At 46.5% G+C, this 71572-nt stretch overlaps 1 protein-coding gene across 1 annotated transcript; it reads left to right on the plus strand.

Annotated features, from left to right (window-relative positions):
* Positions 1-29990: 29990 nt before the first annotated feature.
* Positions 29991-60565, plus strand: eml2 (EMAP like 2). The gene is made up of 19 exons (XM_056283002.1): positions 29991-30180; positions 38840-38868; positions 39094-39223; positions 39564-39713; positions 43621-43690; positions 44863-44973; positions 45975-46070; positions 46376-46510; positions 48459-48558; positions 49692-49846; positions 50183-50308; positions 52750-52881; positions 53051-53118; positions 53383-53471; positions 55167-55264; positions 55680-55767; positions 56512-56607; positions 57042-57172; positions 58113-60565. The coding sequence occupies exons 1-19, from the start codon at positions 30164-30166 to the stop codon at positions 58236-58238; spliced, it is 1947 nt and encodes a 648-aa protein (XP_056138977.1). The 5' UTR covers positions 29991-30163; the 3' UTR covers positions 58239-60565.
* Positions 60566-71572: the final 11007 nt, after the last annotated feature.

Below are 71572 nucleotides of genomic sequence, written 5' to 3' on the forward strand. Positions count from 1 at the left end.
TGTGTGTGTGCACGCGTGTGCGTCCACGTGCCTTGGCATTTTGCCCAGAAGATTCTCACATATCCAGGCTTTATCGGACAAATCGTTAAAATCAAAACTCATCTGGCCGACTATGTTTTGGTATGACAGAATCAGCCCTGGTTTGGCGAACACGTCTTTAATGAGATCTGAGCACAGGCAGACAGACCGGCGGAGACGAGCCAGATGGCCATGTTGAGTGACAGGTGGAGAGACAGTGAGGGGTCACGAAGTCTGGTCACGGCCAGCGAGCTGATTATCCCAGATCCAACACTTGCCATTTGGACCGGTTGCTTGACTCGTTTTTTTTCGAAAGCCCCCTACGGCAGCCCCACAGGTTCATAGAGTTTACATATAATCGTTTGGTAAATTTGATATTCGTCAGACAGGAAGGTGAAGCTGAACAGAGAAGGAAGGGGCCCAGACCTGAGCCTTGTTGACATGGGTGGAACAACTGGTATGAATGAGTATGAACAAAATATCTCTCATTGTTTTATTGCCATATCACGCCCACTGAAGTAACAATCACATAAACGGGCTGTCTGAAACGAGGCCTGTGCCAAGGCCGAGCCCTTTGGAGGCCCAATACATGAACTGAAAGTTTTGTTATTTGTTTGTTTGTTTTCCTTTGTTGAGTCACCTTTACATATTGTATCCTGCTGACCAGGGCGGCACGGTGGTGCAGTGGTTAGCGCGGTTGCCTCACAACAAGAAGGTCCTGGGTTCGAGCCCCGGGGTAGTCCAACCTTGGGAGTCGTCCCGGGTCGTCCTCTGTGTGGAGTTTGCATGTTCTCCCCATGCCTGTGTGGGTTTCCTCCGGGTGCTCCGGTTTCCTCCCACAGTCCAAAGACATGTAGGTCAGGTGAATCGGCTGTATTACATTGTCCCTAGGTGTGTGTCGGCCCTGTGATGGCTTGGCGGCCTGTCCAGGGTGTCCCCCCGCCTGTTGCTCAATGACCGCTGGGATCCCGTGACCCTGAGCGTAGGATAAGTGGTTTGGATGGATAGTTTGATGGATGGATCCTGCTGACCATCCAGGGCATTACTACAGGGTTGGGGTTAGGATTATGTCTGAAAAGAAAGATCTTGTATTTCATCAGGACAATAAGCTTCAGAGCAGGCCAGAACTACTAGTTTGGTTGTAAATTAGTCAAAAACGATACCTTAAATGGTGTTTGTTACTATTTCCACATTTCCATGAAATGTGAAAATTAAAACTTTGTCGTAAGACTAAACCAAATACATCGCTAGAAAGGTCTTGACCTGTAGAGTGATATTATGTCAGTTGAAATATTGACCTCTGAACCTTGACCTCAGTGCATGTTGGAGGACTTGTCATTCAGCAACAGCAGGGGCTGCAGACATGGGACCAACTGTTAAAAAGAGCTCCTGACTTCAGGTATGTGACTTTATACATGTGGTATAGTTACAAGTGGAGGCGCTGTCAAATATGGGCAAAATTAGTTTTCATCTATTTAACAATTAGATATATTTAAAATTTGATCACTCAAATGTGTTTCCCGTCCCTGTAAGCCCCTCAGTGTACTCTCAATTCACTATTTACAACTTCCAATTCCATGAAATACATTAATATTTTTAAAAACTACAATTCCCTTGAGCCGCGTTACGCTGCTTGATAAAAATCACCATAGTTGTAGTTCTTCTGGTTTGCAAAATAGCATGAATGGGATCATAAAAATATGTCTACAGAATATATCAAATATTTACTGCAGCCGAAACATAAATTGCACTGCACAGGTGGTTTATTTGAAGGGGAAAAAAAAGAAAAAGAAAAAAACATACAGATGTTGATGCATTTAGGATATTTTAGCAAGTATTGTGGAAACACGTTTTAGGTTGTGCTCGGTGTCAGAAACGTTGCATTCCAACAATTTTCTTGAAAGACTTTAAAGAATCTTCATAATAACAAACAAACTAAAGATCATATACATTCATTGAACAAAGAATATGAAAGTAAAATGCACATTTCTCACTAGAAATGTTATCAAAACACATTTTGATGCCAGAAATATCTTAAAATACTGCATTTTCCACTAAGAATAACATGAATGTCAGCCATTTTTTTTTCGTAGACAAACTTGACAGTCATGTGATGTGGACGCAGGCTCCAACAACATTGGCTATAAGTTCAAATGTTGCTATGAAACATATTGTAACGACCACGGATGTGTACACTCGCTAGCCCTTGGCTAATGGGTCGGACCCTTTAGTTGGCTGGTTAGAGCAGTCGCCCTAAAGGGGAACTTCCAGCATCATAGGTTGAAGTGTAGGGCAACTGAGCAAACTGCCGTATTTGACAAGTTGGGATCTCCAAAGGAGTTGAATCAAGTGCAACTGGACTAGCTTGGTCTAGTCAGAAAGGCACGAACTGAGGAAGCCTCTTGGATGAGAGGCGAAACGTCTTCACGGATATATACCAAGTCCAGTTGCACTTGATTCAACTCCTTTGGATAACCATGACCTGGATGAATGAGAACATTCACAGACGACAAGTTGGGAATGACAACATGTTGACCGTCCTGGATTGGATTTTTAGCCAATAACAATACAGTCCATCACGAGCTTCCAGTCTTGATGGATACCTGTCGGTATATAATGGGAATTGATAAAATGGTACTAAAATAAAGATGTGTACAGCAGCTTTAATATAGATCAGCGGTGGCCAAGCATGTGCCATGGAGAGCCATGTGTATGCAGGTTTTCATTCCAGCCGGACTCCACACCAGGGGATTTCACTGATTAGCAACCCTTCAGCCGAAGAGGAAGAATGTATCAGTGACATCACCTGGTGTGGAGTCTGGTTGGAAGGAAAATCTGCATACACATGGCTCTCCATGGCACATGGTTAGCCACCCCTGATATTGATCATCTGTTTCAAACGAATGACCGTCGCTATAGGAAGATTTCCCGTTGCCGACTTGTCCAGTGTTGTTTTTTGCACAAGTACCACAGATGGGAAGCAGCTTGTTGAGATGTGTGTGTGTGTGTGTGTGTGTTGATGTACAATAGATTGGCAAACAATGGAAGGGAACAGAAGGTTTTTGTTCTCCAGTGGAAACTTCTGGTTAGGCCTGGAGCGGTGCATAAGACAGGATGTTTTGTTAAGGGCGTCCATCTTTAGCTGCTGTATTATTTATCTGGGCTCATCTCTTATCTGTCGGGCCGAGTATTAACCACCAGCCAGGGCAGATAACAGGTGGGTGGTGTGGATTCATCTGTCCCCCTTCCTCCAAACAAAACCAGATTTACACCTCCAACCTTCCTGGTTTCTCTCTTCCTCCCTCTGTCTCGCTCTCTCTCTCTCTCTTTGCCTTCTGTCTTTTGTGTTGTTGTTTTTGTTGTTTCTGTAACTTCAGACCCTCTGGTCTTGTTATCCACAAGGTAATGTGAATAACCTGAGGCCAAACTGGTCTTTGTGCTGGGCGATATGGAAAATATTGTCATGATAATCATAGGTATTTATACACAATATCGATATACATCATAATATCTGCTTACAAATGCACAAATAACCTGTTTAAGAATCCAGCTGAGGGGTGTCGGGGTAGCATGGCAGTCTATTCCGTTGCCTACCAACACAGGGATCGCCGGTTCGAACCCCCGTGTTGCCTCCGGCTTGGTCGGGCATCCCTACGGACACCACTGGCCGTGTCTGCGGTTGGTAAGCCAGATGTGGGTATGTGTCCTGGTCGCTGCACTAGCGCCTCCTCTGGTCAGTTGGGGGGCCTGCTCAGGGGAGAGGGGGAACTAGCGGGATAGCATGATCCTCCCACGCGCTACGTCCCCCTGTTGAAACTCCTCACTGTCAGGTGAAAAGAAGGATCTGGTGACTCTGTATCGGAGGAGACATTTGGTAGTCTGCAGCCCTCCCGGATCAGCAGAGGGGGTGGGGCAGCGAATGGGATAATTGGCCAAGTACAGTTGGAAAGAAAAAAAGGGGGAAATTATTATTAAAAAAAAAAGAATCCAGCTGAGGTTCATCATATTGAACTGTTTGGGAATGTAAAGTACAATATCAAACCAGAAATAATTCTTTTAGGTTTAGGCATGTGGAGTGAGATGTTATGGTAAGAATATCAGGGTCACAGCCAATCAGAGGCAGAGTAGGGGTGGATCGTCACAGAATACGGGTGGGAAAACGTTACGCGAGTAATGCGATGTATCATAACCTCAGTCATGTGAGAGACCCACGTTTTCATGAATCTGAAAGGGTGAACAAGCCGTCAGTCTAGTCCTGGAGGAGGAGCGTGCAGGTGTGGAGGAAAGGACCAGCAGAATGGTGGGCATGCAGCAGCAGGGAGCATGGACAAGATGGGAAGGTGCGCTGGAGGGGAAGATATCCTGGGCAAATATCTCGCAGGCAGAACCGCAGTGGATCAAGTTCATTGTGCAAGACTTGTATGATGTTCTGCCTAGCCCAGCAAGTTTCCATCTCTAGAACAAGATTGATACTCCATCATGTCCTCTGTGTCCTGGAAAAGGTTCACTCGAGCACCTCCACAGCAGCTGCCCATCAGCCCTAGGGGAGGGGTGATACCGCTGGCAACATGACCAGGTGTTGAAGACAGTTGCAGAGGCCATCTCCAAAGCCGTGGCCAATGAAAAGCAAGCCCGCGGACAGAGGAGCATTGCCTTTGACAGGGCTGGTGAGTAGCCTCAGTCACAGCCCAGATCAGCAGCCGGTCTCCTCACCTCTGTGTCAGACTGGGAGCTGCGAGTCGAATTAGGGGAGGCAGCTCAGGTTCCCAGACCGCTTTATGACAACTTTGCTGAGGCCAGATGTAGTGCTATCATCAGCCTCTTCAAAACGGGCTCCTTATAGAGCTGACGGTTCCTTGGGAGGACTGGTTGGAGGAGGCAAATGAGAGGAAGCAGTCCAAGTACCAGGAGCTGGTGGATCAGTGCTGGAGGAGTGTCTGGAAGGTGTGTATGAGCACATTGAAGTGGGGTGTTGAGGCTTTGCTGGCCACTCACTGTGCAAGGTCTACGCTCTACTTGGCATTACTGGGGCTGCTAAAAGGAAAGCCATCAAGTCTACCATGGAGGCTGCCTCCAGATGGCTTTGGCTCAGAAGGAGTGATCGGTGGGCCAATGCTGCTGGGACACAAGCCAGGGCTTGGTCAACCCTGGCTGGGTTGCCCGAGCGAGGGTGTATGATGTTGAACAACCCGAAACACCCGAGGACCTCAGGAAACCTCACTGATGATGTGTCCCAGTTGCATCCTAGGATGTATCCTCGAATCAGTCTGGAGGTGTGCAGGCTGGGCAGGTGAGGTGAATAAGCAGCAGTCAGGAGAGAGCCGGAGTGTGCCAGGGAAGGAAGCCACGCCCACACACACACACTCGTTATTATGGATCCCACTGCTTTTCTGGGCAAGACGCCCGGCATAGCATCCAGGCGCTAGGATTCCAGGAAGATCCACCCCTACTCTGCCTCTGATTAGCTAACCTTACACCGAACTCCACCCTAACCTTAACCAACCCAACCAACGGAGGCAACGAGTACTGGCCAATCAGAGGCAGAGTGCCCAGAAAAGCAGTGGGATCCATAATAACGCCCCACACACACACAGACACAGACGGAAAACAAGAGACACGGGAAAAAGGGAAACACATGTAAACACAAGGGAAACAACTGGAGGCATGGCAGTCTAACAAGGACAGCAAAGACCTACAAAATGACAAAATGTACTACAGTTAGCAGGCCATGGATATTGATATGCATGCATATCTTTGTGATCAGACAGCATAGTATATACAATGTGGACACACAACACAAAAACATGTCCATTCATCCATCCATTGTCCAAACCGCATACCTTACCTAGGGTCAAGTCAAGTCAATGTTATTTGTATAGCCCAATATCACACATTACAAATTTGCCTCAGTGGGCTTTACAGCAGCACAACATCCTGTCCTTAGAACCTCTCATCGGATAAGGAACAACTCCCTAAAAAAAAAACCCTTTAACAGGGAGAAAAACTAGGAAGAAACCTCAGGGAGAGCAACGGAGGAGGGATCTCTCTCCCAAGACGCACAACGCGCAATGGATGCTGTGTTGAGACAATTTACACAACACAGCTTTGAAAGAGGGTAACAGAATTAGGTCAGAACAGAGTCCTGACCCCTAGAGTAGGGTCGCGGGGATGCTCGAGCCTATCCCAGCAGGCGGGGGAGACACCCTGGACAGGCCGCCGGACCATCACAGGTTGCTTGCTAGCTTAATTCTGGCAGCCCGAACAGTGTCCCAACGTCCCGAGGTGAAATCCACTCGCAACCTTAACACACCGGCGGTGTTACTAAAAGTCACACACGGCTCGCGGTTACGCCAGATAAAATAACCTCCAGACTAACTCCAGCAGTAGAGTTGAAGCAATCACTTGATCCACAGCAAGACTTCTGGATCGTCCCACCGCGTGGATTTCTTTGTTTTTCCTACCCTCTCGCTCTCTCCCTCGCTTCGTCTGTCATCATCTGATTTTTTTTTTTCAGGGAGCAAAATGTTTGAAAAAAATGTGTTGTGCAGTGATGTCTTGCTGACTATTCCGTTTCAGTCCTCAGTCGAGTCTTAACGGCAGGGATGTGGTCTGTGCTGATGTGTTTTGAACCTCAGGTCCAGAATGAGGCGACGTCCAGAAGCTCCTGCGTTGCTATGTTTGTCATTGAGGTATGCCAGGGCCTTGGTTTAGACAGGTCAGTGTCCTCATCATCTTCAGGGCTGGTTTGAGGTAGGACATGCTGACGTGCTCCTCTCCAGAAAGAGCGTCAGTGAATTCCTGGAGAGGAGGTAGCACCTTGTGATTGGACTCTTAACACGTCAATGTCCTGTCAGGTGGAGTCGAGGGGGCACGCTCGAGGGGGCAATACCTGGGAAATGGGCTTGGTCTGATCCAGCACTCTTGCAATCATCATTTCTTTATGTTGTGTAATCACTCACTTACTCTACTCACAACCCTCTCCTGCAACCCCTCAACTGACACCCCACCCCCCGACTTCCTAGACCACCCCTCCTTTCTTCCCCATGCTCCACCTTGGCTCCATTTCACCTCCCTTCATTCAACTCCCCTCATCTCTCTCACTCCTATCCCCCGTCCTCTCCTCCTCACCTGGCAGCTCATGTCTCGTTAGCTGCAGGCGGAGGCAACGGTGGCAGAGGGCGTGCTCAGAAGAGCGCCCTCCGGAGGTGCCTCGGACATCGCTGTCTTCTTCCAGCTGTGGGAGAAGTGCCCCACCAGCTTCTTGCACAGCCCTGTTGCTCTTGACACTCATCTGGCGTTGGATTTTCTGGAAGTGATCCGTCCAGCACCTTCCCATATTATCTACCCCCCTACCTAATCTTATGTTCCTGCACATGCACAAAGTCACCCCTCCCCCCCCCAAACACACACATGTGAGCAAATACTGTGACATCCTCTTGCGTGCACTACTGAAACCCTCCCACATAAAATATCGAACACGGTCTTTATAAACCACTGGAATGGCTGTACTGCACATGCAGTATTGAAAAGCTCGCACCGCTGATGATGCAGTACGAGAGTATTTGTGTCCTTGACGTGCCATTTCTACCGACCTTGGTCCACTGACGTGTTGCACAGGGTCTGTACTGCAGGTCCTATTCCGGTTGCGACGGCAGGGGGTTGTTCATCTTCATACTCTGAATCTATGAATTATAATGATGACTGGCTCTTTTTTTTAGTGAAGTAAGCAGCAAAATGTGTTGTGTTGGAAAGGTGTGTTAATTATCTCAGTGTGTGTATTTATGCATGACCTATGGGTCACGTGGAGTGTGTCTAAGGTGTGTATGTTTGTGGGTGTCCATGTGTTGGTGTGTGTTTGCATGCATGCATGTTCATACAAGACTGTCTGGGTATGAATGTGTGTGTGTGTGTCACAGTGTGTCCTTGCATTTGTATATGATAGTTGGGGTGTGTGTTTGTGTGTGTTTTGTGTCATTGATCCTAGAGGCAAGCTCTGCAGTATCCCTTCCTGGTAGTGCCTGGCTGTGCTGACCCAAGTGATGATGCTGCAGTGTGTGTGTGTGTGTGTTTGTGTGTGTGTGTGTGTGCTGTAAATCTGGCCCGGTGCCAGGTTCCGCCCCTCTGCCATTGTTGCCTCCGCCTGCAGCTAATAAGACATGAGCTGGAAGATGAGGAGGAGAGGAAAGGGGATAGGAGTAAGAGAGGAGACGAGGAGTGTTGAATGAAGGGAGGTGAAATGGAGCCATGGTCTATGGAGCATGGGGAGGGAGGGGGAGGGAGGAGGGAGTGGTCTAGGACGTCGGGGGGGTGTCAGTTGAGGGGATGGGAGGGGTTGCAAGAGAGTAGAGTGTGTGAGAGAGAGAGAGTGAGAGAGAATGAGAAAGAGAGAAAGCGAGAGATTACTGACCATGGAGGGGGAAGGGTACAACTGACGGCAGTCCAGAAAGCTCCGGGACAGAGAGACTGACTCACTGTCTGTCTGTCTGTTTGACTGAGCCCACTGACTGTCCGGCTGACAGTTTGATTGACAGGAGGGGAGACGAGGCAAGTCCATGGCACAATGACAGGTAGGAGAGGCAGTGATAATATTTATACAGCCTGACTTTCCGTTGTCCATCTCTCTCTCTCTCCCTCTCTCTCTCTCTCCCCCCCACTTGGTCCATCTTGCTCCATCAGCATCACTCGCCGGGTTAAGTTTTCCCTGCCTCCCTCAGCCCGTCCTCGCAGACCACCTTCATCCTCTTTTCATGTGCATCCCTTTATCTACTCTTCAATCCTCCGCCCATCTTTTCTTTCATTAATTTGTCCTTAATTAATTTGACCTTAATTTGTCCTCCCTGACGCACCCCCAGCCACCCACACTCCCGCCTACCTACCTCTCCTCGTTGTCGTTTTCTCTACGGCATCTGTTGTTTGTCGGTGGAGCCTGCCATGCTATACAACGCTGCACAGAAAGGGAAAGTTGGACGGCCACGTTGTTTCTGGGAAGTGTGTGTGTGTTTGGGATAACTTGATATCGGTTTGATCAGTTTAGGAAGTGGTTTCCAGATCGTTCCTCGTTGAGAGTTTCTGGGGTCTTCAGAACTGATAAGACTAAAGCCTCTGCTGATTGCATTTGTTTTGCTGCTTCGGTCCGGACGGCGTTCCGGCTTTGTTATACTTCCTTACACCCTGAGAAATGCTGTATGCTGCATACGTACGGTGCCGTCACCCTCGGGTCTTATGGAAATATACTTTATCATCCCGATGCGTACTTGTTGACTGGATTTCAGTGCGGTTTTTGAGGAGGTCGCCATCTCACCGGCCTTTTGGCTTTTCCAGTAGCAAACTGTGACTCCTGGGCGGCACGCGCCTCACGGCAAGAGGGTTGTGGGTTCGAACCCAAGGCCGTCCCAGGTCCTTTCTATGCGGAGTCTGTATGTCCTCCCCGTGTCAGTGTTGGTTTCCTGCAGGTGCTCCGGTTTCCTCCCACCATCAAAAAGACGTGCGTGGGGCGTCCGGGTGGCGTGGCGGTCTATTTCATTGGCGCCTCGTCTGGTCAGTTGGGGTGCCTGTTCGGGGGGGAGGGGGAACTGGGGAGAATAGCGTCATCCTCTCACGCGCTACACCCCCCCCCTGGTGAAACTCCTCACTGTCAGGTGAAAAGAAGCGGCTGGTGACTCCACATGTATGGGAGGAGGCATGTGGTAGTCTGCAGCCCTCCCCGGATCGGCAGAGGGGGGTGGAGCAGCGGCCGGGACGGCTCGGAAGAGTGGGGGTAATTGGCCGGATACAATTGGGGAGAAAAAGGGGGAAAAATCCAACAAAAAAAAAAGACATGCATGTTAGGGCTAATACTCCCGCCTGTGCCCCTGAGCAAGGCAGTGGAAAGAAGAACTGGAGTTGGTCCCCGGGTGCTGCAGCTGCCCACTGCTCCTACACAATAGGATGGGTTACATGCAGAGAACACATCCGTTGTAACTGTACAAGGACAAAATAAAGTGGCTTTCTTCTCGAACCTTGGCCCCCCTGACCCCCCCCCCCCCCGTCAGCTTCTTCACAGAGGGAAACGCATCATCACAAAGTCGTCACTTGGTCACCGACACCGCAAAGCGACACCAACTTCTGAAACAAACCCGTGCCGTCACGTCAGCTTGTCGTGAGGCTCGGCTGTATGCAAACGGCTGCGGGCTCGATCTCATTATGCAAATATGACGTTTGGCCTCATGGCCACCTCTTCCCGCTTTCCCACCGCGCTTCATTTGACTGACGGATGTGGGGCGATAACGGCGCAACCTTGTCGCTTGAACTTTAGCGGCTGGCTAAAGCGGGCTCAGGGGAGGTGGTGGTGGGTGGCACGGACGCGAGGCGATGGTTGAAAAACCTGTCGGGCGGTGTGTAAGTGCTTAGAGTTAAAAGCATTTACAGCTTCGCGGTGCTTGGAGGGACTTTATGAAATGCAAATCTGCACGCGCATTGCTCAACGGCACGTGGGTTGGACGCCACAGAAACCCACAACGAGCTTGATTTAGGGGCGAAGCGGGTTGAAAACCATATTCAAATTTCTGTAAATCTTTTTTGTCCCAAGCAGCGTGGGTCTGCATTTTTGGCCGTGCCTTACGTGATGCGAGTTTGTGCGTTTGTATTTTGCAGGTCGTGAAACTGGTGGCTTATTGGCGGGGAGGGGGCCGGCGTGGAGAATGTAGGACAGCAGACGGGAGAGCCGGTTCTGGCCGGCCAAAGCCTCGTTCCTCAGTTCAGCGGGTTGTAATCTGTTGATCTGGGCCGCAGATTGATAATCTGTCCTGGGAAGCGGGCCATAATCTGCCCGGACCCTGGTGATGTCATCGTGATGTCATCGTGCTGTCGTCGTGCTCAGAGAGAGCGAGACAGAAACATGCGCAGAGCTGTACGAGAGAGATATACAGATGTATTTCTGAAAGTGTTGTCAACTTTTGTCATGCCCATCAAGTGCACTGACACTGCGGCGTCCGGGTGGTGTGGCGGTCCATTCTGTTGCCTAGCAACACAGGGATCGCCGGTTCGAATCCCCGTGTTACCTCCGGCTAGGTCGGACGTCCCTACAGACACAATTGGTCATGCCTGCGGGTGGGAAGTCGGATGTGGGTATGTGTCCTGGTCACTGGACTCGCACCTCCTCTGGTCAGTCGGGGCGCCTGTTCGGGGGGGGGGGATAGCGTGATCCTCCCACGTGCTACGCCCCCCTGGGGAAACTCCTCACTGTCAGGTGAAAAGAAGTGGCTGGCGACTCTGCATGTATCGGAGGAGGCATGTGGTAGTCCTAAGCCCTCCCCCTATCGGCAGAGGGGGTGGAGCAGCGACCGGGACGGCTCGGAAGAGTGGGGTAGTTGGCCAAAGTAAAATTGGGGAGAAAAAGTGTCGGGGGGGGGGGGGGTGAGAGATACGGTAAACATACTGAAAGAGAGAAAGACGGATAGAGACACACACACACACATACACAATGCAATAGTGTGCGTAGTACATAAATAAGGCTATTTTTGGTTATTATGTCCTTCTCTGTCGTCTGTTTTATCACTCCCTTAATCCGTCTTTGTTGACTTAGATATCCTCGTCTCCAGCTCGTGTGTCTTCTCACACATCCTCCTCATCCTCACCATCTCTTTGAATGAGTGAATGAATGATGATTTTTTTCGAACATGTAGATAAGCGGAATATAACATACAGATAAGCCATTGCCGGTAATCTGAAGTGATCAACAAGTCCCCACATCAGACTCCGTGAACAAATCTCCGTATGCATCAGGTTTTTTTGTTTTGTTACATGTTCGAAAAGGAGCAGGAGGAAGTGTACACTTATTTCCTCTTCTTCTGTCAGAGGATGGACAGAAAAACGAGTGTGGTCAGATGTTATTAAAGATCAGGTGAAAAGTCTGCTCTGCGATGTTGCTGTCATCCAGTGAGGAAAGGTTACCATTAATTTTACTTAACCTTTATGTTAAAGATACAGTCTATAATCCCCCCCCCCTCTATTGCCCAACATCAGTGACCAGTAGGAATTGCAGCAACATCGGCAAATTAATGCCCCATCCCCTGGAGCAACAGTTGCCTGTATATGACAGAAGCAATGATGATAACTTCTCCAAATTTTCAAGCTGGCTAATTAAAAGCTCCAAATTTAAATATGCCGCTATTTACCCCCTTGTCAAGAAGCCTTCTCTAGATCCCCCTGTTTTAAGCGATTTTAGACCCATCAGCAAGCTGCAATTTTTACTGAAGATTTTAGAAAAACTGTCTCCGCTCAACCAAGTTCTTTTTTCAATGGCAATCAAATCTTTGAAAATTTTCAATCTGGTTTCTGTGTCATGGTTTGGTTTTCTGTGGACCCAAAAGCAGATACAGGCAGCTAGGTTGGAGGTAAAGATAAAGATTTTGTTGTAGACTGCAGAAGGTGAAGGTGTGGGTGAGTTGTCGGTTGGAGAAGGCTTTTTCAGGAGATGGTATGGAAAGGTGAGGCCGGGCAGAGCGAGCGAGCTGGTAATCCATAGGGCTGGTTTCAGAATCAGAATACTTTATTCATCCCCGAGGGGAAATTGGGTTTAGCAGGCAGGCAGATGTGGCGTGGGTGGACAGAGGACACGAGGAAATATTGAACACAGAAAGACACACGGTGAGATTGGCAGACACGAGGAAACATAGACAAGGTAAGTTGGAAAAAATATACTGAAGCAACTGGTACTAGAGCGGCCGAGACTGTTGTTACCACTGAAAAAGGCTGAACAATCTGGCAGTGAGGGAAGGAAGCCTAGACTCTTACGCTGGAGCACTGTTGAGTAGTTACAGACAGGTGAGGAGGTGAAGCGGGAGACGGGAGAGAGAGTGAGCCGCATCCATGCCACACTGACAGACACAGGGAGACAGACAAGGTAGGAGGATACTAAAGGAAGATAGGGAACATAGAGGAACAAGGAAAATCCAGAGTCAGTGCTGGAGCTGTGACATCCTGCTCCCTACACAACACTGACACTGCTCTGGTCAAGGTCACCAATGACTTAGTGCTTGCAGTAGACCCTAGCCTGTACTCCATTTTAATTTTCCTTGACCTCAGCTCAGCCTTTGACACAGTAGACCATTTCTGAAGAATTATGTTGGCATCAGTGATGTGCCTCTGGTTAATCTCCTTTTTGTCGAACAGGTCCTTCTCTGTAATGCTTGGAGATGCTTCCTCCTCTTGTGCTCCTCTATTTTGTGGGGTTCTCCAGGGATCTATTTTGGATCTGCTTTTATTTACCATATACACGCTACCCCTGGGGCAAATCATGCGTAGACATAACATAGAGTTCCATTGCTACGCGGTTGACACCCCAATAAAGCCTGGTACCATGGATGCATTTATGTACTACCTCATTGAAATTAAAGATTGGATGTCCACAAATTTCCTGCAGTTTAATGACTCCAAATCAGAAGTAATTATAACTACCCCCTGTGGCCCCAGCATTAGCAACATCAAAAATCGCTCCTCTAGTGTGGGCACCTTATCTAATAATGTTTGTAAAGAGGCCCACAACCTAGGTGTTATTTTTGACTCAGAATTGTCATTTGATGCTCAGGTGATGAAAGTGGTGCAGTCCTGCTTTGCATCCTGTGGGATGCTGGAGCCTTTCCCAGCATTCATTGAGCGGCAGGCAGGGAGACACCCTGTACAGACCGCCAGTCCATCACAGGGCTGACACACAACAAGTCCTCCAACCACAGGAGCATTTCCTAAATTAGCGCCCCTGCCGTCGGCAGGAGATATGCCACAGATACTTTTCATCTCTGTGCATTGTGGATTTTTAAAACAATTTGAGAACAGTAGAATATTTGGTCAGTGCATTTTTGTGTTGTTTCACTAGTATAGTAACGATAGATTAATGGTCATGAGGTTGAAATTGTTGGGTCATACAAGCACTTGGGCACTATAATTGATTTTGAGCTGAACTTTGATTGTAATACCAATTTGCAATGCAAAAAAGCCAGCAGCACCTTTTTTTGTCAAAGGAAGCTGGCTCAGTTCGGCGTTGACTTTGTTCTACAGATCTTTTATTGAGTCGGTTATTACTTTTTCTTTTATCGGTGGGTATGCCTCTCTCGAGCTTGAACAGAAAAATGCTCTCACAAAGGTGATCAAGGGCTCTGATTGCCGAGCGGCATAAACCGCCGTTCTTGCAGTCCGCTCGTCATGTGGCTGGGAGGTTCGTATCCCAGACTCGCCGTAACCGGTCACGGCCAGAGCGTCCACGGGGTGAGGCCTTCATTAGGCCACCCTTACCCGCGGGATAGTGGGTGTAGATCGGTGTAGTGTTCGGGGACTTGTTCTCCAGCGACCCCTCTGGCCCGTCCGGGCACCTGCAGCCAAGCAACCGAAAGCATTCTCCCTACGTCTCCTTCGCGGCTTGAAGGTGATGCAATCCATGCGAGGCCTCAGCGTGTAAAATGGCGAGAGCAGCCGACACGAGTTTGAAGGAAGCTGGTGTTATGACTATCTCCTTCCTGTGGAAACGTGAGCCAGAGGAATTACTCGACAAGAGTTCCGGCCATATGCCATTGGGTCAATCGGGTGGGATAAGAGGAAAAATTAGAAATAATTTTATTAAAAAAAAAACAAAACAAAGGTGATCAAGGTCTGCAGTAGTATCACAGGTACCCACCCGAAAAGTCTGATTTATTTAACAAACAGATGTTAAGGAAAGCAGAACCCATCCTGTCTGACAGCACCCACCCTCTGCACCTAGAGTTCCACACCTTGCCTTCTGGTTCCCGCTTCAAATACCCAGCAGTCAAAACCAATACAAACACGCCTTCATTCCCTCAGCCATTTCACTGCTAAACTCCACCAGTAAGAGGTAACACCAGCTCCACCTCGATAACCACTGTTAGCACTGTCTACTGTTGCATTGCTTCTCGTGGGCTTTGTTCTCCTCAGTACATGTTGTATTTATTTGCTTTATGTGTTCTGTGGAGTGTTTGTGTTTACATGTTGCTGCTGCTACACAACAGTTGCCCCTCTGGGGACAAATGAAACCTACTTGACTTGACTTGACTTGAACTAAGATTGCTTATGGAAGGAGATGCTTACTGTTACAGGGAAAGTAACGTATTATAATCACGGAGGACCACGAGGAAGTAGCTTAAAACGTAACTATAGGTCGTAATAAGCTGCTCGTACAAACGACCTATGGGGCCGTTTTTTTGGGGGGGGAGGGGGGACAGTCTGCCCCCCCCACACACACATTCACTAGGAACAATTTAGGATCAATTTAGTGTCTATTTTACGATTTCTAAATAACATAAACTTTGTTTTTTTTTCAAGTTTAATGATAATTTGTTTCTGTCAAACCACATATTAAACTTTTTCATTTCAGCTCTAAAAGCTCCTGTAAATTCTCCCCGGAACAAAAAATGGTTGTGTCATCTGCAAATAAAATGATATATTATAAATGGTATATGTTTTTAGTCACAAAGTTTTCACCCCTTCTTCAAAGGGAAAATTAGAATTATTTTACTTCTAAATTTATTTCTGATTTTTCCCTTTTTCTCCCAATTTGGTGGCCAATCGATCCCTATTTTAGTTGAAACTCCCACCCTCTTACTGCATGCGTTCGCCAACTGCATCTCTCCGGCCGGCAGTCTGGAAGGAGACCCCTCCCCACTTCCGGGACAAGGCGACTCCAGGCCGAACCACTGCTTTTCTGACACCCACAGAGACGCATTCATGTGACGACCACAAGCCGACTCCGCCCCCCTCCCCAAGACAGCGCTGCCAATTATTGCTGCTCCATCGAGTCCGGCCATAGTCGGATCTGACGAGACCGGGGCGCGAACCCCAGTCCCCAGTGGGCAACTGCATGCACACAAAGCCGATGCTTAGACCGCTACGCCACCGCAGACCCCTGAATTATTTTACTTTTGGAACGAAATGTGCCACGAACTTCTTTTGCCAAATGAAAAGACTCTTAGGATTCTTTAGAGTTGTGTTACTTTCCATATTGGAAAGTTGTGACCTGCAATGAGGTGAATGTGAGAGGACACGGTTTTGTTGAGGAACATTGGGTTCTAAGCGGCGGGGCGCCCCCTACTGGTTTGATTATCAAAATAAAGATTGCAAACTGCAACGCAGGTTTTAAAATCCAGAAATCTCAGCTTCTCACAAAGCTATCATGTTGCGGGCGATATACGTCAACAACTCTTTCCGACATGAGTCTCATTTCTTGGTGTGATAAAGTCAAAATTTCACCAATGTTACCTTTAAGGCAAAAAGATCGTTAGGTAGCCACATTAATGGAATAGAAAAGTCACATCCTGTCCTCTGTTGTCCCTTCTGTCCATCCAGACGACGCGGTGTCAGCAGGAAGCAACATGGATATGGAGGACCGAGTGTCGCAGCTGGAACAGAGGCTGCAGCTGCAGGAGGACGAGATCCAGCTGCTGAAGGCGGCTCTGGCTGATGCCCTGCGCCGCCTGGGCTTCTGTGAGGAGCAGGGCCTGGGAATCACCACCGGGGGAAGCCATGCGGCCGGCAGGAGGCCTGTGACTGCTACCGCCCCAGCACCACCTACCAAGGGTAAGCTAACATGCTAACAGGATAGTGGCGTCAGTGATACTCAAATTACGTTTCATTGTGTGCCAACTAAGTTGTGACGCAGCGGGAATTTGACTTGGTCTTGTGCTCCTCACATAACAAACAGTAAGGGCCCAATCTGCAGAAGAAAGGAGTGTATAAGATTATGAGAGCCTGATGTTAAGTGGGCCAGAATGTATAGAGACTTAGGTAGCTAACTTTGCACAGGTCACAAAATTAAAAAAGAATAAAACAAACCCCGCATGATAGAACGTCTGCCACCCAGAATATCTGTAGACTATGGGTCTTTGCCTTCACATTTCACATTAGCAGATACATTCACATGTCATTAACATTCAACATAGCAATCACAGTGTAGCGAATTGGGGGGGGGGGGGCAGCCGGGAACCGCCGCAGTCAGGACGCGAACCCGGATCTCCCGCACCACGGGCGACTACGCTAACCAGTCGACTAAAGGGTCCGACCCGTTAGCCAAGAGCTAGCGAGTCTCCTCATCCGTGGTCGTTACACTATCATGATAAGTCTTCTACAAAACCCAGAAAGTTGAGTCAGCTCATCTGGACACAACATTTAGTCCAGATGAGCTGGTTCAACTTTCTGGGGTTTCCTGGATTATTGAGCACGCGTCAAGACATTCCACAAAGTAGTAGTAGTGGTAGCAGTACTGTAGTTGTAACTGTAGTAGTAATAGTAGTCATAGTAGTAGTAGTAGTAACACATTTTCTACATAGTAAATCATATCACTGCTGCACTTTTTCCAATTAGTAGTAGTGGTAAATTTGCTACACATAATAATATCACAGTATATGAAGAAGAAATAGCGGTACATTTGCTACACAGTAATCATATAGTAGTGCTATATGAAGTTGAAGTAGTGATACATTTGCTGTATAGTAATCATTTCATAGTGATACTACTACTAGTAGTAGTAGTAATACTATATGATGTAGTAGTAGTGATACATTTAATTCTTAGTAATCACAGCATAGTAGAGCTGTATGAAGTAATTGTAGTAGTGCATGTACTACATAGTAATCATATCAAAACCAAGAGTGAATGTCATATTGAGTGCATTAGTGTCAGATCACCAGATCACCACTTAGTGGCGCCAGTATAAAACATTTACACATTCAGTACAGAACTAATTGAAGAACATAATAGGTAGAAAACTCAGCACTGACCCTGGTATATGATTTTACATAAAAGCAATATGTAATACAATATACAGGCATGGTAAATATTACACTAGACTCTTCCTCTATAGGCTGAGTTCATTTTGTTTGGATTTTTTCTCTTCCCTTTTTTTTTTTATAGCTTTGGTGCCATGTTCCCGGTTTGGTCCCCGCTGTAGTTACACATCTGTTCCCCTTCTGTCCTCCCATTTCTCAAATCTTCCCGTTTATTAAATAAGATAATAGTAAATCCACATCAGAACGTGGCTCCCTCCAGTCTTCTCACTGGAAAACACTGGTAATTTAGTAATTTAGTCAGTGTGCTGCATGTGTGTTAGTCTGAATATGTGCGTTCTTGTAGTTTTTGGATGTGTTTTTGTCTGTATGTGGTGCTGCTGTGGGCTGGGGGAAACGGCATTTCCTTTCATTTCATGTGTGCAAGTACATGAGGTGAAATGACAAAGTGTTCCTGATTCCCGATACTTTAACTCGTCTTTATATTCACTAACAGCTCAGTAGAAATTCAGTAGAGATAGCAAGTCAGTACAAAGTACTTTCACTGAAATATGTGGATGTGCTGTTCAGTACTGTGTCAGGCACAGGGAATAATGACTTGAGACGTCTCACTCCTTGGAGTTTTGTTGAAACGTGATCATCGTTAGAGACGTTGGTGGAACAAGCAAGTCATACATTGCCCTCTATCGGCCGATGCGTGTAACTACTTCATATTTGCTTTCCACTGTGCTGTAAATATTTAATGCTATTCCTGTGTATGTTAAGTCTTTTTATTATTTTCACAAACTTGTGACAACGGCTCCTTCATGCTATACGTGTACAATCTTCTTGCAGACCTGTCAGCCTCTAACATGCATAGTGTGGAGTTAGAAAACAACGAGACAGGAGACGTGAGAGTAGACGTAGTCGAGGTAGTTTACTAGCTCCAACTTAACATGTCATACACCCGACAACGACACTGAACTGACTGTTAACCGGACGCGGAAGTGCATTATCTGACCCCTCGCCTCTTCCCTTAAAGGTACACCGTCCTCTTAGGTGAATGTCTCTCGATATATAGATGTGGGTCACCACAATAGACTGTTTATTTACATTGTTTTGTACTTATATTACGTTTTCAGCCAGATCATCCAGCTTTCCAATAATACATAGTACCCCTTAACATACTTATTATGTAACTTTTACAGTTACGTTTAACACTTCTACTTTATTACTGTTATAAAAGTATATTACTCACCTTCCCCTTTTTTTATAACCTCACTCATATTTTGCATTAAGTAAACGTGCTACAGCGAGAAACACGTTAAGTCAAAACATAATGAAAAAAGTGCTAAAACCAAAACATAAAAACAATTCAGATTTACAGATTTATAACTGAAAAAGTACTGTAGTAATTTTGTGTTTTTTTTTTTTTTGGTGACTACTACACTACTACTACTACTACTTTCGGCTGCTCCTGTTAGGGGTCGCCACAGCGGATCATCCGTTTCCATCTCTTCCTGTCTTCTGCATCTTCCTCTGTCGCACCAGCCACCCGCATGTCCTCCCTCGCCACATCCATAAACCTCCTCTTTGGCCTGCTACTCTACTACACTATCGTCACTAATGTTTTCCATGTTTTTTTCTCATATTACTGTACAAACACTACACCCAGTGCTGTACAAATTACTAGTGTTTCCTGATACCAATACTGTAGTATTCTATCGTCAAGTCAGGACAATTTTATTTGTATAGCCCAATATCACAAATTGCAAATGTGCCTCAGTGGGCTAAACAGCAACACAACATCCTGTCCTTAGACCCTCTCATCGGATAAGGAACAACTCCCTAAAAAAAACCTTTAACAGGGAGAAAAAATAGGAAGAAACCTCAGGGAGAGCAACAGAGGAGGTGTAAAGTATTCCTATAGTATTACCATAGAAACGCTGTATTACTTGGCCATAGCTTCTGCAAAGTAATAGGAAGAGGGGAAAAAAAGAACATGTGAAAGCACCAGTGATTTTTCTGTTTTTCGTGGTTTTACTGTAGTCCATGTTCGGGTGGGTTTGATGCCCCATATGGTGTAGGCAGTGTGGAGGAGATTGATTGTAATGTGTGTGAAAATTAAAACGCTTAGGTTTGTTCTTTCCAAGCTTTTGTCAACCTAGACCCGTAGAAAAATGTTTTGAGGTCAAAACATGTCTAAAAAAGGTTTACAACCTGTTTAAACGTGATAGACTGCAGTGATCAGACGTCTTCATGACCTTCCTCTGCATGTGAATGTATGACTCCAGCTCTCGTTTCGTTTCTCTCAGTCCGTCAGCTCCTCCAGGCGCTCCCCTCCAGACCGCTGAGTAACGGCTATGTCCAGCAGAAACGCCTGCTCTCCTCTCCTTCTTCACCCAAGAAAGAGACGCTGCAGTCCATCAAGAGGTACGCCGACCCCCCGTCATCCCTCCATCCCTCGTCAGCCTGACCCTCAACCTAAAAAACATAATTAAAATGTCTTATCTACGATTGTTTTAATATCCTATCGGAAAAATCCGAGATACAAGTTGCTGACTTAAAAACTTAAAATTGACGTCCCTTCAAGTCATAATTACAAGTGGGAGCTTGTGAATATACAGTGCATCCGGAAGGTATTCACACCCCTTCACTTTCCCCACATTTTGTCATGTTACAGCCTTATCCCAAAATGGATTAAATTCCTTTTTCTTCCTCATCAATCTACATAGAATACCCCATAATGACAAAGGGAAAAAGGTTTTGTAGAAATTTTTGCAAATTTATTAAAAATAAAAAACTGAAATATTGCATGTACATAAGTATTCACACCCTTTACTCAGTACTTGGTTGAGGCACCCTTGGCAGCGATTACAGCCTCAAGTCTTCTTGGGTATGAAGCTACAAGCTTGGCACACCTATATTTGGGGTATTTCTCCCATTCTTCTCTGCAGATCCTCTCGAGCTCTGTAAGGTTAGATGGGGAGCGTCGCTGCACAGCTATTTTCAGGTCTTTCCAGAAATGTTCAATGGGGTTCAAGTCTGGGCTCTGGCTGGGCCACTCAAGGACATTCACAGACTTGTCCCCAAGCCACTCCTTCGTTGTCTTGGCTGTGTGCTTAGGGTCGTTGTCGTGTTGAAAGGTAAACCTTCGCCCCAGTCTGAGGTCCTGAGCAAGTTTTCATCAAGGATCTCTCTGTACTTTGCTCCATTCATCTTTCCCTCGATCCTGATTAGTCTCCCAGTTCCTGCCGCTGAAAAACATCCCCACAGCATGATGCTGCCACCACCATGCTTCACTGTAGGGATGGTATTAGCAAGGTGATGAGAGGTGCCTGGTTTCCTCCAGACGTGACGTTTGGCATTCAGGCCAAAGAGTTCAATCTTGGTTTCATCAGACCAGAGAATCTTGTTTCTCATGGTCTGAGAGTCCTTTAGGTGCTTTCTGGCAAACTCCAAGCAGGCTGTCATGTGCCTTTTACTGAGCAGAGGCTTCCGTCTGGCCACTCTACCATAAAGGCCTGATTGGTGGAGTGCTGCAGAGATGGTTGTCCTTCTGGAAGGTTCTCCCATCTCCACAGAGGAACGCTGGAGCTCTGTCAGAGTGACCATCGGATTCTTGGTCACCTCCCTGGCCAAGGCCCTTCTGCCCCGATTGCTCAGTTTGGCTGGGTGTCCAGGTCTAGGAAGAGTCCTGGTGGATCCAAACTTCTTCCATTTACGAATGATGGAGACCACTGTGCTCTTCGGGACCTTCAAAGCTGTAGAATGTTTTTTTTACCCTTCCCCAGATCTGTGCCTCGATACAATCCTGTCTCGGAGGTCCACAGACAATTCCTTTGAGTTCGTGGTTTGGTTTCTGCTCTGACATGCACTGTCAACAGTAGGACCTTATATAGACAGGTGTATGCCTTTCCAAATCATGTCGTCAATTGAATTTACTACGGGTGGACTCCAATCAAGATGTAGAAACATCTCAAGGATGATCAGTGGAAACAGGATGAACCTGAGCTCAATTTTGAGTGTGAATACTTATGTACATGCAAAATTTCAGTTTTTTATTTTTAATAAATTTGCAAAAATTTCTACAAAACTTTTTTCACTTTGTCATTATGGGGTATTGTGTGTAGATTGATGAGGAAAAAAAAGGAATTTAATCCATTTTGGAATAAGGCTGTAACATAACAAAATGTGGGGAAAGTGAGGGGGTGTGAATATTTTCCGGATGCACTGTATATATATATATATATATATATATATATATATATATGTTTTCTGCTCCTCAGTAGTTGAGCACTTATACCAACACCATTGACGGTTTTGGAAAAAAAACATATAAATAGTGGATATAAAAAATCCACACATCCCTGTTAAAAATGGCAGGTTTATGTGATGTAAAAAAAAATGAAACCAAGATAAATCATGTCATAACTTTTTCCACCCCTAATGTGATATTGCAGCCTATAAAAATGAAGTGAAAAACAATCAGAAATATTTTAGGGGGGGAAAAAAGAAATTAAAATACAAAACTTACAACAACCTGGTTGCATAAGTGTGCTCACCTTTTTATAATTGGGGATGTGGCTGTGTTCAGAATTAACCAGTTACATTCAAACTCATGTTAAATAGTAGTTAGTATACACCCACCATCAATTGAAGTGGCTGTGATTAAGCCCAAGCAAAGTTCAGCTCTTTCTGTAGGATTTTCCTGACATCTTCTCTGTTTCATCCAACTGCAAAAGCTGCGGTGGACCACGGCTTTCTTTCTTCTTCTTTTACGTGGCGGTCTTCTTGTGCTGACCCTCTGCACCACAAGTCCTGTCTCTCCTTTGGCATTGGCCTTGCTCCATCTCCTTTTGGTGTTGTAGTTTCCAAGTCCTTGCCATCCTTGACAGACCACCCCAACGATCTCCGGATGTTTCCGATACACTTCTGCTTCCCTCACTGCATCCTGAGGCTTCCACTTTCTGCCACACTTGATGGTCTTGTTAGCGTGTCTGACTTTCTCATCCTCAGACAGTAGCGGTGTACTGGCTGCTCTTGCCTTGGTGGCGTTGAATTCTTCCACCACCGAGACTGGTAAGCGGAGCTTGGAGGTCTTGCTGTACAGGTTGACTGAGCTAAAAGTTGGGGGAATACCCAACCGTCTTCGCAAGAATTTGCTGCAGAGTCTCTCGGTTGAGTGGTTGAGTCTCTCGCCACGCTATGCACATCATTTTCTTCATAAATTTTATAATTCTCTTATTCTCTCTCAATGTTGTATTGTGTAAATTGTGTAAACACAACATCCATTGCACGTTGTCTGTCTTGGGAGAGAGATCCCTCCTCTGTTGCTCTCCCTGAGGTTTCTTCCTATTTTTTTCTCCATGTTAAAGGTTTTTTTTTTAGGGAGTTGTTCCTTATCCGATGCGATGGTCCAAGGACAGGATGTTGTGTTGCTGTAAAGCCCCTTGAGGCAAATTTGTAATCTGTGATATTGGGCTATACAAATAAAATTGACTTGGCTTGACTCTTGATTGCTTCCACTTGAGTCATCGGGAAGTCATGTAGCAGGAATGGCCATTGCATTCTGGGTATGATGCCATGCTGAAAGCACGACACCTTGAACCTTCCAAGCAGGCGGTTGTTGTCAGTTACACTGAGCCAGATGTTTAGTTGAGTCATGGTGTCTTTGAGATTGCCACTGACCTTCAGGGTGCGGTCATAATTCTTTCCCAGGCATGGAAAGAAATTGAAATCTCAGCCCCTTGGATATTGAAGGTGCTTTTTGTCAGCTTTCCTTTCAGGATACTTAGGCTCCTAGATTTTCTTGGGTTGAATTGCGTCCATGACCATGTAGCCATCTTCTCCAGCAAGTTCAGGATCCATCGTGTTCCGTGGATCGAAGGAGTCAACAATGTTTAATAATAATAAGTGTTTGTTATTTGAAGATTATTATTATTATTTTATCCCCCCCTCCCTTTGCTCCCCAATTTTACTTTGGCCAACTATCCCACTCTTCCGACCCATCCCGGTCGCTGCTCCACCCCCTCTGCTGATCCGGGGAGGGCTGCAGACTACCACATGCCTCCTCCCATACATGTGGAGTCACCAGCCGCTTCTTTTCACCTGAAAGTGAGGAGTTTCACCAGGGGGACGTAGCGGATCACACTATTCCCCCCCAGCTCCCCCTCCCCGCCGAACAGGCGCCTCGAATCGCCAGAGGAGGCGCTAGTGCAGCAATCAGGACACATACCCACATCCGGCTTCCCACCCGCAGACACGGCCAATTATGTCTGTAGGGACACCTGACCTACCCGGAGGTAACATGGGGATTCGAACCGCCGATCCCCTTGTTGGTAGGAAATGGAATAGACCGCCACACCACCCGGATGCCCCTTGAAGATTTTTAATAAAGAATTAAAAAAATAAATAACGGGCACATGGAAGAGGAAGTCTTAATACGTAACGGAAGTGAACAGCCAGCAGCTAAACCGTTGGCCCTGAAATATTGCATAACAGAATATGTTTCACGTTTTCAGAACATATTCAGGAGATCAAAACACTTTAATTCTGCTTTGCCAGAGTTGTTCTCCTTAGACTTTCGTCATGTGCACAGTTCACGTTCCTTGTTGGAACATTCAGTTTTCCTTGCTTTGGAAGAAAAACATTTGTAACGCCTGTCTGTATGGGTGTGCTTGAGGGGAAGGTCCATTTATTGAGATTCTGAGGCGTGCAACCTGGTGTTTTCCGTTCAGCCTGTTTCTTAGGTCAGTTCTGACCTGAAATAGAAACAAACTTGTATAACCATTTTTAACACGACAATTTTGAAAGAGCACAAGAGAAAACGTACAGAAAATGTACACATTGTGCTCTCTTGCATGGGTGAAAGTCACTTAAAAGTGTCAGTCAAGGGCGTCTGGGTAGCGTAGCGGTCTATTCCATTCCCTACCAACACAGAGATCGCTGGATCGAATCCCCGTGTTACCTCCGGCTTGGTCGGGCCTTTCTACAGTCACAACTGGGCGTGTCTGTGGGTGGGAAGCCGGATGTGGGTATGTGTTGTGGTCGCTGAACTAGCGCCTCCTCTGGTCGGTCGGGGCGCCTGTCCCCCTGGTGAAACTCCTCACTGTCAGGTGAAAAGAAGTGGCTGGTGACTCCACGTGTATCAGAGGAGACATGTGGTGGTCTGCAGCCCTCCTCGGATCGGCAGAGGGGGTGGAGCAGCGACCGGGACAGCTCGGAAGAGTAGGGTAATTGGCCAAATACAAGTGGGGAGAAAGGGGGGGGGTCAGTCAACCTGGTTATGTTAGTCCAACTTTCCATGCTGTCACATACAAACGTGTTGGTAGTTGTACGCTGCTGTTAACCGAGTGTTCAGTTTGGTGTTGAGGAGTACATTACAAGCTAGCTAGTCCAGCTACCCTTGTAGGTTACATTAAAATGAGATGTGCAACATTAACATGAACACTTTAAATTAGACAAAGCATTATTTTTTTAGGCATCCAATACACAAACTGATAATTAATAATTAATTATCGATAATTAATTATCGAGTTCAGAAAAAAGATAACTTCAAAAAAACTTGACACTGCCAGTGTCCTCTTGAAATTGACGGACCAAACGAATTGTTCTGTCACGCACGCCTGACATGGGCCTTGTCTTGAGGAGGGAGGGGGTGGGGGGGGGTGTGAGAGGGGCCGAAGGTCTGCTGGTCTGTGTACATTATGAAATGACAATTGCGCGTCTTGAGGAATTTGGATTTTATCCACCTGGGTGGGCTGCCCACATAAGAGACTGTGTATGGGAATTGCTGCAAGTTTTCAAGTTGTGACATTGACCTTTGAGCTCTCTATCAGGGCAGAGAGAAGGTTCGTTGCTTCTGCGATTCACGTTTGTAATTGCAATCCACCTTAGAATTCCATCCATCCACCCATCAATTATCTGAACTGCTTATCCTGCTCTCAGGGTTGCGGGGATGCTGGAGCCTATTCCAGCAGTCATTGGGCGCCAGACGGGGAGACACCCTGGACAGGCCGCCAGACCATCACAGGACCAACACACACACACACAGACACACACATTCATACCTAGGGACGATTTAGCACCCAGTTCACCTGACCTACATGTCTTTGGACTGCTGGAGGACATCGGAGCCCCCGGAGGAAACTCACGCAGACCTTCTTGCTGTGAGGCGACCGCACTAGCCACTGCGCCACCGTGCCGCCACCTTAGAATTCCCTACCATTAAGATGTCCACTTTGCCTACGCAAATCAAGCGTTTGCAGTCAATAAAGGCCTGATTTACATACATTACTCACCGGATGCATTCCTGCTCCTCTTTATTTTGCTGCAGAAGACTGATCATGCTGTCGAATTAACTTTTTCCAATATGCATAAGCAAAAGCATTCTCCTGACTATGCTGACATGCTCTGTAGTTCCGACTTGAACGGCACAGCTTTGTAATTATGACTTAATAAGTTGAATTTAGGTGCTTTCCAATGACCATGTAAAGGCGATACAAGTTAAAAACAGCCATGCTTTTTATTCAACCCTGTTACAAAGTAAAGAAAAGAAACCCAGAAACATTGTCTAAAATATATTATGTTTTTATTTTCACAATTTCTTCCAACCAAAAGAAGGCAAAGGTCCACCATAGGTGGGTGGCTTGTTGCTATGCAACCAAGTAATGATGCTACATGCTAAGCAATGAAGTGGAAACAAATTTTTGCCAGCACATAAATGAGCTTCGCCACAAACACTTGTAATTCAACACTTTGTAGCTGTGCAAATAGCAACATTCATTAAACAAGTAGCATAAATTCGCTGCTAGCTGGGTCTCTGTTTTTTAGATATAGTTTAATTTTTACTGGTATATGTTAATCTGAACACTGTTGTTTATGCAGGAGAAGAAGGTATGTGCTATAGGAGGTGCATTAGCGTTAGCCTCACTAGTGGCGTCACCCTGTGTGTCGTCTGAGTCAGACTGTCTGGATATTTTGAAACATACTTATCGCTGACACGGACGCTTAATGACAGCCATTGAAATCAGCTGTTGGAGGTGGAATAAAAACAGGTGGCGATGCGGCTCCCATGACGTCATGGTAAATAACGCTCAGCTCTCGGCCAATCAAATCACTTGATCACAAACAGCCGCAGTCTTGTATAAATTGGATGAGCGGATGAGTTTCAGTAAATGGAAGTGTTTCTGGGTCATGAAAGTTGTGACAGACAAGAAATACTGTCTTCTTCAACATGACACTTTAGATCATGTCTCCTCAGCTCTTCTCTATTACTATCTTCCTTACGTCCTCTATTTCCCCCCTCTTCTCTCTCCTTCTGCCCTCGTCCTCCTCCTCTCCTTTCTCAGGAAGAGTATGTCTACAGAGCGCCTCACCCTGGTGAAGAGGGAGATGGCAGCAGAGAGCCGCAGTCGAACCACGTCCTCCAGCAGCTCCAGCTGTGGCAAGAGGTATCGGCATCATTCACCCTCCACACATACGATCTACGTGTTATGTATACTATTGCCCCTAAACGCCTCTCGTCTCCACCTGGGACACCTGTGGCGGTCTGTCGTGCTAATATGCTAATGCTAAAAGTAAAAGCTAAAATTGCTGAAAGCTAGAAAAAAAAAGAAGCTAAAAGTAAAAGTACTAAAAGTAGAATGACTAAAAGCAGCGACCGGGATGGCTCGGAAGAGTGGGGTAATTGACCAAGTACAATTGGGGAGAAAAGGGGGGGGGAATCCCCCCCCCAAAAAAAGTAATAAAGGCTTTGAAATGAATATCACACATTAGTTTGGTACTTATAAGTCAGCAGCTCTCTCTCTCTCTCTCTCTCTCTCTCTCTCTCTCTCTCTCTCTCTCTCTCTCTCTCTCTCTCTCTCTCTCTCTCGCTCGCGCTCTCTCGTTCTCTGCCCCCCCCCTCTCTCTTCTTGCGCGCTCTCTCTCGCTAAAAGTAGAATGACTAAAAGCAGCGACCGGGATGGCTCGGAAGAGTGGGGTAATTGACCAAGTACAATTGGGGAGAAAAGGGGGGGGAAATCCCCCCCTCCCCCCCCAAAAAAGTAATAAAGGCTTTGAAATGAATATCACACATTAGTTTGGTACTTATAAGTCAGCAGCTCTCTCTCTCTCTCTCGCTCTCGCTCTCGCTCTCGCTCGCGCTCTCTCGTTCTCTGCCCCCCCCCTCTCTCTCCTTGCGCGTTCTCTCTCGCTCACTCTCTCTCGTTCTCTGTCTCTCCCTCTCTCTCTCTCTGTCTCAATCTCTCTGTCTCTCTCTCGGTCTCTCTCTCTCTTGCTCAATCTCTCTGTCTCTCTCTCGCTCTCTCTCTCTCTCTCGCTCGTGCTCTCTTGTTCTCTGTCTCTCCCTCCCTCTCTCTCTCTCTCTCTCTCTCTCTCTCTCTCTCTCTCTCTCTCTCTCTCTCTCTCTCTCTCTCTCTCTCTCTCTCTCTCTCTCTCTCTTTCTCTGTGTGTGTGTGAGAAAAGAGTGTCTGGGCCAGTTTTCAGGGAGGTGTGGTACTGGGATAGATTACATTTAAACGGAGGTGGTTGTGTTACTTGGCATCACAGACAATTGTTGTTATGTGACTTTGAGTTTCCAAGGGAGTAGGACCATACACATGACTCCCATTAATGATTTACAACCTGTGCACCTGGGTGTGTGTGTGTGTGTGTGTGCGCATCCATGTCATGTGCTTTTTTTTAACCTCCGCCTCAGATTTGGCTATGCCAGGTTTTGCCTGTCCCCATCACTGAAGTGTCAGTGGATGGACTGTTGGACAGCGCCACAGCTCTATATAAGTCCAGCAAACAGTCCAGCTTCATTTCCAAGTCAAACTGAGACAAGACATCAGGACTGACTGATGACCGCACACACGGCAAACTGTCGACCGTCTGCAGTCTGGAAACCGAGATATGAGCCTGCCGCTGGGTTTATGGACCTGTTGTTAACACACCTCCCTCCTGTCTGTCCCTCTGTTTTCTTTCTACCGTCTCTTTCTCCCTGTTCTTTATTCTGTCCGTCATCCTTTCTCGCTGTCTCTCTACCTGTTCTTCATGCTGTCTTTTTTAATCCTGTCTCTTAGTTCTTCTTACTGTCTGTCTGTCATTCTGTCTGTCTGTCTACCTGTTCTTCATGCTGTCTTTTTTAATCCTGTCTCTTAGTTCTTCCTACTGTCTGTCTGTCATTCTGTCTGTCTGTCTACCTGTTCTTCATACTGTATTTTTTAATTCTGTCTCTTAGTTCTTCCTACTGTCTGTCTGTCATTCTGTCTGTCTGTCTACCTGTTCTTCATACTGTATTTTTTAATTCTGTCTCTTAGTTCTTCCTACTGTCTGTCTGTCATTCTGTCTCTCTACTTGTTCTTCATACTGTCTTTTTTAATTCTGTCTCTTTGTTCTTCCTACTGTCTGTCTGTCATTCTGTCTGTCTGTCTACCTGTTCTTCATGCTGTCTTTTTTAATTCTGTCTTTTTGTTCTTCCTACTGTCTGTCTGTCATTCTGTCTGTCTGTCTACCTGTTCTTCATGCTGTCTTTTTTAATTATTTCGCTTTGTTCTTCCTACTTTCTGTCTGTCTGTCTGTCTGCCTGTCTACCTGTTCTTCATGCTGTCTTTTTTAATTCTGTCTCTTTGTTCTTCCTACTGTCTGTCTGTCATTCTGTCTGTCTGTCTACCTGTTCTTTGTTTTGTCATTCTTTGTCTCTTTCTACTTTTTCTGTCTTTGTTTCTCTTTCTATCAGTCCTTTACACCGTTTTCTTTCTTTCTTTCTTTCTTTCTTTCTTTCTTTCTTTCTTTCTTTCTTTCTTTCTTTCTTTCTTTCTTTCTTTCTTTCTTTCTCCCTGTTCTTCATACCATCTTTCTTTTCATCTCTCCTGTCCTTCCTATTTCTTTTTCTTTCTCTCTTTCTTTTTCTTTCTACACCTGTTCTTCATACTCTTTTCCTTGTATAACTTCCTGCTACTCAATTTTTCCTTTTCTCATCCCTCAATCTTCTGCCGTCCTCTGTAATAATTTCTCTGTCTCCTCCTTCTACCTCTCCTCTGCTCTCTCTCTCTCTTTACTCCTCTCTCCTTGAGCGCCCTCTCCTCCCCGTCTTCAATCCATCTTCATCTCATTATAAGCACCCCTCCCCCATCTCTCTCCCTCCCTCTCCCTGCTCTCTCTCGCTCCTCCCTCCCTCTCTGCTCTTTCTGCAGAGAGCATCAAATTTCACTGTGTGAAAGGGGGTGTGGTCACAGAGAGGGTGGGCGGGACCAGTGGCACAAGCAAGGACATTTTGATTGGCTGAGTAAACTTGACAGGCAGAGCTAAAAGTTAAACTCGGTGTATAAGGAAGTCAGTCTGTCAAGTTTGTGTTCAGACGCACACAGAGAAACAAACCGCTTCAACCGTTAACCTGACAGAGACCCGGAGCCATGAGCAGATCTCCCAGGTAACCAGACGCTTCCCATTTGTAGACCTTTTTTTTTTTTTTTAAACAAATTCATGATGCAAACCCATCTGTACATAATAATGTGTTTTGTATCACAAATGTGTTGCTAAAACAGAGGATCCACCATTTTAGGAAGATTCAAAGTTTTAAAAATGACGAACTACAGCCAGTCGTGTTTAGTGACAAATAGTGTTTCAGCTCACCAAACGAGAATGCTTTGAGTAACGGAGCTGAGGTAATCATTTCATTTGTTTGACCAAATATGTGCCGTGAATTATGGGTCAGAACTCAAACCTGTAAATAGAGGAATAAAACACTCTTTTCTTCAGTTTGTGTGAAACGGTGATGTATCTCTCACACAGTCGTGTCTGTTCCTGCCTTCTCTCTGACTAACGTTTGAATGTATTTTGCAGATAAATGTTGAAGATAAGTTCATGCGGACCAGACTTTGGTCGTGGTTTGTGTGTCTGTAAGGCGCGCTTAGGATCTAGAGTTAACGTTTGGGTGAAGGGAAGTGGTTATTTTCAGTAAACAGCGGTCCGGGTTTAGATTCATCCCAGCTGGAGTAAGTTGTGGTCTTTTGTGTTGTCACGCATTATGTTGCTTAGCGGCAACTTAACAACAGCCCTCCTGGCCAGTCTCCCACCTGGGACTCGAACAGGGAGGGGCTGTTGTTCACTTAACTTGCTTCAATAATTCAGAGACCAGAACTAATTGCTGGCAACGGACCGGGCCCCTGTTAGAGAGGCGATGGCATGCTCCAGTTATCTCTTCGTTGCAGAACTGGACTTCTGCAGAACCGGACTGAGACTGACGGGATCAGATGCAGTGACAGATTCGGGCCAAGTTGGGGCCCCATTTTCTTGTCTGTAGGCTGGGCCCCAGATGGGCTCAGGCCCCTAAATTAGACCGTCATTAGAGGTTCAAGATCCCACAGAGAAATATCAAATCCATCCATTTTAAGAAGCAAGGCCCCTTAAACTTGGCTCTTGGATTTTTTTTCTGCATAGGCTTTTGATGTGTCTTTTTTGGTCTGCATTATTTATCAGAGCTCTTTTCAGAAAGGGACACGGTGTTGTTCCAGAGTTCAGGTCTGTTGGCGTGGATGGCGCTGCTGCATAATGCATGTATTGAGAGAGTCTCTTTTTAAAGTACCGTCATGTGTTGGTCCACTTCTTTGACCGCGAGGCCTCCGATTATGACGGAAACAAAATAATGCGTCACATCAGATCCATATCTCTGTCTGTCCCTCTGTCTGTCCGTCGGTGTTGTTGGTGGGGTTTGGAAGCTGTAATGGCGACTGAGCGGGGAACCATTCGCACAGCACTCAGCAGCTCTTGTCATGTAGTCGATGGGACTGTTAACACTGACCGACTCTGACAGGAGAGGACAGCTCAGCACTTTTCAGTGCAAGCATTCAACCCTCGCTCCCATCCAGGGCTGAGTTGCAGAAAAGCAAAATGGTAAATGGACTGCATTTATGTAGCGCTTTTCTAGTCTAGCGACCACTCAAAGTGCTCCACAGTTGGTATGCCTCACATTCACCCATGCATTCATACACTGATGGCGGAGGCTGCCATGCACGGCACCAACCTGCTCAACAGGAGCAGTCAAGGGTTCAGTGTCTTGCTCAAGGACGCTTTTCCAAGCTCTCCGCAGGAGCCGGGGATCGAACCAGCGACCTTCCGATTACTAGACGACCCACTCTACCTCCCGAGGCATGCCGCCCCCATAAAGTTAACTTCCTACTTCATCAGAATTGTACCTAACTATCGGAAAAAGAGGCTAGAGACTTAGCAGCCTCAACACAGACCAGCGTTAATCATACTTACCAGTCTTGCTGTATTTTTCAACAGGCGTAGTCCAAAATGTCACAACTACTGTTGTGAAAATGTCGCTAAAGCCCCTTGAGAAACTCTCCCCCTGGTAGTCAACATAATGAAACCGTTTCAGAAAACCAATCAGCTGCTGGTAAGAAATGACATCATCTAACACTCTTATACGATTGGGTAGTCAATGAATTGTCGTCATCAGTCTCTCAGTTGTCTCTTTTGAGTAGTTGCCTAGCAACATCATGCTAGTAGCTGAGTTTTGTAAACTCAACCTCCCGAGATTGCCTGTGTGCAGACAGGGGGCGCTAAAACGGGTATATCAAATCAAATGATGCTTCTGGCACTCCTAACATTAATATTACGCAATAAAACTTTTCTGACTGAATTAAAATCACTGGACTGGGTCTTGAAGGAGTAAAGAGGATTAAATTTTAACAGGTTATGGTTTAATATTCAGAGGGTGATATGAACCACTTCTTAAAAAGATGAGATTGCTGCGTAACATTGTTCTACACTTTTCCTATTCGGTCGACTCAGATTGGGCAGGGACAAGGACTATGCAAAACTTCCTGTTTTGACTGCAATCTGCAGGATATTTTTTCCCTTTGTAACTTTCCCATTTTTTTTTATTTTAAAAATTATTTTCATACATTTCGATCATGCCGCTGCCCGATACAAGTCAACCGTAGATGTGAGTCGCGCATGTGCAGGGTTGACTCAGATCGGGCAGCGACAATTGAGCGAGCTAAGACGGTGAATGAAGAGAGGGAGCGGCGATAGCGAGCAAAAAAAAAAGTTTTTTGAAGGTTTTAAATCACCACAACCATGAGTGGTTCATCATCATACAGTCATAACTGTACACAAAAAAATGTTGTTTGCGAGATCAGCTGCGGACAGACACACACACCCACGCATGTGCGTGCGACCGAACGCAATGAAAACTCAGAAATATGATAAGCTTTTATGGTGGAAATGCTGAGTATATGGCCGAGTCTGTTTAATACAAGTGGGCGGTCGTCTGTTTAAACACAGAATGAGAAAAAGATGTGAATTTTATACGGTCAAATAGCTCTCTGTCTCTCTGTGGTAACCCAGCCTAATGTGTCTAATGCCCGAGGACAAGTATCGAGTGAAGCCAATTTGACATAAGCAGGGAAAACATTTCCGTATGGTCTTGTTTACGCGTGTGCGTGTGTATGTGTGTGCTTGCTTCTGTCCATCCGTTATCTGCACCACTGTAGTACTTTTACTCATAATTGACACTTTCCACCATAACCCCTCACTGTTCCCAGTTATAAAGTGCCATTCCCGCTGCAGCAGACTTCCACCCACCCACCAGCACTCAGACTGACCACCCCATCCATTTACTCCACGGCCACTTCGCTACGACGAAGAGTGAACTACTGTAAAATCCACTACTGCACTCTCTCTGTGTTAGAAGAAACACCGTCCTTAAGTCCTCCATGTTACACCGCGCTGTATTTGTTTGATTGACGGGTGAAGTGCATTGTGTGTGCTCATATACCCTGTGCACACTCTCTCTCTCTCTCTCCCTCTCTCTCTCGCTCATCCCATGCACACCATATGTAAATAATCCACTCTTTAACCCTCACTTCCAAACTCCCTTTGAATGCGAATGCATTGCAATTTCACGTAAAAATTGTACCATGTAAATAAAGTTTTATTCGTTTTTTGAACGACTGTAGGCCAACTTTGGGGTTGAATAGAATTCCAGATTAATCCCTGACTATAAGTGTGCAGACAAAAAAAAAGGCTCAGTAACAACACAAATTGGACAACACAACGTGTATTAATCTGGGTTGAAACTGAAGTATGTGGGAAAAAATACAGCCGGTACATTCCAGTGAAATTAAAAATGTATGCCCTAGGCAGACAGTAGTGGTGCAATACACACACACACACACATCTAGAACAAAGGACGGAGTATAAGAAAAAGTGCTGGGTGCCTTAACAATAGATACATCATACACATTAACAAACAGTAAAAGGTAAAGAAAATGTCACAGCCGGACTACAACACATAGCTGCTGTGTTTACGTGTCATATGTTTGTGCACATGTACATGTCCATGCATGTCTGCATGCGAAACAACCCCTTCTGAGTGTGACAGTTTCTCTGGAAAGCGTGTGACTTGGACAGGAGCTGTGTGATTTTTTTTTTTTTTTGTGTGTGTGGTTATTTTGCCCTCGATCCCTCATCCTGCTGCCAGTTACTCAGCATGCCTGACCTAACACCAATTATGTTCTGGCTCCGACTCAATCAGTCCCTCATTGGTTCGAGTCAGAGCACTCCTCCTCAGGCAAGCCACATAGACACACACTCATAAGGGCCTGCGCATGCACACGCTGTGGAAACAAACGGGTCTTTATGTGGTTTGTTTGAAGGGCCGACACCCTGCCTGGTTGTCTGTGTCCACAAAGTCTACAGCAAACAAGCTGCTTTCTGTTTGGCGAGGAGACAAGTTACTTGTCAATACAGTGAGACCAGTTCAGCTCGGCTCCCCATTTAAACAAGCCAACAGCATCGTGTCGTCCTCCACCCGTTGGTGCCTTGACCAGCTTCCACAGAGGCTCAAGATTCGGACCTAAAAATTCAGTTCTCTTGTTATTTCTAATGGGTCTGGAAAACCCGAGCTCCCACAATTAGTTTAGCAAAGCGTTATAAACCCTCTGCCCATGTAATAGGAGAAACACATTGACTGAGATGACCGACTTGTTTTGTTGCTTTTTTTGGGGGCCCCACGTAGTTCTGCAGCGTGACGAACACGCAGAGACAGATCCATTGTCTTCTGTTGGGAAAAAGTTTACTTCAGTGCACTTTCAGATATAACTCTTTTAAAGTAAAAATAAGCAAGTTTTTCTGCTTGCGAAAAGCGAATTTAAGAAATGTATACACATGTTAAATACTCTTTTGAGTACACTTTTAGCATACTGAAATCCACTCTGTCAACGGACATATTTCAGTCCCAACAGTATACAGGTATACGTTTAGATAATTTAAGTACACTTGCAAGTATACTTCTATAAACTAAAATGGGGAAATTTAGTGTAATAGTATACTTGTAAGCACAATTTTACTGTCCCAAAGTTAGCACAATTTATAGCCTTAGTTACAGACCTACTTTAGAAAATATACTAAGCTTGTGTGTGCACTTTCAAGATCTACTTGGTAAATTACCCAACACATCATCTATACAAAAAAACCATAAATTATGAACTTGATATTAAGAAAAACGATTTTTACAATGGATGAACTAGAAGTGATCACCAAGAAATTACCAAACGGAGAAGCTGCCGGCCTTGACAACATTCCACCAGAAGTATGGAAAACAGGCAATTTTAATGATATACTCCTGAGTCTCTGTAATGCAGTTTATAATCAGCAAACAATCGATCAATGGAGAGAAGGATTCTTCCTTTTCCAAAGAAAGGCGACATCGGCCTACCTACAAACTACCGCGGCATCACACTTACAGCAGTAGCAGCAAAGATATACATGCAACAAGATGCGGCTAAACAGACAAGGCTCAGCGTTTTCGGTTTTTATTTTTCAAAGCCATCCAGCATGTCGAATTCCGCCACAAGAGGACACTGTTACATAACCTCACATGAACAGGAACAACTTTTGGATCTGTGGAAACATAAAATCCGGGTGAAAATCAGTTTAAAAATGTGGGTATTTTTCAGTGAAAATCGGTAAAAACTGAAAACGCTGAGCCTTGTAAACAGTACAGCCGTCTATTAACAACATTCTTCGTAAAAATCCGAACGGATTTCGCAAGAACAGATCAACAGTTGGTCAGATACTGACAGTGAGGCGAATCATCGAGGGAGTAAAGGCAAACAATCTACCAGCTGTAATTTTGTTTGTTGAGTTTTCAAAGGCCTTTGATTCGATCGACCGTGATAGAATGGAGAAACTCATGCTAGCTTGTGGCCTTCCACAAGAAACTGTCGCAGCCATCATGATGTTTGTACAAAGACATGCACTCAAAAGTTTGCTCTCCAGATGGAGAGACAGTTTTTTGATATTGCTGCTGGTGTGTTACAAGGTGACACGCCAGCACCATTTCTTTTTATTCTGTCTCTCGATTATGTACTAAGAACCTCTATGGACACAATCAAGGAGCTTGGCCTTACGCTGAAGCCCAGGAGAAGCAGTCGACATCCTGCTCAAACCTTAACTGATGTCGACTACGCAGATGATCTTGCCCTTCTCGCTGACAACATTGAGCACACTACCACACTGTTGCACAGTCTTGAAAATGCAGCAAAACAAGTAGGCCTCCACATCAACTCCAGGAAAACTGAATTCATCAGCTACAACCAAGAAGGAATCATCTCCTCATCAGGTAGTCATAACATCAGATCTGTCTCGGAATTCATTTACTTGGGAAGCAACATCGATTCCACCGAAAGAGATGTGCAGCTTCGAATAGGAAAGGCTTGGGGTGCCATTGAGGGACTTAACGTCATCTGGAAGTCCACGTTACCAGACAAACTGAAGTGGGAATTGTTTTGAGCAACAGTTGAGCTCATTCTCACTTATGGATCATCTTCTTGGACCCTCAATAGTTGGCTTGAATCCAGCCTTGATGGGGCTTTCACCAGAATGCTGCGTGCTGCACTAAATGTGACCTGGAAGAAGGACCCTACAAAGAAGTGTCTCTATGGCAATATACCCGCCATCTCAAACACTATCTGAGAACGAAGGGTTCAATTTGCTGGTCATTGCTGGAGGAGCAAGGAAGAGCTTGCAAGCGACACTGTTTTGGTCACCCAAACATGGAAAGACACGTGTGGGAAGGCCTGCAAGAAATTACATTAGTCAACTTGTCGACGTCCATCTGAGGATCTTCCAGCTGTTATGCAGAATAGAGACGGGTGGCGTGAGAGGGTCAGATCCAGCCGAGGACACTGGACCTGATGATGATGTGTCTCAAACCATTCCCAGTTCAGTAAATCACCATACAGTGAATTGGATCAGGTTGCTGATTCGATGAACATCGAGACATCCTGATGATTCATTGATGTACGACACAACTCCAAAGCAGCACAGTGAAATGACCAAACATCAATTATAAAAATATTATGTGAGACGAGCATAACGTTAGGTCAGTTTTCAACCCATTAGCCAAAGTTTGGTAACGTTAGCTATAGCTAGCTACATTCTGCAAATGTTATTCTAAAAAAAGCCTGGAGTTAGCAATGTATGGAAAACGTATTGGAAAAATAAAGAATGAACCGTATAAACTGTTAAACATAGTATGTAGCTGTAGCAATACTGTCACTTGTAAATATGGTCTCTCATTTTAAATCTCAGCCCAGAAAGAGTAGCTGTAGCTAAAGAGGAGCTGCAACACTTCCGATAAGTGAGGATGCTTAGCGAAGATGCTCGCTATTTTCTATGGTCCATCCTGAGAATTTTCCAGGGAGCTGAAATTCCAGTGAACTGGAACAATTTGACATTGAGACGCCCAAGAAAATGTCTGAGTCCCTTGGCAGTTCACTACCTACTGAACTAGGGAGCGGTTTGAGACGCAACCTTAAACTTCACCATTGTTTTGTTAAGGCTTAGCTTGCTTTATTTTTTGCTGCTGTTCCTATGGAGACAGTCACTGGTCTGTTTCAGCAGAGTGTCAGCATCTTCACATTCTGATTGGTTGACAGTATGCTGACAAGTTAGGCTGAGCTTTCAACGGGCGCTTGTGATTGGTCGACAGACAGCTGATTCAGGAAGTGCTGTCTTTTGGATGATGCAACCTGACGAGGAAGTCTGCTGTGGTTTGAGTTTTGAGCAACTCGTCTAATTCTGGATTCTGCAGAGCTGTTTACTCACCACAGTTCAAGATGGCTGGATGACATGTTTAATTTAAATTAACTGTGTTCTTCAGTGCTGGGATATGCACTGTGGAAAATATGATTATTATCACAATAACCATTGTGAGTTTTACATGATATCGATATCACCATGTCTGCATACATATGCAAAAATACCATGTTTAAGAATTAAACTGAGGTTCATCATATTGAAAAGTCTGGTAATGTCAAGTATAATATTAATCCAAAACTGGTTTTCAGGTTATACTCTCTCAAACATTTCAGACCTCTTTCTGTGAAATATTTTAGGTCACAGATTCTCGGTGTCATTAATTTAGACAACCCTCCAAAATTGTGTGTCACGATAGGAAAATATCCCAGTTTCATCCCAGTACAATACTTCTGAAAGAAAATAAGCACTAATGTGGAATTACTGTTGAAGTCGACATTAGAAACTTGATCCGGCACCGCACGTAAACAAACACCACATGATCTTCACTCCACAATGGCAGAGCTGCTGTTTGAGAAGATGGATCCGCACTATTTAAGATGGATGACTGCTGATTTGAGACAGTGGTGTGTGATGTCACAACAGAGAATGGACACCGTACTTGTCAATAATATATAGACTTATAGATTAATGTCTCTGTTCCTTGAGTGATTGTTTGGGTTGGGGAACAATGGCACCGCTGTGGTCACTCTCTGTAAACCAAGTTATCATCAGTGAAGAACGGCACAGGAAGTCCACGCTCCCTGTCCGCTCAGCTCCTCCCAGTTACGAGATGTTTCTGCATTTTCTCAACATAAATAACAATCTAGGACCAGGTTAAGGATGGATGGAAGTGTAAAGACGGATGTGTTTCGAAATGCGTATCGGTGCAAGGGGGTCCTGGTTGGAGTCGAACCCCAAACTCACAATGCAGTGTTTTACACAGGGAGCTGTGCAAGTACATCAGCTGATGTAAACCTGTTTTTTTCTTCTTCCAGCAAATCCAAAGAATGCACCCTCAATGCAGGTAGGTTGTATTTTTACAGATGTATGTTTGTCTGTCTGTTTGTGCGTATGTGTGTGAGTGTGTGTGTCTGGGGGAAAGCTCTGATATCTGACAACCCTCTATTAATTCAGGCCTGTAATTTTCTGTGGAGGGTTTGAGCACTGGGCTGTGTTCCCTTACGGTCTTTATCCCTCTGTTTTAAATGTCCGTCCCTCCGTCTCTCCGTCTTCCTCCACCTCTCTCCAGAGGACGGCTACGTGCGGATGTTCCTGCGGGGTCGGCCGGTCACCATGCACCTCCCTGATGAGCAGAGAGAGACTTACAGCTTGGAGCACAAGGTGACCCTGCCTGACCGCAAGCTCAAACTGCAGTGGGTGTATCCTTTTAAGAAGGGGGGGGCAGATAGGGGGGGGCAGAGAGGGAGAGGGGGGGTTGATAGGGTTTTTTTTTCAAAGGGGAAAATATAATGCGGGTTTCAGCATGTGATCCGTCGCCTATCTCGCGGCTAATTTCGTGCAGCAAAATGTCTAGCGTGGCAGGGTGGGATTCGAACCGTGAACCGCAGGGCTGTGACGCTGCTTGGAAGTCGAAGCACAACCCGCAGTGCTGTTCCGCTGTTATTAAACGGGCTTGGGGGTCGGGAGCGGTTTTCTATATCCACTCCTGAAAGCAGGACCCGTTTGGCCGCCCACGTTCCCTAACCCGTCGCTGACCAGGTATGGCTACCGCGGCCGGGACTGCCGCTGCAACTTGTACCTGCTGCCCACCGGGGAGATCGTCTACTTCAACGCCTCGGTGGTGGTGCTGTACAACACCGAGGAGCAGCAGCAGAGACACTACCTCGGCCACAACGACGACGTCAAATGGTGAGACGCGAAGCGCTAACGGCCTCCTTACTGATTTCCGCAACAGACAAGCTATTGAGTCCTCAAGTGATAGGTCAGCATCGATGGGGTCAGTACTGGCTGTGCAGCATGCGGTAGCGTAACCAGTGGCGCCTTAAGTGGGTATACATTTTATGAAGATTCTAAGGGTGCCAGACTAGAGGGGGCGCCACAACGGTGCTCAAAATGTTTTTTTTATAAATGTATTTCTAGTTTTTCCCCTTATCCCACCCGATTACCTAATTGCGTGTGGCCAGCTCTTGTCGAAGACCGCTCTGATTCGCGATCCACAGGAAAGAGCCCACAGGTTCAGTCTGGGCTATGGTGGTATCACGTTCCTTTTTGTTAAGAGCATTTTATATGTAAACTTGTCAAACTAAGAAGATGGGTCCCTTATTGGGGAAGCTGTTGATGAGGGGATTGTTGGGCAAGCTGGTAGCATGGGATGAAGGTAGAGGAAGGGGTTTAATGCTTAGAGAAGTCAGGGAAATAATACAATGATTATTTGATCAAGTAAATAAATAAGGGGTGCCCAGTCATATTCTTTATAGGGGCGCAAAATCCCTGTCAACACCGGGTCCCGGTGCAAAGCGGCCCCGGCCCGCACGCCACAGTCAGACATAACGTGACCTCATGTCGGTAGCAAATGAAAGACTTGAAAGCATGCGCCTTTAAAACGACCAGCAAGGGGCGTCAGGGTGGCCCAGTGGTTAGTGCTGTCGTCTCACAAGCAAGAAGGTCCTGGGTTCAAACCCCGGGGTTGTCCAACCTTGGGGGTCATCCCAGGTCGTCCTCTGTGTGGAGTTTGCATGTTCTCCCCCGTGTCTGCGGTGGGATTTCTCCGGTTTCCCCCACCATCAAAAAGACATGCATGTTAGGGTTAAGTACTCCTGTCTGTGCCCCTGAGCAAGGCATGGCTAGACGGACTGGAGTTGGTCCCCGGGTGCTGCGCGGCGGCTGCCCACTGCTCCTAGCTACACAGCTAGGATGGGTTAAATGCAGAGAGGAATATCCCTACGGGGATCAGTAAAGTAGCTAAAAAAAGATTACCGGGAGACACCCCCCCCCCCCCCCCCGTAGAAGAGGAGTCATAATAGCAACGCCAAGACGGTAATAGACTGGCCTACTTATAAAAAGTCTGATGGTGCAGCAGCTCCTTGACAACATTCATGTCTGCACATAGACCTCATAAACACAGAACACACGTGTAGGTTGATTATTCGTCAAATGAATAATAAGCTCGACTAACGTGATGGGCGCCACCTCCTGGCTTTTCGCTGGTCGCTGGGATGTTGATACCAGGTCTGACCCGAATCCATCTCAAGACACGACCTGGATCTGTCTGGATACCAGGAACCAGGTCTAGACCGGGACAAGCTGTGGAGGCCTACCGCCACACAGACGTGGTGACGTCATTATCGAAGCGCGAGCTGAAGGTTCGGTCATGAGGCTTTTCAAGCACCGCCAGCGCTTCACACACGGACTCACGCTAAACACAAGCGGATGAAAGGTTACCAAAGTAGGATGTGGACACAGGAACAACTTCCCTCAGTTCAGATCCTGTTTCAGAGTCGGGGCGGCCTCGTGTTTAAACCGCTTTGGCTCCTCGCCGTCGTTCCACGTCTTGAGAATGATGGTGTTCAAATGATGGGTAGGCCAACCCACCCATCCATGATCCAAACCGCTAATTAGGGTCGCCCGGGTAGGTCCATCCATCTTGTTAGTGAATTTGACAGTGAAGATGTCGACATGAACACAGGCTGAACGTTGTGTTTGTGAGCCATCGAAAACAGAAACGCTACGTCTGTCAGACTTGTTGAGGACGTAGGTTGTTTTGGTTTTTTCCAGTGGGTTTTGTGCTGCCATGAAAAAAAAACAAAAACACTGATCAGCCTAAACATTAAAACCGCCTGCTTAGGGCATCCGGGTAGCGTAGGGATCTTTTCAGTTTCCTACCAACATGGGGCTCGTCGGTTCGAGATCCTTTAAGTGCTGTAAGTTGGGAGGTGGGGCCTCCATGGATCGGACTTGTTTTTACATCACATCCCTGACCGGATTGAGATCTGGGAAATGTGGGGGGGCCAAAGCAACATCTCCAACTCTCTGTCATGTTCCTCAAACCATTCCTGAACAACGTGTGCAGTGTGGCAGGACACATGATCCTGCTGAAAGAGACCACTGCCATCAGGGAACACCACTACCATGAAGGGCTGGACCTGGTCTCAAAGAGACCACTGCCATCAGAGAACACCACTACCAGGAAGGGCTGGACCTGGTCTCAAAGAGACCACTGCCATCAGGGAACACCACTACCATGAAGGGCTGGACCTGGTCTCAAAGAGACCACTGCCATCAGGGAACACCACTACCATGAAGGGCTGGACCTGGTCTCAAAGAGACCACTGCCATCAGAGAACACCACTACCATGAAGGGCTGGACCTGGTCTCAAAGAGACCACTGCCAGCAGGGAACACCACTACCATGAAGGGCTGGACCTGGTCTGAAAGAGACCACTGCCATCAGGGAACACCACTACCATGAAGGGCTGGACCTGGTCTCAAAGAGACCACTGCCATCAGAGAACACCACTACCATGAAGGGCTGGACCTGGTCTCAAAGAGACCACTGCCATCAGAGAACACCACTACCATGAAGGGCTGGACCTGGTCTCAAAGAGACCACTGCCATCAGGGAACACCACTACCATGAAGGGCTGGACCTGGTCTGAAAGAGACCACTGCCATCAGGGAACACCACTACCATGAAGGGCTGGACCTGGTCTGAAAGAGACCACTGCCATCAGGGAACACCACTACCATGAAGGGCTGGACCTGGTCTGAAAGAGACCACTGCCATCAGGGAACACCACTACCATGAAGGGCTGGACCTGGTCTGCAACAGTGTTTAGGTAGGTGGTGCGTGTCAAAGTAACATCCACATGAATGCCAGGACCCGAGGTTTCCCAGCAGAACATTGACCAGAGCATCACACTGCCTCCACCAGCTTGTCTTCTTCCCATAATGCATCCTGGTGCCACCTCTTCCCAGGTAAACGACACACACGCATCCGGCTGTCCACATGATGTAGAAGAAAACGTGATTCATCAGACCAGGCCACCTTCTTCCACTGCTCCATGGTCCAGTTCTGACGCTCGCGTGTCCATTGTAGGGACTTTCGGTGGTGGACAGGGGTCTTCATGGTCTCTCTGACCGATTGGCGGCTACTCAGCCCCATACACAGCAAGCTGTGATGCCCTGTGTGTTCTGACACCTGTCTGTCATAGCCAGCATCAACTCTTTCAGCAATCTGAGGGGCAGTGGCTCTTCTGTGGGGTCGGACCAGACGGGCTAGCCTTCGCTCCCCACACACATCAATGATCCTTGGGTGCCCATGACCCTGCCCCCAGTTCACTGGTTGTCCTTCCTTGGACCACTTTTGCTAGGTACTGACCACTGCTTACCAGGAACACCCCACAAGACCTGTTGTTTTGGAGATGCGCTGACCGAGTCGTCTAGCCATCGTAACGAGATAATCAGTATTGTTCTCGTACCGTCAGTGGTTTTAATGTTTTGGCTGGTCGGTGTGTACTGCTTCCCATCAAACTGCTTAAACTCCATCTTCGTGATAAAGGAGGTGAAAAATGTTTTGTTGCCGTGAAAGACAAAAATTCTATTTTATTAAAAAAATGTCCAATGAATTAATGAAAAAATGTTTCAGGTAATCCAAGTGGGATTTTTCCTTTTTTGAAGAGGAAACTGGTAAATTCATAAAGATGCGTACATCAAAACTGTTCTGTGAGCACCTCAAGAACATAACTGTCATTTGCATAATCGCCTTTCCTACTCTGTCGGCAAAGGTGAGAAGTGATGTTGTATTCCCTCCTTACAGCCTCAGCGTGCATCCTGACATGGTTACCATAGCAACAGGACAAGTGGCCGGAAACTCCAAAGATGGCAAGGTACCTGAAGCCTCATAAAATCACATAAATTACATCTAAAATTACTTCATTTATCAGACGATTTTATCCAAAGCTACTTCCACGAGTCAGTAATTAGCAGATAAATCTGAGTGTTACCATAGTAACCATATCATAGCAGTACTATATGAGGTAATAGTAATAATATATCTGCTACATGCAGTAGTGTTAATATCATGGTAGTACTATATAGAGTAGTTGTTGTGCATTTGCTATTGGCTGTAGTAATGATATCGTAGTAGTAGTATATTTGCTGTATAGTAATTAAATCATAGTAGTACTATATATTTGTCGGCAGCCATACCAGCATGTACCCCGGCTCTGCCAAATGACAGTAGCTAAGCAGGTGTGGGCTTGGCTAATACTTGGATGGGAGACCTTCCCAGAAAAATCGAGTTGCTGCCGGAAGTGGTGTTGGTGGGCCAGTAGGGGGCAGTCCTCCCTCTGGTCCCAATAAAATCAACAAATATCAAATCCCAGTGCAGTGACAGGGACACTGTGCTGTAGGAGATGCCGTCCTTCGTATGAGACGTTAAACCGAGGTCCTGACTCACTGTGGACATTAAAGATCTCACGGCACTTATCGTAAAGAGTAGAGGGTGCCCCAGTGTCCTGGCAAAATTCCCAACCTGGCTTTCTCCATCTGGCCACCTAATCATCCCCCCATGTAACTGGCTCAATGATCCCTCCCTCTCCACCTCAAGCTGCTGTGTGATGAGCGTTCGCGTGCCTGTCACGTTGAGTGCATTAGTGCAAGTTGGACACAACAGTAAACACTGATAATGGCACCTAAGTAAGTAAGTAAGGGCACAATAGTAATAACCGACACTAATATTAGTACTGGATGATTCATATTAGCTGCAAAGTGCCACCGGAGACCATTTCATTGATCAAGGCAGACCCGGAAGAGGAACGTCTTTCTTTAATGAAGTAATCGAGTCAGTAGCTCCGATAGATAATGAGAGTTTGTTCGTTCCACTGTATTGTGAGAGAAAAGTCTGGACTGAATGAAATACTGGAGCGACAACAGGCCGTGATGCTGGAGCCTGTTGTGAATGTCATGGTGTACGTGCGCTGCTTGATATCATCTTACAATAGTTTATCCACACTCACTTTGACTCCTGCTTCCCCTCACCTCCTTCTCCTCCCACCAGCTGCTGGCTCCTCACGTGCGCGTGTGGGACTCGGTGAGCCTCAACACCCTCCATGTGATCGGGATGGGCGTGTTCGACCGAGCCGTCACCTGCATCACCTTCTCCAAGTCGGTGAGCCTCTCCGCTGGGGCCTGCTGGACAACCATAACACATAACATTTATGATATTCACCGCAGTTGAAAATTATCCAGATGTGAATCGCCGTAGGATTCAAAAAGGCAAACAAAAAAAATCTAATTTTCAATCATTAACACCACCTTGATTGTAATTTTGCAGCCTTACCTTTAGATTATGACACCTGATGTCAGTCGGGGCTCTTTTGCTATGGATGATTCTCTGGAATAATAAGTAAAATCTGGCATTTGAAAGCTGCTAGCAGAATACTGGTGCTGGGGTCTCATATCCTCATTAGTCCTGTCACAAACTCTCAAGGTTTCCTATCGAAAGCAGGAATTAGGTCAATTCATGGCCAATTTACTTAATTACAAATGTAAATTAAATTTCTAAATCAAATAATAAATTAATTGTGGCCCTTGGGCAGCTCGATGGCACAGTGCTGTCGCTTCACAGCAAGAAGGACCTGGGTTCGAACCCTGGGTTGTCCAACCTTGGGGGTCTTCCTCTGTGTGGAGTTTGCATGTTCTCCCCGTGTCTGTGGTGGGTTTTCACCGGGTGCTTCGGTTACCCCCCCCCCCCCCCCCCCCGTCAAAAAGAAACATGCATGTTAGGGTTTATACTGCTGTCTGTGCCCCTGAGCAAGGCAATGGGAAAAGAACTGGAGTTGGTCCCCGGGCGGAGCATGAAGGCCGCAGCCCGCTGCTCCTAGCTATACAGATCACAGCTAGGATGGATTAATTTGCAGTAAATGAATTTCCCCAAAAGGATTAATAAGGGAAACCTAATTAACTTAATTATTCTCAAGATTGAATACAAGAAGCTTTTATGGCTAAAAGATTCTAGTTTCCACACAACTGATCACATCGAAAATGAAATGACTTCAACTGTGACCTACATTTGTGTAGCCCACAAATTATTGTTAATTATTATTGTTATTAACACCAACAGCTAACAATAGCAGGAATAAAGTTAATATTCCATTTCGGGGCCCATAGAACGGCGGCGCCCACCTCTGTGCTGTGGATGACGCCAACGACCACATCCTGTCGGTCTGGAACTGGCAGAAGGAGAAACAGCTGGCTGAAGTCAAGGTATCCCAACCCTATACCTTTTGACACTCAACCCTTTACCCACATTCTCTTCTTTTGCTGTCCAATCCTGTCTTACATTGGTGGCACATATTCAGAGTAACAGCATCCCAGCTGGTATTCATTGTTACAGGTACTGATATTTGTCGGTGCTCATAGACATGTTTAGCTAGATGCTGAATGTCAAGTTCATGATGTTGCACCTCGCACCAAGTTTAATTCCTTGTAGGAGCAAGTCTACTTGGCGACGGGGGAAAACTTGACTTTTCTCATGTGGAAACACTCCTGTGGCGCCTCCTTCTCCACAGTGCTCTAACGACTCCGTGCTGGGGGCTGCTTTCCATCCCATGGATGCAAACTTGATCGTCACCTGCGGAAAGTCACACATCAACTTCTGGACCATGGAAGGGAGCACGCTCACCAAGAGACAGGGCCTGTTTGAGGTGAGGACGACCCAACACGATGGGCGAATGATAAATGTCAGACGTATGACTCTTCTCTGTGTCTCCTTTGTCAATGTCGTGTCTGTACAAAAGCATTATTGCTGCCCCCAGAAACCCATGGTATTAACTGGGTACCCGTTTCATTAGCATTTGACCCTATTTTCCGCATGACGTACTTAAATTGCCCTGATGCTGCTCGATTTTTCTGAGCTGTCTTTCACTGCAACGCCAACAGCACCGTAAGCTAGCTCACATAGGCGAGGAAAGAAACACAGAAACCAAAGAAAACTGAATCAGTTCGTCTGGACACAGTGTTTATTGACAGATAGGTTTCATCACTCATCTAATGCCCCTTTACATGGTACCGGCTCAACTTGACTCGACTCATTTTCCATTACCTCAACAGTACCCCCTCAGTCTAGCTGGTCTGCATTGATTTTGGTACCCACTCCAGTTTTTTTTGGCACCTCGACGAATGTGGTAACCAGTTACCAAAATGCCGGTACTTTCCAGTAACGGAAAACAAAAAAGTCGAGTCTAGTTGAGCCGGTACCATGTAGTGGAAAAGGGGCGTAAGTGACCTCTTCAGTCTCAATTGACTGCAGGTATCCCCTATAAACAATATAGTGGCATAATGACCGAAACCAACTGTCGGTTTCATATGCAAATTACCTTGACCATTAACTAGAGTTACAAGACCATGTGTGCTATTCACAGAGGATTGGAGAATAGTTGCAATCACATCATTGTAAGATGGCGACAGTTACGCAGGTAAAGGTCTCATCTCATCATTAGCTGCTTCTCCGGGGTCGGGTCACGGTGGCAGCAAGCTAAGTAGGGCACTCCAGACGTCCTTCTCCCCAGCAACGCCCTCCAGCTCCTCCTGGGGGGGATCCTGAGACGTTCCCAGGCCAGATTGGACATCTAGTCCCTCCAGCAAGTTCTGGGTCTACCCCGGGGTCTCCTCCCAGTTGTACGTGCCCGGTAAACCTCCAAAGGAAGGCGCCCAGGAGGCATCCTGATCAGATACCCGAACCACCTCAACTGGCTCCTTTCGATGTGAAGGAGCAGCGGCTCTACTCCGAGCTCCCTCCGGATGTCCGAGCTCCTGACCCTGTCTCTAAGGCTGAGCCCAGACACTCTGCGGAGGAAACTCATTTCAGCTGTTTGTATCCGCGATCTCACCCTTTCGGTCACTACCCAAAGCTCATGACCATAGGTGAGGGTTGGAACCAAGATCAACTGGTAAATGGAGAGCTTTGCCTTCCGGCTCAGCTCCCTCCTCACCACAACGGTCCAGTACAACGTCCCCAATACTGCTGATGCTGCACCAATCCGCCTGTCAGTCTCCCGCTCCATCCTACCCTCATTCGTGAACAATAATAATAGTAATACATTAGACTTATTTTAGCACTTTTCTAGATAGTTCACATCAGAGGATAAAACTAGACAAGCAAAGAAACCGTTAACAGAGATAAGAAAAGGTTATAAATGAGGCAGTAAGACATGGGGAGGGGGTGGAGGTTAGCTGGGAAATGGTAGTCAAAGTGGGTAGCGAGTGGGTATTCAGTGATCAATAAATAGTTAACCTTCGTTTAAAGATGGTGTAATAGTAATTAAATGAAAGTAAATATGACTTCAGGATTTAAATCATCTGAATTAGTCATTAGTTCATCTCGGCAAATATCTGTCTCCTCTTTTTCCTTCTGTGTTGTTCCTCCTCTGTCCATCTCAGTGTGTGTTTTGTCCTTCATTCTCTATCAGAGTCTCTTTCTGTATGTTTTCATCCATCTCTTATTCTTTGTCCCTTGCTCTCTCTCTCTCTCTCTCTCTCTCTCTCTCTCTCTCTCTCTCTCTCTCTCTCTCTCTCTCTCTCTCTCTCTCTCTCTCTCTCTCTCTCTCTCTCTCTCTCTCTCTCTCTCTCTCTCTCTCTCTCTCTCTCTCTCAGAAACATGAGAAGCCTAAGTATGTGCTGTGTGTGGCGTTCACCGAGAATGGCGATGCCATCACTGGAGACTCCAGTGGAAACATCTACGTCTGGGCCAAAGGTCGGTTCCCCTGGTACTCCGGAGGTCATGTGACCCTTCATTTAAATCCCAACGCAGTTATCAGCACACCTTCATCATACGTTTCCTACAACTCAGAGGTGTTTTATTCTTTGAGTCCATAGTTTAATAGTTGGATGTAGTTTTATGTGTTTTGACTTCACCGCTTCAGCTGTAAAAGGTGAAACATGGAGGCGTCCTGGTGGCTCAGCCAATTAAAGTGGCCTACCGGTGTTTATGTGTGTTTAAGCCAATTAACTACAAGTGGCATGTACTTTATATTGCTGAAAACCGTTTCTCAAAGCGTACGAAGACATTTTAGATGTCTGAATGGGTTTTTCCTCTCTTCCCACGAGTTCTTGCTTTCCATTCATGTCAGTGCAGTATGAAAATACGCTTGCAAAGACTTGAAACTTGCTCGAGATAGGTCATCATAGTGAGCGTCCTGTTTATATTATTATTATTTTGTTAAAGTTACACTGTTGCTGTGGAACCAGTGCAGCTTAAAGCGTGGGTTACTGTGAGAAGTCTTCAGGATGGTGCGTTCCAGTGTGCGCAGACATCGGAGTTATAAGAGTCATCTGCTTAACAGTGTTAATTCAGGAGCTATCTTGTTGTGAAATCAAATCCAGAAGATAATCAATAATCAAATATGGAGGGCGTCCGGGTGGCATAGCGGTCTATTCCGTTGCCTACCAACACGGGGATTAGCGGGTCGAATCCCCGTGGTACCTCCGGCTTGGTCGGGCGTCCCAACAGACACAATTGCCCGTGTATGCGGGTGGGAAGCCAGATGTGGGTATGTGTCCTGGTCGCTGCACTAGCGCCTCCTCTGGCCAGCGGCTGGCGACGCCACATGGATCGGAGGAGACATGTGGTAGTCTGCAGCCGACCAGGACGGTTCGGAAGAGACCATGTACAGTTGTGGAGAAAAAGGGGGCTAAAATCCAGAACAAAAAAATAAAGTTAGCTAGATGTTCGCTGTGATGTGAGACCGTGTCTCAAGCAAATTCAAGTCTCTGCAAGTAGAGTTTCATACGACACTGAACTGTTGTAGTTGTAGATAGCAGGTGGTGAACTTGGAGCCCATCTGTTATCAATGTGGGCTCTGACTGACTTGTGTTGTTTACTGGCAGGTGGTAACCGCATCAGCCAGGTTGTGGCGGGGGCCCACGAGGGCGGGATCTTCTCTCTCTGCGTTCTGAAGGACGGCACGTTGGTGTCTGGAGGAGGGAAGGACCGTAAGGTGGTGCTGTGGGACCACGACTACAGCAAACAGTCTGAGTTTGAGGTGACGCAGCTGTCCATCAGGAGGATGGTTCAGTATCTACAGAGAGAGTGATGAAATAAATTCTGTTGAAACACGATGGACTCTAATTCAGAGCAGAGTAAAGAAACTAACATGAGTAAACACTCACAAACGGACATGAGTAGACTGAACATTTCATGATGCTGGCAAAAAGGTAGTCGTTGTTAAAAAGAGTCTTCATTACAGTGGTTTTTGACAGGTTAACAGACGCGAGTAGTCAGGTTTGTATGCTTTATCCTGCTGTGTCTTGTTTTCACATTGGATTGGGGAAGGTTGTGAGCAGTTTGTGTGAACACACCCTTGGATTTCTGCTTACAGGTTGGAGAGGCATTTGGCCCCGTCAGGGCCCTGGCAGAGGGCAAACCAGGAGAGCTCTTCATAGGAACCACCAAGAACGCCATCATTAGAGCTTCCTTCCCTGATACAGTAACCCCCATTGTACAGGTGCGTGCGTGCACACACACACCCCAGAACTCATCACTTCTTCTTCCTCATTTGGCTGCTTCCGTTAGGGCTCGCCACAGTGGATCATCCGTTTCAGTCTCTTCCTGTCCTCTGCATCTTCTTCTGTCACACCAGCCACCTGCATGTCCTCCCTCACCACATCCATAAACCTCCTCTTTGGCCCTCCTCTTTCCCTCTTCCCTGGCAGCTCCATATTCAGCATCCTTCTCCCAACATACCCAGCATCTGCTCCCTCTCTAGCCAATTGGTACAAGTCCTTTCCTCCTTCGTTAGTGTCCAACCTATCATACAACTCGCCATAGGCATTTTCCTTTGCCACCTCTCTCTTCCCCTTACACCACATCTCCTTGGACTCCTGTCTTATTTCTTTATCTCTCCGACTATCCCTCTTCTTCACCAACCTCTTCTTCCATATACTTTCCTGTACTTCCTCACTCCACCACCAAGTCTCCTTGTCTTCCTTCCTCTGTCCAGATGACACACCAAGTACCTTCTTAGCTGTCTCCCTCACTATTTCTGCAGTGGTTGCCCAGCCATCCGGCAGCTCTCCACTACCACCCAGTGTCTGTCTTAACTCCTCCCTGATCTCCACACAGCAGTCTTCCTTCTTCGTCTTAACTCCTCCCTGAACTCCACACAACAGTCTTCCTTCTTCATCTTCCACCATTTGATCATTGGCTCTGCCTTCACTCGCTTCCTCTTCTTGGTCTCGAAAGTAATCCTACAGACCACCATCCAATGCTGCCTAGTTAGTTCTTCTAAATAGGCAGAGAACTTAGTTCTCCCCTGTCACAACCTTTCAGTCTCCAATCTCTTTCAGATTGCACCTCCTGCGTATGATATAGTCCACCCGTGTGCACCTTCCTCCACTCTTGTACATTACCCTGTGTTCCTCCCTTTTATTGAAATACGTATTCACCACAGCCATTTCCATCCTTTTCTCAAAATCCACCACCATCTGTCCTTCCACATTTCTCTCCTTGACTCGATACCTACCCATCACCTCATCACCTCTGTTCCCTTCACCATCATGCCCATGGAAGTCCGCTGCCATCACCACTCTCTCCTCCTTGGGTACCCTCTCCACCACTTCATCCAACTCACTCCAGAGTTCTTCTTTCTCTTCCATCTCACACCCAACTTGTGGGGTGTATGTGCTGACAATATTCATTATCGCATCTTCAATTTCCAGCTTCATACTCATCACTCTGTCCGACATTCTTCACCTCCAACACACTCTTGGCATACTCTTTCTTCAGAATGACCCCTACCCAATTTCTCCTCCCATCCAAACCATGGTAGAAGAGTTTGAACCCACCTCCGATGCTCCTGGTCTTACTCCCCTTCCACCTGGTTTCTTGCACACATAGTATATCTACCTTCCTTCTCTCCATCATATCAGCCAGCTCTCTCCCTTTACCAGTCATAGTGCCAACATTCAAAGTTCTGACTCCTACCCCGCTGCCTCTGGACATGCCTTCCCCCTCTCCTTCTCCTTCGCCCAACAGTAGTATAGTTTTCCACCGGCACCCGCCCTACAGTAGCAGTGGCAGTTGTTGGTAAACTGGGCCTCGACCGTTCCGGTATGGAAATCTGATTTATGATCTGCATATTTGATTTGGCAAATGTTTCATGCCAGATGCCCTTCCTGACACAACCCTCCCCATTTATCCGGGCTTGGGACCGGCACTAAGAATACACTGGCTTGTGCATCTCCAGTGGCTGGGTTACCAGAAGTCATCGCTACGCGTTCTTTTTATTTTCCTCTCTATCACTCACTCACTCACTCATACTTAAACACACACACTGTTTTTCTTGAAAGTGTGTCCAAGCCTGCACGGCTGAATTAAGGGTGGCACTAACAAAACCAGTGTTACGGGTTCAACTGCCCCACGGCGAACTCACACTTTCATCTCAGAGTGACACTTTGGATGGAAGCCTCCACCAATAACTTATTTTCAGGGTTCCCACGTACCTTTTAAAACCTAGACATTTACAGACTTGTCTTCCAATTATGGAAAACACCTGGAAAATGATAAAATGTCCTGGAAAAATTGTTGAGGTCATAGAAAATGGTTAAGTTGGGTTATGAAATCATATTTTCTGCACTGAGATTGGATATTCTCAACATAAGGTTTTGCTGCGATTGTATATTTTGATTCATATTTTTAGCTGCTGAAATGTGACATCAGTGGTTGAAGTTTGGGTGGTATGTTCAGTGCTACACAGTCCATTTACAGACTGTTGAGGCTTCCACTGGGCCTTAGAACTGAATATTAGAGTTTTCTCTGTGCAGTGGTTGTCAGTTATATCAAAGCAAAAGTCATGGAAAATGTCCTTAAAGTCCTGGAAAATGATTTCTTAGCAAAAGAGTGGGACTCCTAAATTTGTAATGCCTCTATTATGTATTCATGTTCCAGGGCCACACAGATGAGCTGTGGGGCCTGGACGTCCATCCTTCCATGGACCAGTTTGTCACCTGTTCCCAGGACAGACAGGTCCACCTCTGGGACACCAACTCCCACCAGCCTCTGTGGAGCAAGACCATCGAGGTGGGGGATATTGAAAACAGACCAATAACATTATGACAATCTCTCAGTCTATAGTTTAAAGAACCTTGTGAGGAAATTAATTTAGAAATAAGAATATCTAAAAGACTATAATTTCCACGTGTGGGTAGATTAACACGTTCCGCTGTTCCTTCCTTCCTTGCTTCTGCAGGACCAAGGCAGGTCTGCAGGTTTCCACCCCAGTGGGGCTGTTCTGGCTGTGGGGACCATGTCTGGGAGGTAGGCCTCTAAACCCGGAGCCCCTTGCTCACACCATATGGATTAGTTTCCCAGCTTTGTTCACAGAGACTCTTACTTTCTTCAACAAAGCTTCACTTGATTGTGACGGTGCAACATCAGCATCAGATGAGCTTCACCGCCAGGCGCAGCGGTGAACGATGTGCTAGCTTGTCCTACACCACGGACATATTAAGACTGCACCACCCACCACAGCATCCATTAAACTGTTATTTTGTTTGGTGTGTGTGTGTGCGTGTCTTGCAGGTGGTTGGTGTTGGACACCGACACCAGAGACCTTGTTTCTATGCACACGGATGGCAACGAGATTATTTCCAACATCAAGTACTCCCCAGGTACAGCAGGATGTGGTTCAGTCAACACTTGAACAACACTATCGCCCACAACCCCCAAAGACGCTCGATATTAATGATGAAACCAGCAACCTGGTTTTCAGCTTGACAGTAATGTATTGTCGAAATGGGAAGTTGAGTATTGACTGGTATTGAGCTCTGTCGGGCCCAAAAGCAAAACAAAAACAAAACATGAACACTTTTCTCCTCCATTTAATTTTGGGGTTCACAGGGAGCTGCTAATTGATCAGTCATTCAAACTTGAGTTAAATAACACATTTTGTACATAAAATGCAATTTGCTTCCCTAAGTGAAGGTTAAAGATAAAGAAGAAGAGAAAAAAGACGGACAGTATGAGAGTCTGGCTGTACTGGGCAGCCAGACTCCGGTGGTTGTACTGGACAGGCCACCCAACATGAGCTGTAATGAGTTTAATGTCAAGCCTCCCAGTACGAGTAAAGCTTTATTTGTATCGCCCTAAATCACAGTTCAGTCCCAGAGGGGTTTGGAGTCACATGAAAAAGGTGCTAATGTACAACACCCTCAATTCAGACGCAGAAAAACTCCACAGGAAAACATTAAAAAAAGACCTTCACGGCTTGGTCGGTTGGTTGGGCGCCTGTTCGGGGTGGAGGGGGAACGGGGGAATAGCGTGACCCTCCCACGCGCTACGTCCCCCTGGCGAAACTCCTCACTGTCAGGTGAAAAGAAGCGGCTGGTGTCTCCACATGTTTGGGAGGAGGCATGTGGTAGCCTGCAGCCCTCCCCGGATCGGCAGAGGGGGTGGAGCAGAGACCGGGACGGCTTGGAAAACAGGGTAATTGGCCAAGTACAATTGGTGAGAAAAAAAAGGGGGGGGAAATCCCCCCCCCCTAAAAAATGCTGATAATTTATCTTAAGTCATAACTTGTAAGTCCTTGTCTGTGTACATGTCTGGATTAATGTGAATTAACTGTTGAGCCATCTGGTAATCCAGCTGATACGACTCGGCAAACAAGTTCGTGAACAGTGCTCTAACTCACGTAACTGTATCACCCGGACTGACTGAAACATTAATTTAGGGTTCAAGTGCATTCCTGCCATGTAACTAAAACGCCATCTAGTGACCATATGTGGTTACGTCTCTCTGGTCAAACTTTGTGTAATCGTATTTTGTCATTTTATTATTATTTTCTTTGTTATTTTATTTTATTGATGTTCTTCTGTAGTAATCTTATATGAGATAGTGTTTTTACCATATGATATTCAACAAGTTGTTAGTTAACCTCATCTACCAATAGCATAGGATCATCCCATGAGTTAGTTAGTTATGAATATCATAACTGGGCGTTCACGACTGCTGCATTTTAGTAGTCGTCAACTACTCCCAACACGTAGTCGATTGATCGCGGGAGATATTTTTCCCCCCGATAACAACGATCAATTCTCGTCAAATAGGTCACAAATACAACCGGTAAAGGGTTAACTAATGTAGGCGGGGGCAACCGGGGGGTAGATGAGATAGCAGAGTCCTCGGCTGGCTCTGAGAGGATGAGATGGCCTACTTATGTTAAGCCTCGACAAAACAACCCACAACCGTCACCCAAGTGACTGATGAGTGTGATGACTATCATCTCTTTTTTCAAGGTGCCCTGATGATTTCATCTAACTAGCTAACCGCTAATGTTGCGGCTAACCTTTAGATTCTCTCGCCCACAGATGGCAACTTCCTGGCGGTGGGTTCCCATGACAACTTTGTTTACATCTACGCAGTGACGGAGAATGGAAAGAAGTACAGCCGCGTGGGCAAATGCACCGTGAGTAGCCCGCCGTAACCCGTAGCGCGTGTTTTATGAGGACCTCCTCTGAAACAGATCCTAGCAGGACCCTTCCAACGCTGACTTGCAGCCAGCTGCGGTGAAACTTATGCTTCAGTTGCCTTCAGCCCGTTTCCCTCTTTTCACTTTCATCTCCCCTTGAAATCCGCTTTAAATGTACTCGGTGACTGACGCGGATTTAACAGGAAGGGTCCATAAGGGATTTCATCAGACAACTGGTTTCCACCCGCATTCACTCACTTGGTATACCTTGTGGGAATCGTGGGTGGCCCCCTGTGTTGTAGCTGAAAATCCAGATTCTCTCATAGCAGACGGTTTTTGTGTGGTCTCCATTCCCGGCAATGTCAAACCTCCTCCTCCTCCTCTTCTTCCACCTCCTCTTCCTCCTCCGTAGGGCCACTCCAGCTTCGTTACCCACCTTGACTGGTCGAGAGACAGCCAGTACCTCGTCACCAACTCAGGAGACTACGAGATCCTCTTCTGTAAGTGAACAGATAGGCTATAACGATGCTAATCTGATTCATGTGTTGTATCTATGTGGAGTCGTCTGCCATCGTGCACGCCCTTTAATTGGTAATTGCTGCTTGTTAATTTTCAGGACAGTTTTTTTAAAGTGTCAGTGTGGGACTGGTGTTGGAAAGCAGCCTTGGCCATGAACACACATGCAGTGTGTTGGACACGGCTGTCAGCTGTCTGTGTAGACTGTATTTGTCCCCCCTTTTAAATAAACGAATGGACAAAACGAATATGAAATATATCCTGCCAGTATCTGGGCTTCCGGGTAGTGTGGCGGTCTATTCCGTTGCCTACCAACATAGGGATCGGCGGTTCGAATCCCCGTGTTACCTCCGGCTTGGTCGGGTGTCGCTACAGATACAATTGGCCATGTCTGCGGGCCGGGAAGCCGGATGTGGGTGTGTGTCCTGGTTGCTTCACTAGCGCCTCCTCTGGTCGGTCAGGGCACCTGTTCGGGGGGGGGCTGGGGGGAATAGCGTGATCCTCCCACGCGCTACGTCCCCCTGGTGAAACACCTCTCAGGTGAAAAGAAGGGGCTGGTGACTCCACATTTATGGGAGGAGGCATGTGGTAGTCTGCAGCCCCCCCCCCCCCCCATATCGGCAGAGGGGGTGGAGCAGCGACCGGGACGGCTCGGAAAATAGGGTAATCAGCCGGATACAATTGGGGAGAAAAATAAAATAAATAATAATCTGCTTCTCCTCTATCAGGGGAGGCGTCCAGCGGTAAACATGTGACCAGCATGGATGTGGTCCGTAACCTGGAGTGGGCCACCTCCACCTGCACGCTGAGCTTCAGCACCTTCGGTAGGACTCATGTAGATTTATGTTTGTATTGTACACCACATCTGTTAGAGATCTAGTTTCCCACCAACTCTGCTTTGATTGGGTGTTTATGTGAGTCTGCCCCCCCTTTCCCCTCCCCCTGCCAAAACCCAAACCCAACCCCGGTACCAGATCGACCCCCCCACCGACCGCAAATATAAGCAAAACTCGGAATTTGGTTTTAGGCTTCTTAATGATGCTCTTTTGTGAAGTGTGTGCCGTGAGTCGGAGAGTAGACTGATTTCAGACTGTCAGCATCAGAAGAAGCTGATGGTCATGGTGAGGGCATTGCCCCATGTAAAAGCTCTGCTGTAGTCGGACGAGAGGTGGAGAATCTGATTTAATCATGACCCATATGTTACCGCAGAACTCGGAGACAGAATGTGAAGTGAAATATGATTCTCTCTCTCTCTCAGGAGTGTGGCCAGATGGAGCAGACGGTACAGACATCAACGCCGTGTGCAGGTCACATGACGGCTCCCTGCTCGCCTCCGCTGACGACTTTGGCAAAGTGCACTTGTTCTCCCATCCCTGCTCACAACCAAGGGTCAGTGTGCGTTAGTGCTCTGCTCGCCACAGCGGTAATGTGCTGGCACATCTCTGATGGTCACGTGACACGGCGGTGCTTCTTTTTATGTGTATCGTGCTTGTCGCGCCATACTGATCAAGGGTTCGTTGCCTTGTTTAGGTCAAGTTTTATTACCTAACATCATGCAGTATCTAAAGTTCTGCCAAAAGGAAGTTAGACGGACCGTCACTGTGGATCTGAAGATGTTTCACCCCTTCATCTGACTGGCTTTTAACTGGCTTTTCCGCTAAATAAAAGCCCGATTTCGCCACATGGTGTCAGAACTGAAGAAGCCAGTTGGATGAGTGGGTAAATATTTTCATATCTAGTGACAGTCCAGTGTGTGTACTGACTTCGTTTTGACATGGTGTGCTCCTGGAGGACAGACATGAATCGAGGCAGACAACTGAACGGGAGGTCAGAGCAAGGTTCCCTTCACTGTCGTCCTCCACGTTGCCCCTCTGCGGCAAATTCAGACTACAGTGTGAAGAGTCCCATGTTTCTTCCACTTACTCGACCCACCTTTGTTGAAATCCACACCATGTCCACCTGGACAAAATGTTCTTGAACCTGCGAAATAAAAACGTTTTCCCGATACTTGTTAAGTCTTATCGAAATACCACTCCAACACAGGAGACAACATTTTCTGCAGTGAGCCACCCCAAAATGTCCCCCCTAAATGTTTGATGTGCTCCCCTTACCTTTAGAAAACACATCTGAACAGTAGCCTTCATTTACTTCACCTTCCTCCCTCCCTCCCTCTCGCTCTCAGCCTCCCCTTTTTCTTAGTAATGAACAATGTATTTCGATTGACCGTTCCCCTACAAGCGAAAACTACAGAATGGTCTCATCCATTATCTCATTAGACTAAAACTTCCTCTCGTGATGTCATTTCCCCTCTCCTTCTGCCCACCTGCAGGCTCCAAGCCACATGTATGGTGGCCACAGCAGTCACGTGACCAACGTTGCCTTCCTGAACGACGACAGTCACCTGATCTCCACTGGCGGGAAAGACACCAGCATCCTGCAATGGGTGGTCGTCTAGGAAACACCGATCACCGCGGAAACAGCAACATTTCATAACCATGTAACGCCTCTACTGTATCCTCCTGCCCACCAGAGGGCAGCACGTCTGTGCCTGTCAATAATAACTTGACTAATCCCTGATGTCATAGCAGACCGAAGCATGTAATGAGTGTAATAGCGTCAGAGAATGATAATAATAATGATATTTATACAGCACTTTTCTAAAACAATAGTACAAAGTGCTAATATTGAAAATAGATAACTGTATGGTAGTCTGGAACGAAGAGAAACAAACCACGAAACACATCCTAATTAAGGGCCGTCCACACCAAGAACGATGACTAAACGATGACTAAACGATGGGAGCGTCCACACTGGTGAGCGATAGCGTTCTGGAAACGGTGGCCCCGAGCACGCGCTCCCGCCGCGTTGGCAGCAGCTCAGGAAAATTGGTACTGATGGATGAAGTGGCGCTGTATGTTGTGCAGAGAAAGAAAAGGAAAACCAGAAGGGGAAATTCCTCACCGACGAGAGGAGCCAGGGGAATCCAACGCTCTGTTAAAAGAGTTGTTGTCGTCTTTTGAAGACTGATTTTTATTCCTACTTGCATACGAGTCAACATAAAGTCGATGGCATCATGGTGATCGTCATAGAGGACACCAGTAAGGGCCAGGCGAACGTCAGACACCCCCATCTGCAACATTATTTTGCAGGAAAATGTCCCCAAAATTGATGGCACCCAAATCTGTTTAATCAAACGGGTGCTTTTGTTTTTTTAAACCTCAATGATGAGTTGAATGTGGCGTCCTTTAAATCCAGATGGATTTTGATTGGCTGTCGGTGCGTCATCAAATCGCCCTGAAAGTGATCCCCGCGATATCGTTGGCCTCTGTGGTCGTCACGATGGTTGTGGTGTGGACTTTGCCATTCACTTCAGTTAGAGTAATTTTTAAAACAACATATTTGTAGTTATTACAGTTATTATAGTCGTTGGTCTTGGTGTGGACGACCCTTTGCCCCCGCTGCAGTAGAGCTGTTTAACCACACGACTCCAGCAACCCCCACGAATGTACCCATCCACCTCATACAACCCACCATCTAACAAAACCTTGAGACGGTACAAGATATAAAGGTGTCAGAAGGACATGCATGTTAGGGTTAGTACTCCCGCCTGTGCCCCTGAGCAAGGCAGTGGGAAGAAGAACTGGAGTTGGTCCCCGGGCCCGCTGCTCCCACACAATCGGATGGGTTCCATGCAGAGGATGAATTCGTTGCAAGGACACAGTGACAAAAGAAAGTGGCTTTCTTCTTCTTCTTCTTCTTCTAAGTTTATCTACTTAAACATGAAATAACAATAACATCCACGGGAATTGTTTAAATATGCTAATCAAACTATTGCACAGGCCCACAAAACCTGTTTTGTTGTGGTTTGAAAGCTCTAGCGGCCAATAAGATTTCTGAGTCGGGAGGATCCAAATGCGATTGGTTGCTAAGGTGGTTGCTTAGGCGTCATATTCCCGCGTGAGACCCGGTGTTGCATTTCGGACCACCAAAATAACAGATTTTGTAGGGCCGTCAAAATTTCTAAAACGTAAAGATAGATGGGCGATTTATTTCTGCAGGTGGGGGAAAGTAGTACTTGACATTTACACGATTCCCGTGGATGTGTTATGTTTGTGTGATCGTTTAAGTGCACAAACTTGTGTATTGTACCTTTAACTAGCCCACACTGGCTGGCTGGCTGGCTGGCTGGCTGCTGTTGGAGGTGACCACGTGAGAGATACTTGGGACATCAACGATCTTAACTTATTCTTAACTGTGCCTGAACCTCATTTCTGTTCTCCACCCACCTTACACCACCCTCCACCTTGTGACCCCCCCCCCCCAAAACTACAACAAGATTGTAATCATTGGAAGATTGTTGTCAGATTGTAAACGGAGTGGAGATGTAATTTTAAACGGTATTGTTCCAGGTCCCCCACCGGCCCGACTCCTGCACTCCTGATTGTACTACTACTGTAACCTGTACTGTGCTGAGGAGGCACTAGATGGCGCTATACAATAAGAGAATTAGCATGCCCTACGGCTGTCCTCCCCCTGTAGATGCTGTTAATGTTGCAAAGGTCTATGGAGTAAATACATATATATATATATATATGATGAAGTATATCCGAGTGGCTGTGTTATTTTAATATTTAACTGTAACCGTGATGGCTGTCGTCCCAGTCTTGATTCTCGTGGCTCTGTTAGCGGTCGACGGGTCGGTGGTAAAGGCTACGCACCGACTTGTAGAGGCGAGTCTGAGCTGTGCTGCGCCCTCTTCTTGTTTTGCTAATAAACTTTTTACCCAAGTGCTACACATTTATGGTGGTTTTCTGGTCTCCTAGGCTGACCTTAATAATGCCAGGGCTCTCCTGTATGCTGTGGTGTGTTGGGGCGGCAGGTTGAGGGTGGCGGATGCAAACAGGCTCCGTAAACTGAGCCGCAAGGCCGGTGACGTCGTGGGGGGGGGGGGTGGGGGGGGCTGGACTCTCTGGCGGCGGTTTCCGAGAGGAGGACGCTGTCGAAGTTGTGTGCCGTCATGGACAATGTCTCCCACCCCACTCCACGACGTGCTGGTCGGGCACAGGAGCACTTTTAGGGATAGGCTCATTCTGTCCAAAAAGCGCCGCAGGAGGCCACTTCCTGCCCCCGGCCATCAAACTTTACACCTCCTCCCTCAGACCCAGACTGTCGGGCACTTGGAGGTAACGGCGGCTGGACAGGCCCGGGTTGTGCTGCTTGTTGTGTGCTGCGGTAGTGCAGTATGGATGGGGTGTAATGTGCACCGTGCTTGTTTATGTTTTGATCTTATTTTATCTTTTATTTCTATTTGTTTCTATTGTTATCTTGCGTCTTGTTAGTTTTTCTTCCTAGAGCGTGAGTGTGTGTAGTAGGACCCGGGTCCCCCTCGGGGATGAAGAAAGTGTTCTGGTTCTGATACGGAAAGGGAAAGCGGGCTACGGAGAGGGTAAATCTCAGGCGGCTCTGATTCTTATCTAGTCAACACGGACTGTGCTGTTTGGAAAAAATCGGAGGTTTAAATCCTTTGATCAGTGAGAAAAATTAAGGTTGGGGGGGGTGAGGTACACGAGAACCCCCTCTCCTCTCGCAACCACCACCGTCAATGTGCTCTTGAGCAAGGCACCCAACCCCCGGCTCAACACAACCCATTCACACACTGGCGGTGGAGGCTGCCACGCAAGGCGCCAACCTGCTCCTCGGCAGCAGTCAGGGGGTTCGGCGTCTTGCTCAAGGACACTTCGATACGCTCACGGGAGGAGCCGGGGATCGAACCAGCGATCTTCCGATTACTTAGACGACCCGCTCTACCTCCTGAGCCCTCCCGGTGGTACGACAATAAATGAAACTTAGAGGAGGAAAGGAGGTGGACAAGAAACAAAGAGGTGCTCATACTTAGAACATGAGCACCAGCTTTTAGTCTTGGACTCGACTTGCCCCCCACCTCATATATAGACTCGGTCTGGTCTCACCTTGGGTGGTCTTGGGCTACAATTTGTCTACTGACATTACACATGCTAAGATTTGCATACTAATTAGTATGTAATATGAACAGTTCGGACACGTGTCCAGTCAGAGTGTCACTACCGGTCGTCCTGATGAGGCTCTCCTGGTTCTCCCTGCTTCCCGTCTACACATGGAGATGGTTCAGGTCAGGTTAAAGGGTGAGTTTGGTATTTTTAAACCTGGGCCATATTTTCCCATCACTTGGGGACTGAACGAGTAATGGGGACAAAAAGGTTCGGAATTGGCCCAGTATTGAGCTACTACTACTACTTTCGGCTGCTCCCGTTAGGGGTCGCCACAGCGGATCATCCGTTTCCATTTCTTCCTGTCCTCTGCATCTTCCTCTGTCACACCAGCCACCTGCATGTCCTCCCTCACCACATCCATAAACCTCCTCTTTGGTCTTCCTCTTCTCCTCTTCCCTGGCAGCTCCATATTCAGCATCCTTCTCCCAGTATACCCAGCATCTCTCCTCCACACATGTCCAAGCCATCTCAATCTTGCCTCTCTTGCTTTGTCTCCAAACCGTCCAACCTGAGCTGTCCCTCTAATATACTCGTTCCTAATCCTGTCCTTCTTCATCACTCCCAATAGCATCTTCAGCTCTGCCGCCTCCAGCTCCACCTCCTGTCCTCTTATCAGTGCCACTGTCTCCAAACCATATAACATAGCTGGTCTCACAACCATCTTGTAAACCTTCCCTTTAACTCTTGCTGGGACCCTTCTGTCACAAATCACTCCTGACACTCTTCTCCACCCACTCCACCCTGCCTGCACTCTCTTCTTCACCTCTCTTCTGCACTCCCCGTTACTTTGGATAGTTGACCCCAAGTATTTAAACTCATCCACCTTCATCACCCCTGCTCCTTGCATCCTCACCATTCCACTGTCCTCTCTCTCATTCTCGCATAGGTATTCCGTCTTGCTCCTACTGACTTTCATTCCTCTTCTCTCCAGTGCATACCTCCACCTCTATAGGCTCTCCTCCACCTGCTCCCTACTCTCACTACAGATCACGATGTCATCTGTAAACACCATAGTCCACGGAGACTCCTGCCTGATCTCGTCCGTCAACCTGTCCATCACCACTGCAAACAAGAAAGGGCTCAGAGCCGGTCCTTGATGTAATCTCACCTCCACCTTGAACCCATCTGTCACTCCAACCGCACACCTCACCACTGTCACACTTCCCTCATACACATCCTGCACCACTCCTACATACTTCTCTGCAACTAAAAAACTAAATAAAATAGCTTTTGGGAGCCATTTCGTGTGCAGACCTTACTCCTTCATTCTAGCTTTGCCATTTTTGTCTTGCATCTCGAGAGATTACACACACACACACACACACATATACATATAGGCCCTATGTAGGTCACCCCCGTGATGGTCTGGTGGTCTGTCCAGGGTGTCTCTCCGCCTGCCACCAAATGACTGCTGGGATAGGCTCCAGCGTCCCTGCAACCCTGAGAGCAGGATAAGTGGTTTGGATAATGGATGGATGGACCTTAATATTTTCTGGATGTGCGCATACTTGGTTCCCCTTACCTGTTAAAATGGCCATGTCATTTACATCATCAGCCGCTTCTCCAGGGTTGGGTCATGGTGGCAGCAAGGTATGTAGGGCCGCCTCCCAGCAATGCCCTCCAGCTCCTCCTGGGGCATCCCAAGGCGTTCCCAGGCCAGATTGGTTATGTAGTCCCTCCAGCGAGTTCAGGGTCTACCCCGGGGTCTCCTCCCAGTCGGACGTGCCTGGAAAACCTCCCAAGGAGGCATCCTAATCAGATGCTCGAACCACCTCAACTGGCTCCTTTCGACGTGAAGGAGCAGCGGTTCTACTCCGAGCTCCCTCCGGATGTCCGAGCTCCTCACCCTATCTCTAAGGCCTAGTTTTCCCAACATTATGTTGGGAAAACTAGGATCTGTGAACATAAGTGCTCTGTTCAGAATCTCGGTGATAAATCACCGGCAGCTGGACACGTTAATAGCCTCGACCACAGTGTGAGTGACCTACATTACACGGGCACTGAGTCAGTGAAGATGCCAGGGAGGGAGGTGGTCATACAGACAAAATCCTTCTCCAAAGGGAGGCGTACTGGCTACACTTCCTGGGTACCCTCATTCCCAATGGGGCGGATGAAAAGGTCTCATTCGCTTGTTTTTATGAACCGAATACATTTGTTGTTTCTATTTTTTTATGTTTCAGTAACTTATTAGTCTCTGTCCCTGAATACTTGTGGCGCCCCCTGCTGGGATGTATAGGTTGTGCTGGTTGGTGTATTGAGTGAACCGTGCCAGAATACACGCCGTAAAAGGGCGTCTTGCCCGAAATGTCCGCGTGGCAACATCAGAAGTTCAAGCTGAACCCTGTGCTGGTCTTCTACTGTGTTTTACTGTGTGACTCGTAAACTTCTACAAACGAGTCTCAGTGTTTCCATTTGCTGCACGAGGCTGTCACTCCAACAAAGACGTTTGAATCTCTGGATAAAACACCGGCAAGACTTTCGGTAGCCACCTGGGAGTCGAACCAGCAGCCTTCGTGTCACTCCGCACATTCCCTGACGTTTCCCAAGCTAGACTTCACACACAGGCTCTGGCTTAGGGCCCCCGGGCCTGGACCCGCTAGGCCCGTTTGGGAATTCATTCATGGAGTAAACGGTCAAAATAACAAAATCCACTCACCGTCTTCTTTTTTCGGCTGCTCCCGTTAGGGGTCGCCACAGCAGACCATCCGTTTCCATCTCTTCCTGTCCCCTGCATCTTCCTCTGTCACACCAGCCACCTGCGTGTCCTCCCTCACCGCATCCATAAACCTCCTCTTTGGCCTTCCTCTTCTCCTCTTCCCTGGCAGCTCCATATTCAGCATTCTTCTCCCAATATACCCAGCGTCTCTCCTCCACACATGTCCAAACCAGCTCCATCTTGTCTCTCTTGCTTTGTCTCCAAACCGTCCAACCTGAGCTGTCCCTCTAATATACTTGTTCCTAATCCTGTCCTTCTTCATCACTCCCAGTGAAAATCTTATCATCTTCATCTCTGCCACCTCCTGCTCCACCTCCTGTCTTCTCACCAGTGCCACTGTCTCCAAACTATATGACATAGCTGGTCTCACAACCATCTTGTAGACCTTCCCCTTCAGGTGGTCTAGAGGTGGTCTGTATATTGAAAAACAACAACGACTCTATTGGTCCCATTAACAATGATGATAGATGGCAATTTAGTCAAGAGATAAAATGTAATTTTACTTTTGTTAAGAATACCATCAAAATCAAATACTCCTGCAGACACAAGGTCAAGTTCATCAGGGAGGAGGTGAAAAAAGACAGGTTAGTCTTCTTACACTGTGACGTTGTAATTGGTGATGGGGGACATTTGATTGTTGACGTTTACCGTAAACCAACACATACTGATCAGTACTTAAGGGTTGACTCTCATCATCCACTGGAGCACAAACTAGGAGGCCCTGGTTAAGTGTGGTTATCCTAACTGGGGTTGTTAAAGCCAGGAAGATGCCCAAACAGTGCACCAGCCAATCGAAGAGAGGAGAAGGACAACAGCTGCCTAAAGTGTAAACCAGTGGTGATTCTGTATGTGGTGGGAGTGTCGGAACAGTTGAGACGTTTATTTTCTAAACGCCGCGTCTCAGTTGCTTTCAAACCCCAAAACACGCTGTGGTCCACCCCAAGGATCGGGTCCCCCGGCACAAACAGAGCAATATAGTGTACCCTGTTGAGTGCCAGGAGGGTTGCCGTGACTTGTACATCGGGGAAACCAAGCAGGCGCTGGTCAAGAGGATGGCACAGCACAGGAGAGCTAACACAGGAGAGCTAACACGTCAGACCAGGACTCCACAGTCTACACCACCTACAGACCAGGACTCCACAGTCTACATCATCTACAGACCAGGGCTCCAGTCTACACCATCTACAGACCAGGACTCCAGTATACACCACCTACAGGCCAGGACTCCACAGTCTACACCATCTACAGACCAGGACTCCACAGTCTACATCATCTGCAGACCAGGGCTCCAGTCTACACCATCTACAGACCAGGACTCCAGTCTACACCACCTACAGGCCAGGACTCCACAGTCTACACCATCTACAGGCCAGTGGCCACTCTTTCAAGGATGAGGATGTGCACATCCCTGATGGGGAGGAACGCTGGTTTGAACGGGGAGTCAAAGAGGCCACCTATGTGAGGAGGGAACGACCATCCCTGACCTTTTTTTCAAGGTCAAAAGCCAAGTCTTGACATGTTAGTGTGATGCAGTCTGGGTAAAATGGTGTAAATACTGGAGGGTCTATGTTCACCGATCCAACATATTTGGTGTCTTTTCCTAAGTTTTGGGGGTCAATCTTTCCAATAAAACACTTTTTTCCCCCCAGGGGTATTCTAACGTCTTATTTGGGTTACTACTACCCCAAAACCCGTTTATTTATTGATTGATTGCCAAATGTTCCACGTGGTTTGTGCCCCACCGCCGCTACGTGTGCATCTGCATCTAAACTGGGTAGAAATAGCTCCTTGTGTAGTATCTATGACGTCATCATTCGTTATAAGTTTGACATATAAGTAGGGCATAGGCGGAAATCCCGGGGGGAGGGGGGACACGACCCCTCCATCCTGGGAAAAATATGATTGGTCCCTCCCCAGTATATCACTGTAAGCACAGCTGTGGAATTTCATTATTATTAATAATACACAATTAAAGCACTTGTGCTGATAGACCGCTTGATCAGACTTTTCCTGTGCCACAAGAGTATTATAAACCATTTCCAGGAAGTCCAGCTCAGCCCAGACACGTAAAACACAAAGCTGGTGGGGAAAATCAAAGTGAAAGTTAGACGTTATGAGCCAGACTGTCCGGTAGTATAGGGCAGAGGTCCGCCATGTTGCCGAGCAGCCTCCTGCTTCAGGCTGCAGGGGTGACCACCGAGTACCTGGCCGGCCCGGTCAGCAGTCATACGTGGGAAGTAAGTTACACCTTTGCTGCAAAAAGGACAGGGCTACGGACGCTGGTCCCTGGCTCCATGAGACATGTTGTGAAGCGGTGCCCAGTGGTGGGCCCCTTCCCAGGAGGACGGCGTCCGTAAAATGATACCACATGCAATGTTCATGATGCCAACAACTGCAGAAATAAGACTTTTGTGTAACCTCAGTCAGTAGGCACCTGCTGTGGGGGTGGGGTGGGGGGGGCTATGTTGGAGCCTAAGTCGGTCCTCACCCTTTTTTGGGGGGGGGGGGGTTCCCGACCTGGCACGGTGGCGCGCTGGTGTAGTGGTCGCCTCAGCAAGAAGGTCCTGGGTTCGAGCCCCGGGGTAGTCCAACCTTGGGGGTCGTCCCGGGTCGTCCTCTGTGTGGAGTTTGCATGTTCTCCCCGTGTCTGGGTGGGTCTCCTCTGGGGGCTCCGGTCTCCTCCCACAGTCCAAAGACCTGTAGGTCAGGTGACTCGGCCATACTACATTGTCCCAAGGGTGTGAATGTGTGTGTGTGGTTCCTGTGATGGCCTGGCGGCCTGTCCAGGGTGTCTCTGCCCGCCTGCCGCCCAGTGGCTGCTGGGATAGCTCCAGCATCCCCGCCACCCTGAGAGCAGGAGAAGCGCTTTGGATCATGGATGGATGGCTGGATGGATTTCCCTCCTTTTTCTCCCAAATGTACCCGTCCAATTACCCCACTCTTCCGAGCCGTCCCGGTCTCTGCTCCACCCCCTCTGCCGATCCGGGGAGGGCTGCAGACTACCACATGCCTCCTCCCATACGTGTGGAGTCGCCAGCCGCTTCTTCTCACCTGACAGTGAGGAGCTTCACCAGGGGGACGTAGCGCGTGGGAGGATCACGCTATTCCCCCCAGTTCCCCCCCCGAACAGGCGCCCCTGACCCCGTCCAGAGGAGGCGCTAGTGCAGCGACCAGGACACATACCCACATCCGGCTCCCCACCCGCAGACACGGCCAATTGTGTCTGTAGCGATGCTCGACCGAGCCAGAGGCAACACGGGGATTCGAACCGGAGATCCCCGTGTTGGTAGGCCAACGGAATAGACCGCTACGCCACCCGGACGCCCCTTGTCTCACCTTTTTAATAATGGCGACACATGACGTCACAAGGCTGCTGTAGCTTTAACTGTGAAGGCATCAGCAGAGGGCGCTGTAGGAGATTGACTTTACCCATCACAGGTAGATCCTCCCTTGGCCCCCGGTCCCCCTTGTGGTCCCGTATCCCACCCCACTCCTTTTCCTTTCTGGGCCTTTGTGCTTCATCCCCTCGCCTTCACGTCTCTCTGTGTGTCTGTTCCTTCCGTCGACCTCTGGTCCAGTCAGTCTAACTGGGAAAGCGGCCCAACCCAGGAGCAAAAACAAGCTGCTACCAGCATGAGAGGGAGCCGCCCGCCTCCCCCCGAGCAGAGAGGAGCGCGGTGTCTCCCCGCAGCTCAGCAAAACAAAGGCGTCTCACGTGCTTAGCGTGAGACGTCTTTGTTTCTATAAAGACAGTATAAAGACATGTATGGGACGGACATGTATAAGACAGACATTTATAAGACAGACATGTATAAAGACATGTATAAGACAGACATGTATAAGACAATATAAGACATGTATAAGACAGACATGTATACTACAGTATAAAGACATGTATAAGACAATATAAAGACATGTATAAGACAGACATGTATAAGACAATATAAAGACATGTATAAGACAGACATGTATAATACAGTATAAAGACATGTATAAGACAATATAAAGACATGTATAAGACAGACATGTATAAGACAGTATAAAGACATGTATAAAGACAGCATAAAGACATGTATAAGACAGTATAAAGACATGTATAAGACAATATAAAGACATGTATAAGACAGACATGTATAAGACAATATAAAGACATGTATAAGACAGACATGATATATACAGTATAAAGACATGTATAAGACAATATAAAGACATGTATAAGACAGACATGTATAAGACAGTATAAAGACATGTATAAAGACAGCATAAAGACATGTATAAGACAGTATAAAGACATGTATAAGACAATATAAAGACATGTATAAGACAGACATGTATAAGACAGTATAAAGACATGTATAAGACAGACATGTATAAGACAGTCTAAAGACATGTATAAGACAGTATAAAGACATGTATGAAGACATGTATAAGGACAGACATGTATACGACAGGCATGTGTAAGACAGTATAAAGACATGTATAAGACAGTATAAAGACATGTATAAGACAGACATGTATAAGACAGTATAAAGACATTGTATAAGACAGACATGTATAGACAGTCTAAAGACATGTATAAGACAGACATGTATAAGACAGACATGTATAAGACAGTATAAAGACATGTATAAGACAGACATGTATAAGAAGGTATAAAGACATGTATAAGACAGACATGTATAAGACAGTCTAAAGACATGTATAAGAAGGTATAAAGACATGTATAAGACAGACATGTATAAGACAGTATAAAGACATGTATAAGACAGTATAAAGACATGTATAAGACAGACATGTATAAGACAGTATAAAGACATGTATAATACAGTATAAAGACATGTATAAGACAATATAAAGACATGTATAAGACAGACATGTATAATACAGTATAAAGACATGTATAAGACAATATAAAGACATGTATAAGACAGACATGTATAAGACAGTATAAAGACATGTATAAAGACAGCATAAAGACATGTATAAGACAGTATAAAGACATGTATAAGACAATATAAAGACATGTATAAGACAGACATGTATAAGACAGTATAAAGACATGTATAAGACAGTATAAAGACATGTATAAGACAGACATGTATAAGACAGTATAAAGACATGTATAAGACAGACATGTATAAGACAGTCTAAAGACATGTATAAGACAGTATAAAGGACATGTATGAAGACATGTATAAGACAGACATGTATACGACAGGCATGTGTAAGACAGTATAAAGACATGTATAAGACAGTATAAAGACATGTATAAGACAGACATGTATAAGACAGTATAAAGACATGTATAAGACAGACATGTATACGACAGGCATGTATAAGACAGTATATAGACATGTATAAGACAGTATAAAGACATGTATAAGACAGACGTGTATAAGACAGTATAAAGACATGTATAAGACAGACATGTATAAGACAGTATAAAGACATGTATAAGACAGACATGTATAAGACAGTATAAAGACATGTATAAGACAGACATGTATAAGACAGTATAAAGACATGTATAAGACAGACATGTATAAGACAGACATGTATAAAGACAGCATAAAGACATGTATAAGACAGTATAAAGACATGTATAAAACAGACATGTATAAAACAGTATAAAGACATGTATAAGACAGACATGTATAAGACAGACATGTATAAAGACAGCATAAAGACATGTATAAGACAGTATAAAGACATGTATAAGACAGACATGTATAAGACAGTCTAAAGACATGTATAAGACAGACATGTATAAGACAGTATAAAGACATGTATAAGACAGTATAAAGACATGTATAAGACAGACATGTATAAGGACAGACATGTATAAGACAGACATGTATAAGAGGTATAAAGACATGGTATAAGACAGACATGTATAAGACAGTATAAAGACATGTATAAGAAGGTATAAAGACATGTATGAAGACAGACATGTATAAGACAGTCTAAAGACATGTATAAGACAGACATGTATGAGACAGTCTAAAGACATGTATAAGACAGACATGTATAAGACAGTATAAAGACATGTATAAGACATACATGTATAAGACAGTATAAAGACATGTATAAGACAGTATAATGACATGTATAAGACAGACATGTATAAGACAGTATAAAGACATGTATAAGACAGTATAAAGACATGTATAAGACAGTATAATGGACATGTATAAGACAGACATGTATAAGACAGTATAAAGGACATGTATAAGACAGTATAAAGACATGTATAAGACAGTATAAAGACATGTATAAGACAGACATGTATAAGACAGTCTAAAGACATGTATAAGACAGACATGTATAAGACAGTATAAAGACATGTATAAGACAGACATGTATAAGACAGTATAAAGACATGTATAAGACAGACATGTATAAGACAGTATAAAGACATGTATAAGACAGTATAAAGACATGTATAAGACAGACATGTATAAGACAGTTAAAAGACATGTATAAGACAGACATGTATAAGACAGTATAAAGACATGTATAAGACAGTATAAAGACATGTATAAGACAGACATGTATAAGACAGTATAAAGACATGTATAAGAAGGTATAAAGACATGTATGAAGACAGATGAGCTCGAGTCACTGCAGCTCACACCAGGGGAGGCTAATTCTACCGAGAGTCAACACGTGTTGTTTTCTTCACCAACACGAGACCCAGGGCCTCTGGAAGATTGCTACATATGAGGTCTATCACCTGACACACGATGTGTCTCATGACACAACCTGCTCTAAGACGCATCAAACCGGGGCGTCCGGGTGGCGTGGCGGTCTATTCCGTTGCCTACCAACACGGGGATCGGCAGTTCGAATCCCCGTGTTGCCTCCGGCTTGGTCGGGCGTCCCTACAGACACAATTGGCCGTGTCTGCGGGTGGGAAACCGGATGTGGGTATGTGTCCTGGTCGCTGCACTAGCGCCTCCTCTGGTCAATCGGGGGAGGAGGAGGATAGCATGAGGGATCCCCCCACGCGCTACGTCCCCCTGGTGAAACTCCTCACTGTCAGGT

This window comes from Lampris incognitus, chromosome 7 (assembly GCF_029633865.1).
Source record: "Lampris incognitus isolate fLamInc1 chromosome 7, fLamInc1.hap2, whole genome shotgun sequence".
NCBI classification, from domain to species: domain Eukaryota; kingdom Metazoa; phylum Chordata; class Actinopteri; order Lampriformes; family Lampridae; genus Lampris; species Lampris incognitus.

Excerpts from the sequence above, each read along its gene's own strand:
- eml2 (XM_056283002.1), top strand. Across the intron at positions 49,847-50,182 it reads GCAAACAGTCTGAGTTTGAG|GTTGGAGAGGCATTTGGCCC; the intron begins GTGACGCAGCTG and ends TTCTGCTTACAG. Across the intron at positions 57,173-58,112 it reads ATCCCTGCTCACAACCAAGG|GCTCCAAGCCACATGTATGG; the intron begins GTCAGTGTGCGT and ends GCCCACCTGCAG.